The 64,722-nt window shown below is 44.9% G+C and overlaps 6 protein-coding genes across 10 annotated transcripts; 3 read left to right on the top strand and 3 right to left on the bottom strand.

Moving 5' to 3' along the window:
* The first annotated feature begins 4,123 nt into the window (after positions 1-4,123).
* donson (DNA replication fork stabilization factor DONSON) lies at positions 4,124-8,204 on the top strand. The gene is made up of 8 exons (XM_084190824.1): positions 4,124-4,633; positions 4,914-4,997; positions 5,233-5,433; positions 5,649-5,827; positions 6,076-6,254; positions 6,540-6,961; positions 7,117-7,320; positions 7,571-8,204. Exons 1-8 carry the CDS (start codon positions 4,214-4,216, stop codon positions 7,706-7,708), a joined length of 1,827 nt encoding a protein of 608 aa, XP_084046950.1. The 5' UTR covers positions 4,124-4,213; the 3' UTR covers positions 7,709-8,204.
* A 2,000-nt stretch (positions 8,205-10,204) lies between these two features.
* Positions 10,205-13,944, top strand: LOC311115671 (uncharacterized protein). 3 transcript variants are annotated; one of them, XM_084190829.1, is made up of 7 exons: positions 10,205-10,330; positions 10,641-10,716; positions 11,067-11,444; positions 11,622-12,467; positions 12,805-12,912; positions 13,023-13,088; positions 13,224-13,944. In XM_084190829.1, the coding sequence occupies exons 2-7, from the start codon at positions 10,671-10,673 to the stop codon at positions 13,355-13,357; spliced, it is 1,578 nt and encodes a 525-aa protein (XP_084046955.1). In that variant the 5' UTR covers positions 10,205-10,330; positions 10,641-10,670; the 3' UTR covers positions 13,358-13,944. The 3 variants fall into 3 exon arrangements, with proteins under 3 accessions (XP_084046955.1, XP_084046954.1, XP_084046956.1); XM_084190828.1 differs by having other exon boundaries at positions 13,194-13,941; XM_084190830.1 differs by having other exon boundaries at positions 11,622-11,999; positions 13,194-13,936.
* Positions 13,945-14,008: 64 nt separating this feature from the next.
* sonb (SON DNA and RNA binding protein b) lies at positions 14,009-25,330 on the bottom strand. Of its 3 annotated transcripts, XR_014611303.1 has the most exons (15): positions 25,154-25,330; positions 24,311-24,378; positions 23,992-24,156; positions 21,949-23,556; positions 21,391-21,800; positions 21,078-21,212; positions 20,089-20,397; positions 18,869-18,979; positions 18,642-18,758; positions 17,751-17,913; positions 16,221-16,311; positions 15,412-15,559; positions 15,226-15,291; positions 14,978-15,093; positions 14,009-14,857 (listed from the first exon to the last, which is right to left on the bottom strand). XR_014611303.1 is itself a non-coding variant. In XM_084190827.1 (13 exons), the coding sequence occupies exons 1-13, from the start codon at positions 25,234-25,236 to the stop codon at positions 14,669-14,671; spliced, it is 3,525 nt and encodes a 1,174-aa protein (XP_084046953.1). In that variant the 5' UTR covers positions 25,237-25,329; the 3' UTR covers positions 14,009-14,668. The 3 variants fall into 3 exon arrangements, 1 of the variants encoding a protein (XP_084046953.1); XR_014611304.1 differs by lacking the exon at positions 17,751-17,913; XM_084190827.1 differs by lacking the exons at positions 16,221-16,311; positions 17,751-17,913 and having other exon boundaries at positions 25,154-25,329.
* Positions 25,331-25,789: 459 nt separating this feature from the next.
* On the bottom strand, positions 25,790-34,951 carry LOC311115668 (uncharacterized protein). Its single transcript, XM_084190825.1, has 13 exons — positions 34,927-34,951; positions 34,685-34,729; positions 33,901-34,182; positions 33,349-33,483; positions 33,076-33,264; positions 32,620-32,754; positions 32,327-32,515; positions 32,084-32,218; positions 27,897-28,049; positions 27,050-27,168; positions 26,833-26,967; positions 26,609-26,720; positions 25,790-26,240 (listed from the first exon to the last, which is right to left on the bottom strand). The coding sequence occupies exons 2-13, from the start codon at positions 34,719-34,721 to the stop codon at positions 26,167-26,169; spliced, it is 1,695 nt and encodes a 564-aa protein (XP_084046951.1). The 5' UTR covers positions 34,722-34,729; positions 34,927-34,951; the 3' UTR covers positions 25,790-26,166.
* A 1,091-nt stretch (positions 34,952-36,042) lies between these two features.
* On the top strand, positions 36,043-45,243 carry LOC311115669 (adrenodoxin-like). Its single transcript, XM_084190826.1, has 4 exons — positions 36,043-36,536; positions 42,551-42,675; positions 42,833-42,962; positions 43,511-45,243. The coding sequence occupies exons 1-4, from the start codon at positions 36,358-36,360 to the stop codon at positions 43,617-43,619; spliced, it is 543 nt and encodes a 180-aa protein (XP_084046952.1). The 5' UTR covers positions 36,043-36,357; the 3' UTR covers positions 43,620-45,243.
* Positions 45,244-48,551: 3,308 nt separating this feature from the next.
* On the bottom strand, positions 48,552-61,019 carry LOC311115664 (rho GTPase-activating protein 20-like; the record flags this gene model as incomplete). Its single annotated transcript, XM_084190823.1, has 14 exons — positions 48,552-52,505; positions 52,615-53,585; positions 53,721-53,823; positions 54,945-55,134; positions 56,086-56,210; positions 57,239-57,403; positions 57,520-57,701; positions 57,935-58,123; positions 58,275-58,341; positions 58,469-58,637; positions 58,747-58,788; positions 59,197-59,346; positions 59,489-59,659; positions 60,937-61,019. 14 exons carry the CDS (start codon positions 61,017-61,019, stop codon positions 51,675-51,677), a joined length of 3,438 nt encoding a protein of 1,145 aa, XP_084046949.1. The 3' UTR covers positions 48,552-51,674.
* Between the last annotated feature and the right edge of the window lie 3,703 nt (positions 61,020-64,722).

Here is a 64,722-nt window from a genome sequence, read left to right as displayed (position 1 = left end):
GGAATCTTATCAAAAATCAACATTCAAAGAGAAACCGTTGTGAATAGCGTCTCCTAACGGTTTCTGTCCGTGTTACAAGGCCCACAGACTTTGTGGTGGTCGTATGAGAAACAGGAAGTGTAGATCGATGATTAAATTGTAGTAGCAACTTTGTCATCAGGGACACATACTTTCCGTTGCTTTGTTTGAAGTTTCACCAGGGGTGTATTCAATCCGCCGATTTTGTTGCAAACCGTTTATTAAACAGAAGCAACGGAACGAAATTTGCTAATGTTTTGCAACTGTTTAGACCAGGGGTGTCAAACGTCCGGCCCGCGGGCCGGATCAGGCCCGCAAACGGGTTTAATCCGGCCCGCGAGATGATAAAAAAAAAAAAAATGTGTAAAGTATAAAAATGCGCTGCAATTTTTCAATAAAATAAACTGCTGTTCCAATTGCGTCCACTGGATGGCGCAATAGCAATTGTGTTAAGCAAGCAAACTGTTTATACCGGGGCAGAGCAAGTAGGTCAAGCACGTGCAGCCAATGAGCTACTTTGTTTTTCCGCGATATTTATTACGGCTTCTACTTTTAACATTATGTGCTTTGGCACCCTCATTGCCCCAATATGTCTCTGTCAAAAAAGAGAAAAGTGGACGCAGAGTGCAGAGTGTTCCAAGAAAAATGGTCATCCTATTTATTCACGGAATTTAATGGGAAAGCTGTATGTTTGGTGTGTTCAGAGCATGTTGCAGTGCTGAAAGAATATAATCTTCGTCGCCACTATGTGAGTCTTCATGCCGACAAATATGACAACTTTCAAGGACAGCGGAGATGAGAGAAGGTGAATGAACTGTTGGCGGGTCTGAAGAAACAGCAGTCTGTGTTTACTCACAGCCGAGACATCAGTGACGCTGCAGTGAAAGCTAGCTACCTCATTGCTAATGAAATCGCAGTGGCTTCAAAACCATTTAGTGAGGGTGAATTTGTAAAAACATGCATGATGAAGGCAGCGGAGATTGTGTGCCCTGAAAAGCGGCAGGCTTTTGCAAATATCAGCCTGACAAGAAACACAGTTGCAGACAGGATTTCCGATCTTTCAGTGGATTTGGACAGCCAGTTGAAGCAAAAAGTAAAGTCATTTATTGCGTTTTCGGTTGCAATTGATGAAAGCACGGACATTACAGATGTTGCACAACTGGCCATTTTCATCCGCGGAGTTGATGACACATTGACCGTCACTGAGGAGTTCGTGGAGTTGGTGCCGATGACAGATACAACGACAGCAGCTGATATTTTTACCGCACTCGTCGGCGCGCTGGACAGGGTCGGAGTGGACTGGTCCCGCGCTGTCAGCCTGGCTACAGATGGTGCGCCCTCAATGATCGGGAAAAAAGCAGGCGTTGTGACAAAGTTCAGAGAGAAAGTGCAATCTGCAAATGGAGGACGTGATTTTTTGATTTTTCACTGTATTTTGCACCAGGAGGCTTTGTGTTGCAAGTCATTAAAGATGGATAACGTCATGAAGGTGGTCATCCAAACTGTTAATTTCATCCGATCCAGAAGCCTGAATCACCGTCAGTTTGACAGCCTTCTCAGAGAGAAAGACCACATCTATGGCCTGCCATACCACACTGAGGTAAGATGGTTAAGCCGAGGTGCTGTGCTGAGGCGTTTCTTTGATTTACGAGAAGAAATTGAACAGTTCATGGAAGAAAAGGGCAAACCAGTGTTATAATTTCATTCCACAGAATGGATGCAGGACCTTGCATTTATGGTGGATGTTACAGAGCACCTGAATAACTTGAACAAACAGCTGCAAGGGCGCAACAAAGTTGTCACGCAGTATTATGACAGCATACATTCTTTCAAGTTGAAGCTGTCATTGTGGGAGACGCAACTTGCCGGTGGTGATGCAGCTCACTTCCCCTGTCTGAAAAATGTGTGCGCGACCCAACATGTGGCAGACATGAAGCGGTTCAAAGATAAAATAACGGGACTGTTACGGGAGTTTGAGCAACGCTTTCAGATTTATGTTTAGATGTTTTTATGTTGATGTGCTATTGTTTTTAATTTATTTTATTTTATTTGTATATTTAACCTATTCTTGACTCTGTGGTTCTTGCACTTGTTTGGGGAACAGGATTTCATTATTTTTATCTACATTTCTGCCTGAGAAATGACACCCTGATATAGTTCTGTGATCTGTGATATACTTCTGTGAATCACTGAGGCATTGTGTGTTTGTGTGTTCTTTGTCCTCAGAACTTTCAAATAACTTGAGGTGTTTTATGATTAATAGTGATGTTGTGCTTTTGGACACTGTCCTCAGGCTCCAGCTTTATGTTTATATGTTTTTATGTTGATGTGCGATTGTTTTTAATTGATTTTATTTTATTTGTATATTTAACCTATTCTTGACTCTGTGGTTCTTGCACTTGTTTGGGGAACAGGATTTCATTATTTTTATCTACATTTCTGCCTGAGAAATGACACCCTGATATAGTTCTGTGATCTGTGAAACAGTTCTGTTAATCACTGAGGCATTGTGTGTTTGTGTGTTCTTTGTCCTCAGAACTTTCAAATAACTTGAGGTGTTTTATGATTAATAGTGATGTTGTGCTTTTGGACACTGTCCTCAGGCTCCAGCTTTATGTTTATATGTTTTTATGTTGATGTGCTATTGTTTTTAATTGATTTTATTTTATTTGTATATTTAACCTATTCTTGACTCTGTGGTTCTTGCACTTGTTTGGGGAACAGGATTTCATTATTTTTATCTACATTTCTGCCTGAGAAATGACACCCTGATATAGTTCTGTGATCTGTGAAATAGTTATGTTAATCACTGAGGCATTGTGTGTTTGTGTGTTCTTTTTCTTTAGAATTTTCAAATAAACTTGACGTGTTTTATGATTAATAGTGATGTTGTGCTTGTACTATTTTGGACACACTGTCCTCAGGCTCCAGCTTTATGTTGTATGTTGATCGTATTAAAACAAAGAAAACAATCTGAAGTTGTTGTTTTTAAGTTATATATACCATGATTTTTCCGGTCCGGCCCACTTGGGAATAGATTTTCCTCCATGTGGCCCCTGAGCTAAAATGAGTTTGACACCCCTGGTTTAGACTAATGATTACACCCCTGGTTTGTTTGTTGATGCTCGCACATGTCCAGGTCAGTGAATATACAATTACAGGTGCCCTAAACCCTTACACCCGCCTTATTATAGTCCATGTTGATAGAGGGCTAATTATCCAATAGGCGTAGCCTACATGCCAGAGGAACCGTTGAGGGGAACAGGGGAACACCCACCGCCATCGGGAACGTGGGAAACGTATTCAACTATCCTATGAGCATGACAGACTCAATCACAAGGAATAACCTGAACATTTTAGCTTTGCTGTTAGTCATGGCAGGACAGGACAGAACACCGAAACTAACATATGTTGATGTCTGTGTGTTGATGTTCAAGGCCCAAAACAATCAATTACTCCTACTAACCTTGGGACACATTTGAGACGGCAAAAGGACTCTTTCCACCCAAATGACAGCCCAAATAATCGATTGACAAATTCGCTAATCCCTGAAAACCGTTAGAATCACTGGCGGACAGTTTCATTGGGTTCGGTTCAGCTATGAATGTGATTGATCACCAACAGTGATAAATGATAAACGCTGAGAAACGATCGCTAACAACAATTAACATAATACTATTAATCACTTTGACAAGAGGGAGAGAGGGGCTCGGGGGACCGCTGATTGTTGCTCGGACATAATGCAGATTATAAAATCAAGAAATGAATACATGTATTGAAAATTACATACACATTATATGGATATATATTTTGTAATAATTCATGAAGCATAAAAGTATATAGGATATAACTTTAATGTCTGAAGAAACATAAATTATATTGATTTGTTATCCCGGCAGATTTAGAGAATCAGTGGCTTTATGCGATTGCAAAATTGGTCTTGCAGTTGTAATTCAAGCCAGAAGATGGCGCCAAAGAATCTGGCTTTTTGTTTGACGCTCTGGCGTAACTCAAAACTCCTCCCCTGACATTTTAGCGGGACTCTGACGTTCCACGCACGTCCCGCGCTAAATTTGTTTTGTGTCGAAGTAAATTCAAGGAACAACAACACGGAGGCGTATCGGCCTCACTCATCTATTTTAAACGGCTTTCTTGTTTTTTTCGGACCAAACTTTTTTCCCATTATCCTTACAAAATGTCACAACAAGCTGGTTACTCACCCAGTTTCAAAAGACCAGCTGAAATCCTGCGAATGCGGAGGAAGAGAGCCCGCAGCGAGGGTGTCAGTTCTGGTGGCCGAGGCTCCATATCAAGCCCGAGTGAAGGTGCCTCTATATCCGCCGTTCGACCATTCTCTCCAGGACCCCTGTTCGGCCAGGGTCGCTCTGGACGGGGAGTGAAGCGGAGAAACCCATTTGCTAGCATCGAGAACACCTTCAGCAGCCCAGCGAAGAAGAAAGTCTTTATTTACACTGATGACGACGCCGACTCTTCGGATTCTGTGAAGCCGGACTGCTCTGCAGGAGCGGAGGGAGAGAAGTCAACAACAAGAACGCTGCCATTCAGCGAACGACTTCTCCAGGCAGAAGAACTAAGCAAAGGCGTGCCCAGCAAGGTATTATAGATTGTTTATAACAACGTTATTATTGTTGTTGTAAAATCTAGCTTGCTACTGTACCTAACGCTAGCAGCTTGCTACTGTACCTATTTTCCAGCAAACTACAGTAGCTAGCCAACTGACACATGAAAGAGGTAACGTTAGTTAGCTAAATGCAGTGTTAGCCAGCTACTGTACACAGTTGTCAAATTGCTTTATCTGTCAAAGCATCACACCTTATGGTGATTTCACACCGCTGTTTTGTTCTGATCTTTCCCCCCTTTCTCTCTAACAATAGAAACCAACTTCTCTGTCTGAAGACGACTCACTGTTTGAAGAAGATGAGGACTTGTTCCAGGAGGAGAGAACATCCATACTGAAGGTGAGTTCTATTCAGTTCTCTATTCTCTTAATCCTTATAGACATGCCCCCCCCCCTTTCAGGAATCTCCAACTCCATTCTTGGAGAGCTACCAAAAGCCTATTAAAATTATAGCTATCTACATTATAGAACGGCTGTGGAGGCTTTTATTCCATCGCATTCAACTATTCATGGCTACAGACTAGGGGTTGATTTGGGCTTTTGTGAGTCAACATTTTATCTTGTGCGTGTGTCAGAGTCCCCAGGCTGGTGCAGTAACCTCCATAGCGCCCCCTGTGTGTGTGGAGTACCCTGCAGACTGGAGCCTGAAGACGCGTCTCCTCTTCACCTCCCCGCTCCCCTTCTCCTGGGCTGAACAGCCCAGAGCTACAGAGGAGGCCCAGGGTCTCACCCAGCACTGTAGAGGACAATACACTACTATACCACAGAGTATACAGGTACTGTTTATACATGTTACACACAAACACACACCAATGGCAACCAAGGCACAGGAGTACTAGTACCCGAGGAGCTTTACTAGCAACACATACTCTCTCTCTCTCTCTCTCTCTCTCTCTCTCTCTCTCTCTCTCTCTCTCTCTCACTCTCACTCTCACTCTCACTCTCTCTCTCTCTCTCTCTCACACACACACTCTTCTCTGTGTTCCTCCAGGACCCTCGGTCATCTGCTGAGCTACGATGTGGGTTCCAGCAGTGTCTGCAGTTCTGGCAGCACCCGTCCCTGTCCTGGCTCTCTCTGTTCCCCCGGATAGGAGCAGAGAGGAGCTTCACTGGCAAGAACGTCCCCTGGGCCCAGGACATGGCACTTCAACAGAGCCTCATGAGCGAATGGTGAGTGGGCATCAGAGGGGGGAGTGTGTGTGTGACTGTGTGTGCAGGTATTATTTCAATAGCTTTAAATGATCTTAAATTCAACTCCTTTCTCTCTCTCCCTCCTCCCTCCCCCCCCCTCCTCTCACTCCCCCCCTCTCTCTCTCCCTCCCCCCTTCTCTCTCTCACTCTCCCTCCTCTCACCCCCCTCTTTCTCACCCCCCTCTCGCTCCCCTCTCCATCCCTCCCTCCCTCCCTCTCCCTCCCAGGTCACTGAGTCTGTCCTCCCTGTACAGTCTATTGAAGGCCAGACTGTGTTCGTATTTCTATGTGTGTTCCTACCAGTTCACTGCTCTGTTCAGAGCCTCAGGACTGGCAGGGAACAGCAGCATCACTGCACTACTCACCCCAACCACCAGGGGGCTCAGAGAGGCCATGAAGGCTGACGGTGAGATAATAGATACAGTATATCCTTCAAGTTTATTATGTCATATGCACAGGATACACATTGTGTAAACAGTCCAATGAAACGCTGACCTTTAGGTTCCCTCTCGATAATGTGACAACAATAAGAAAATTACAAAGTAAACAATAAATCTAATAGAATAAACATTTTAGTATAAATACAAGAAGTCACTCAACAATATATAATGTAAAAGTTGATTAAACATTAATATATGGTTATTCTAATCTTGATAGTGAAACCTTTTCGGTGAAATACCTGTGCTTGTAGGTATTGAGTTCACACTCCCCCTACTGGAAGAAAAGAGGAAGAGCAAGGAGCAGGGATCAACCGGACACAGCCAGGAGACAGACAGAGAGGAGAAGGAGACACAGTGTGAAGCCAGTGACAAGGAAGACTATGATGATGAAGATGATGATGGTGGATTTTCCTGGCTGACGGAGATGGGAGTGCAGGATAAGATCAAGAAACCAGACAACATCTCCATCAAACTGCACAAAGAGCGCACCTCGGTGTGTTTAGACCACAAGCCAGAGTCGGTAGTGTGTGTGTCGGGAACGCACACCTTCACTCTCATCAACTTCCTCATCAACTGTAAGAGTCTGGTGGCGGGGTCTGGATCACAGGCAGGCCTGCCCCCCACCCTACTGGCCCCTACAGCCTTCAGAGGAGCTACGCTACACTCACTCAAGGTGAGACACACACACTGCAGCCATATTAGGAGCCTTACCTCCCACATTTCAATGTTCAATTATTATGAATAGAAATAACAAAAACAAGAATTTAACAGCATGTTGCCTTGTCTAATTGTGATGGTCTCTCTCCCCCTCTCTCTTGTGTTTGTCAGGCGCGTAGTGTGAACGTGAAGACCCAGGTGCGTGCTGGGTACCAGGACGTGTGCAGTCTAGAGGTGACGGGACCCATAATGCCTCACTCTCTCCACGCCCTGACCCGCCTGCTCCGGCCCGCTCAAAGAGGAGGCTTCAGCACCGCACTCTACACCCACGAACCCACCGCTGTCCTCAACACACACACCACCACCAGGGAAAAGGTCAGTCACACACACGAACCCACCGCCATACTGAACACACACACCGCTAGAACACAGGTGACACACACAAAGCTCAACTGTTATCCAAGTCACGACACTAATGTAACGGACTGGTATAAAAGCCTCATCATTTGATCTCCGCAATTCAAAGTTAAATTTGTAATAAAAAATAACTGAATATCCTTTGTACTTGTTTGTATCTCTCTCTCTCTCTCTTCCTTCCCCCTCTCTTCCTCCCTGCCTCTCCCAGGCTGAGCAGGCTGTAAAGCTGGATGGATGTGGTCTTCATCCCAGCACCATCCAGCAGCTCCAGGAGCCCTCTACCTTGGGAAAGTCTTCCCTCAGACAGCTCCACTTGAACAACTACTCCTACACATGGATGTCCTGAGAGCAACTCACCCTGCCTCTATCAGACTGCCCAGAGAGAACTGCTAGGCTGCATCCCAAATTCTACCCTTTTCCCTTTATAGTTAAATACTTTTGACCAGCGCCCTATAAAGTAGTGCACTATATTAGAAATAGGGTACCATTTGGGACACAACCAAGGGCCAACATGCCTGTAGTGGACCGTACCATTCCTACACTGCCATATATTTACTGTCCATATATGTCGGAATAGACTGTCCAGAACCTCTGGGTATGCTGGCAATTGTAGTTTTACTAACCCCCTGGTCCCTGGACTACAACCCAATGACTAATGGGAAATTGAGTTCTTGATGATTTGCCATAATGAGATGGATTTGGCTAAAGCAGACTTGTTGGTGGTTTTAGGCCCTGCCCTTTCTTATTTTATTTTTTCGTCTGTTTTTAAGTGCTTTTATTTCAACATAATTGTTTTACATTAATGGTGACATTTTATTGGATTAAATTCATGTTTGTCACATTATTTTTCTGCTTGACTTATTTTCCCCCCCTGACTGTTATATACTTGATGTCAAAGTCTGAACCTTAAGGTTTTGATTTCCTTATTTTTTCCCCTCTGCGTTGATTTGCTCTTGAGGAGAATAGTCAGTCACAGTGTGGTGTCTTGGCAGCAGAGACACTCTGTACTGACTTGCCCCCAGTTAGTTTCATGTTCCGTTAACGGGAAGCCGAATTGGGCTGCATCCAGGAGAGCACAACGTTCTGAAAGCTGCAGATAGAAATGGATTGTATAGAGCTGACATGGTCCCTTCTACATGACAGAGGCAGGAGCATGTCTATTCTATACTGAGCAAAAATATGAACGCAACAATGTCTACCATTTTACTGAGTTACAGTTCATATAAGGAAATCAGTCAATTTAAATACATTCATTAGGCCCTAATCTATGGATTTCACATGACTGGGAATACAGATATGCATCTGTTGGTCACAGATACCTTAAAGGTAGGGGCGTGGATCAGAAAACCAATCTATCTGTGACCACCATTTGCCTCATGCAGCGTGACACATCTCCTTCGCGTAGAGTTGATCAGGCCGTTGATTGTGGCCTGTGGAATGTTGTCCCACTCCTCTTCAGATGCTGTGCGAAGTTGCTGGATATTGGTGGGAACTGGAACACGCTGTCGTACACGTCGATCAGAGCATCCCAAATATGCTCAAAGAGTGACATGACTGGTGAGTATGCAGACCATGGAAGAACTGGGACATTTTCAGCTTCCAGGAATTGTGTGCAGATCGACATGGGGACGTGCATTATCGTGCTGAAACATGAGGTGATGGCGGCTGATGAATGGCACGACAATGGGCCTCAGGATCTTGTCACGGTATCTGTGTGGAATTGTGTTCGTTGTCCGTAGTTTATGCCTGCCCATACCATAACCCCACCGCCACCATGGGGCACTCTGTTCAGAACTTTGACATCAGCAAACCGCTCTGGTGGACATTCCTGCAGTCAGCATGCCAATTGCACGCTCCTTCAACTTGAGACATCTGTGGCATTGTGTTGTTACAAAACTGCACATTTTAGAGTGGCCTTTTATTGTCCCCAGCACAAGGTGCACCTGTGTAATGGTCATGCTGTTTAATCAGCTTCTTGATATGACACACCTGTCAGGTGGATGGATTATCTTGGCAAAGGAGAAATGCTCACTAATAGAGATGTAAACAAATTTGTGCACAAAATGAGAGAAAAAAAAAGAAGCTTTTCGTGCTTATGGATCATTTCTGGGATATTTAATTTCAGTTTAACATGGGACATTACAGTGGGCTTTACATGTTGCGTTTATATTTTTGTTCAGTGTACATAGTATGTTTCTATAAGAATGTTCTGCAAACGTTTGAGCCCACTGATCTGCATAGCTGCATGTTGATGAGTAAAGAGGAGCATCAATATAGACAGATGCAAATTGGCTACCTTTATGCGCCGGATGGCCAAATTAACAGGATTGATAGAGGGGGTTTATAACCAAACACTGGACTGGATACTAGCAATTTATGTTATTATAATCCTACATTCAGTCTTGACTATCTAGTGATCCAAATCTACAATCAGATCTCGATGTGTGAGCCTGTCAAGGTTATTATAATTTTGTGTTTTTATATTCGTTTTTAGTCTCAGTTTTCAGATCCACTTTACTAGTTTTTATTTAGTTTGTTTTACAAAAACATTTCTATTTTTATATTATTCTCTTTCAGTTTTAGTGTTAAGCTTACCATATGCTTCCCAGTCTTAACAGTTTGCGCATATTTTACGTCAGGCCAGGGTAAGCCTACACGAAACACAGCCCTTATTTTAAGTGTTTCTAAACTCCCCTATGAGAAAAATGAATGGTGGAAAAACGATTGGAATCATTTCCCTGTTTGACCGCTAGGTTTTATGGGTATTATGACACCCCCACTCTAGGGCTCTATAGGGTGGATGGATTAATAGTCATTTAAAGCAGCGCTAATGTGAGTCCTGACATAGACATCTGCTTCTCACGGTTAAAAAAGAGGACATCCCCTTGCCAATGGCAGAAGTCCAACCCGTGCGCAGATCCGTTTCTGACGGTTCGTTGTTTATCTCGCCTTGATAACCAGTTATTCGGTAAGAACACCGAGCACCCTTCACGGTGATTTGTTCTGTTGCCAAAGTTGATAATGGAGACGGTCAAGTGGACTTTTTCTTTTTAGGCTCGTGAGATCAACGACATCCACCAGACCCTGAACGGATTATCGTATCGATTTATTGATTGGCTATGAGTGGGATTTAGGCTACATTTCGAAAATATTTGTAACACTTTTTACCAGACATAATGCCCTTCTAATAACTTAATTGTTTCTTTCCTGATTTATTCAATAAAATTGTTTGTTTAGACTATATTTTATTATTTTATTTTTGTATTTATTTTTTACAGCAGGTGACCAAGGGCTAGACATCTTGCAAGATGATTTTTTTAGGCTTCTTGGCGATTTTGACTTCAGTCCAAGCTGGTGAGTTTCTTGAGATCACTAGGCTACTACTTTCTCAATAATTTAAAACTCATCAATAATTATTCTAAACTTTCCAAAGGCGTGGGTCGATCTTTGTTTAAAACTAGAGATCTCTGCTATACCTCTGCTCGATCTATCATCATCATCCAAAGGTCTTGGACACAGAAATTGATCTGTAGCATGTACATTTAGGTCTTCTGCCTGTCTCATGTCTGCCTTTCTTTCTGACTAATCATCTATTCATCCCTTTCTCCTTCTCTCTCTCCATCACTTTTTTCCATCCATCATCCCTCTCACACATACTGTTCTCCCCCTTCATTCTCCATCTGTCCATCCATCCATTCCCCCAGTGTCTGTGCCCACCTTCACCCCAGTGTATGAGCTGAAGGTGGGGTACGGGGACAATGTCACCCTCCCCTGTAACTTTTCCTCCTACCTGGGCCAGGATGATGAGGGGGAGGTCCGCTGGGAGGCCATGGGGCAGGAGGTGGCCTTTATGGAGGTTGGGAACATCCTTGGCGAGGCCAGCTGGGACGACAGGGTCAAGGGGGCGGAGGTCAAAACGACGCTGGGGTTCTCCTCCCGGGTGGAATTCCCCCCAGCAGAGAGGATGAGAGATGGAGACTTCTCAATGACCATCCAGGAGACAGTGCTGAGCGATGAGGAAATGTACGAGTGTATCTGGCAGGGCCGCAAGACCATCTCTACGGTCTGGCTCAAGGTTCAGGGTAAGTCTGTCTGTTATCAGGATTCCCATTCAGAGCCGCATTCTGTGGATGATGGAGTCGACCAGCGGCCATTTTGGGTGTACTATTTGGAATGTTTGATTAGCTTCATTTATGCTTATCACATCCTCTCTCACCCCTCACTCTTTTCTACTACTCTCCATCCCTTCTCTCTCTCAGAGCCCGACCCTCCACGGTCTATCACGCTGTTCAAGGGAGGCCCGGTCACTCTGCCCTGCTATGGCGTCATCCCCAAGACCCAGCTCACCAGCCAGATCTACGTCCAATGGCAGAAGGACGATGTGGAGATCCTGACCCTTAACCCTGGCCCAGACGACAAGGGACCTAAGGAAGAAGACCTCCGTCTCTCTCTCCCACCCAACAACCTGCTGGAGAACGGTGACCTGTCCTTGTTTATCTACAAGACGGAGCTCAAGGACCAGGGAGTCTATCGCTGCTTCTACAAGTCCAGGGGCTTCGAGGACCCCAAGAGCGGGATACCAGAGGCTGTCTCTCTGACCATCCTAGATCCATACACTGACCTATATAACTTAACAGGTAGGCCTACACAGGCTGACCTATATAACTTAACCGGTAGGCCTACACAGGCTGACCTATATAACTTAACAGGTAGGCCTACACAGGCTGACCTATATAACTTAACCGGTAGGCCTACACAGGCTGACCTATATAACTTAACAGGTAGGCCTACACAGGCTGACCTATATAACTTAACAGGTAGGCCTACACAGGCTGACCTATATAACTTACCCGGTAGGCCTACACAGGCTGACCTATATAACTTACCCGGTAGGCCTACACAGGCTGACCTATATAACTTACCCGGTAGGCCTACACAGGCTGACCTATATAACTTAACCGGTAGGCCTACACAGGCTGACCTATATAACTTACCCGGTAGGCCTACACAGGCTGACCTATATAACTTACCCGGTAGGCCTACACAGGCTGACCTATATAACTTAACAGGTAGGCCTACACAGGCTGACCTATATAACTTAACAGGTAGGCCTACACAGGCTGACCTATATAACTTACCCGGTAGGCCTACACAGGCTGACCTATATAACTTAACCGGTAGGCCTACACAGGCTGACCTATATAACTTACCCGGTAGGCCTACACAGGCTGACCTATATAACTTACCCGGTAGGCCTACACAGGCTGACCTATATAACTTAACCGGTAGGCCTACACAGGCTGACCTATATAACTTACCCGGTAGGCCTACACAGGCTGACCTATATAACTTACCCAGTAGGCCTACACAGGCTGACTGATCATCTGACACATTGAGTTTGTGCTTTAATTTGTGCTCAGTGTTTTCCCTTTTGTAACACAGGAACAGAGAATGTCACCAGTAGCTCAGACTTTACTGAGACTAGTGGTGCCAGCGAGAACCCAATAACGTTCTTCACTTTGGTGACCCAAGATAAGGAGGATATGCAAGGTACTGTCTAGGTGTTGCAAAGTTTGAAAGCTATTTTTTCCCCAATGCTTATTATTACTGTTTTCGTTAATGCTGGGACATACTGGTAACATTTCATTACATCATTACAGTGACATCATCTGAGCCAATATTAGTGCAGACAGAGATGACGCCATCATCACCTGACCCAACCTTCAGTGAGTGGCATGTTCTAAACGTTTTGGAAGTACTGTAGATGAATGTTTGAAGTAGTCAATGTTGAATACTGTGCCCTCCTATTCACTCTCTCTCTCTCTCCTCAGTCCTCTCCTCCTCCCCTCCTCCTTACCCAGAGGATCAAGAAGATGTGTTAGCAGTTTGGGTGAAGACTCTTCCACTGGTGCGTATCGGGATGATCGCCGGGGTTCTGCTGGTTACAGCTCTGATCTTCATCCCTCTGCTGGCTCTCAACAAGATCCCGTCCTAGACCCACATCAGGAAGAGAGGGTAGACCCAAGGGTTAGGGGCAAGGTCATTCAATTATGGTTCTGGAGGGCTGAAAAACAGTTTATTTTTTAATCAGACTGATTCAGACCTGGGTCTATCAGGTGACTCGTGGCCAATCAATTACATCAATTGATAATGAATTCAGGACTAGTAACTTTTTAAAGTGTATATATGTGAATATGCTAAATGATCTTTGCCACGTTACAGCTACAGCCACTATGCATTAATGTCCTCTGCGATGCTGGATCAATCACTCCTCATTTGAGCTGCCAGTGAGAGGTCTGAGATCGTTTGATGATGTCTGAACTGCTACGTCTGTTGAACGCATTGAAGGTTGTGTATTGGAATGTGGGATTGGACTCAAGGCTTCAGATGAACCCTTCTATGCTGTATCCATATATAGTATTCCTATTAATATCGCTCCCTGCACCAGGAAATATGTTTATTGCTACAAGTGCTGGAATGATGACACGGGTGGGGAGACAGTCTTCAAATACTGAACTGCACCGTTTGAAAACACAGTATTGGATGTACGATAAATGTGTGTTGAGTGCGTGGCAAATAAAAATGGAAGACACTTTCTTGTCTGTATAAACAACAAAATGAGAGAAAATGTACTTCACGCACATAGTCAAAGGATTGTATCATTTAATGAATCAGATAAAACAAACTAAAATCTTTATTTTGGTATTTCAGACCATAACTCATACTGTTACCCACATCTCTTCGCTTTCAGCTAACACTTTACATTTGTTTTTATACAGGCCTTGTAAATAACACTACCAACAAAAGCGGACTGAGAAAGCTCAACCTAGACAGTAGTAAATTAATCTGTCCAAAATTAGACAACTATCAAGTGAATCACTTTCTTGACAGCTTTAAAATGAATGTTCCAATGGGTAACATTTGATGATATTGATGATTTGGTCATGAGAATGGTGGAGTTTTAAAAATTCTCCCAAATGCATTAACACTATGAACAGCTTCTTGAAAACGTCATTTGAGCTTCAACACATAAGATAAACATTCAAAGTAGGATAAAAAACTGTTACGGAACCGTTTTAAAATATCAGTAAGTTTCTTTCGCTTCCAGATTAGCACTATCTCCTAGTGTTGACCATTAGGCAGCAGATACGGTCTGAATGCTTGTTGAGTGTGGGCTCAAAACATTGAATAAGACTTGATAGAACAGATTCAAATCATCATTCCCTGGTGGGTGAATTCAAATTCTATATGTCCATGTCAACCAGAAGGGTCTGCGGCTCAAGTCGTTTTTTCTCCAGTGTGTGTGTTACACATTGGAGGCGGAGGAGAACAGTGGTCCAGTGGTAGCAGTGGTGAACACAGGCCCTGTATAAAGCCCTGTGTCCCCTGCCACTTCTCCCATGGCCTGCAGAGCCACCGTAGCAGCCATGGCTTTGGCATGCTTCTTATTGGGACTGGCTGACGCGGGCTGGAAGTCTTGACCATTCACCACCACCTGGGATACAGAGAGAGAGAGAGAGAGAGAGAGAGGAGGAGGTTATATAACGCAAACCATCTGACAAAGTCATTCATAAACTAATAAACAAACCCATAGGCTGACAGCAAGTATCCACACCTTGAAAAGGAAGTTCTTGCGGTGGTCTGGGCCACTGTGGGTCACCATAACAAACTCTGGAGGAATCCACTTCTTCTTGTTACACATCTCCATCAGAGCAGACACTGGGTGCTTACCTGGGGGAGCAGATGGTTAACACATTCATTAAATCAATACAATTCTAATTGATTGATTCTATAGCAAATAAAATGCAATATTGGTCAATTGAGTGAGACTGAGTTAAAATCCTGTGTGTGTGGTGTACTCACCCAGTAGATCCTTCATCACAACCATACCGCCCGACTTCTGAGTCTTCTCTCCTTCAGCCACCAGACCTACGGTCAGATTATACACACATTATTAATCATCATTAATAGCCTTGTGGCATAATATTATGATGCATAATGCTTTGGCGTAAAGGATGGGTCTCCGTAATGGTTTGTACTGAATTTCACCTTTGCGGTCAGTCTTGAAGTCGATGATGATTGGCTCGACAGTGCCCTCGCGGTGTCGCCCTAGCCCCTCCCCCGTCCGCCATCCCATCTTCCTCATGAGGAACTCCCCTACTCCTCCCGACACCGGGGCTGCTCGCAAGAACTGGTCCTACAGAGAGAGAGAGCGAGAGGGAGAGAGGAGAGAAGAGAGGGAGAACAACAGAAGAGAGAACCATGGAGTGAGGAGGAAGAGAAGAGAGAAAGAGGCAGAGAGGCGAAAGCAGATAATTAGTTTCCACCGTGAAAACATCTCTCAACCACCTAATCCACTCACTCACACCACTGTCACAGTCAGACATGAGTTAGAGACTACCTTCAGAACAACTCTCACATGCCTCTGAATAACAGTTATTGGTGATTGTGTTACTGTCTGTAGTAACCTCTACACCTACATAAAACACTAGAATTAACTACACCTACGTAAAACACTAGAATTAACTATCTGTGGTGGCAGCTTTGAGCACTGTGAAATTCTTACGTTTCTGAGAGAACATTTCTAGAGAAACATCTAAACACATTAAAAGAGTACAGATGAAATCAACTAAAAGTATAAATCAAATAAATACTCTGGTGAAACTCAAGACACAGCCGAGAAGCTAATTTCTTCACACATTATACCACATAAATAAGAGGGGGCTGTACCTTGACACCATTTCTTTCTGTCGCTCTCTCACACACACATACTTTTTCTCTCACTTTCTCACTCTCTCTGACACACACACACACTGGTTACACAAGATGTACAGTAAGGCGCTGTGTGGTGTACGTACCTAGCCCCCCATCACCGGCCCAGCGTCAGACAGGAAATGAGAGGGGGCCTGACTGTGGCCATGGCAACAAGGACAGCTACAAGGACTGACCCTGAAACGAGTGTCCAATACACAGAGAGGTGAAAGTTCACAGGTCACCCCTGTGAACCCACACCTCTCTCTCCCTCTGCTCCAATCCAGACCCCTCTTTTCGACCCCCTTCCTCGGTCTTCCCCAAGGACTGGGAGGAAGTTGCCCCTAGACACTGATCTCAGGTCAGTTTGGAGTTAGGATTTGCAGAAGGGAAGCTGATCCTAGATCTGTGCCTATGAGCAACTTCTGATCGCAGCCTCCCCCAGGGCAAGGGAAAGAGCACAGGCATGTCCATGGACACCTGTAACTAGCCTAGGTCCCTCAGAGCAGAGATCTCCCTCAGGCAGTGGTCTCCAATTGTGGTCCTGGAGCTAAAGTGTGCAGGTTTTTGTTACAGCCCAGCACTAACCTATATGACTGTGCTGGGATGGAACAAAATCCTGCATAGCCTGGACTAGGGTTGGAGACCACTGACTGGTCTAAAACTAGACCCCACTCATCTACTGGGTAATGGGATGCACCAGGACTGGTTGCTAGGGGCACCCAATATCCACACAAACATCATGGTGCTTATGCTAGTGTGCTGTAAATCAATGTTAGCTGCTGTAATGCTAGCGTGCTGTAAATCAATGTTAGCTGCTGTAATGCTAGCTTGCTGTAAGTCAATGCTAGCTGCTGTAATGCTAGCGTGCTGTAATGCTAGCAAATGCATGTTACTGTAACATTAGTATGATCAATGCCCTCTCATCCCTATATCATGTCTCTGAACATGTCCATAGCATATGCCCATAGCATCTGTGACCTGTGACAAGCATGTGAAGGACGTGTCGTGTTAAATGAAGACTGAACTCAGCAGATCCATCACTCTCTCTACAGCAAAATTATGTGACAATGTGTAACCTAACCTGAGAGAGAGATTCCTCAGGATGTTTAATTTAGCTCCCAGAGTGTGTATTAAAACAGTACAGTAGCCCCCTGCCTCTGTGTGTGTTTACAGAGCTCAGGGAGGCTTGGGGTACAGTTACACACACTGGCTTCAAACAGCTCACTATAGAAAAACCATAGGGCACGTAGAAGGGTTCAGGGGGGTCCACAGACAGAGGACAAATGACTATGGTTATCTCTGGGCCTGATGACATTCTGGGTGTGGGGAGTGATAGGGAGATACAGCTTTAGGGAGACAGGTTACTATAGTCTCTACAGTCATGCTATCTTAGGGTGCATCTGAATAGTCTAAAGTGACGTCCTCACCTAATGTCCCCACTAACATCTGCACTGATCTTAAAAAGGCAGGATAGGTGAAAGAATAGTGCTTTCCCCTTTCCAGTGTTCTGAGATCAGTGTGAATCCAAGGAAAGAGACGAGGAAACTTCTTTAGACTATTGAGATGGACCCATAATCTCTGCCCTGCCCTGGGGTGCTAGAGGACAAGGGGGGGTCTGGGGTCTGCAGACTTACTTCCAGCTCTCCTCTTCCTTCCTCCCCTCCCTCCCTCATTCTCCGAGTCCCTATTCCGACTCCGAGGGGGACTATTTAGCGGACAGACCAGAGCGCCACTAGTGGCCGGGTGTCAGACCAGCGCACCACTAGTAGCCGGGTGTCAGTACTGCATTTGCACCTGCTTTGGTAAGAATGTCACATGTAAGGAATCTGCATCGCTACCCTTAACATGGTGTACCCACTTCACAGGAAATGTAATTAGTGAGGGTGTGTGTGTGTTGCGGGGGAGGGGTGGGGGGTGATTTTAGTTTCAGGGTATTTGGTGATATCTCTGTATGTCAGATTAAAGATAAAGATTAAAGACTGGGTGCATCATGTTACCACTGTAACAGACTGCAGTGCAAATATTAGGGTGAGTCAACATAAACAACAGGCTTCCTTTAACGTCAGGGGATCTTTTTCTGACGCAGACAGAAACACACACACACACAAACAAACAATACAGACAACAGATGCTCACCCACACACACACACACATCCAGACATCGGTAAACAGGAAGAAAGCTACGTGCGTTAGCGCTGACACGGGTTGCCATAGTAACAGTGGACCCCACGTTTCGGGGCTGTTACATCGGACCTGGATTCCACTGAGTAACAGTGGAACTATTCCATTCTAACCCAGTCTGTTCTACGTCAACAGAACATTTGTCTAACTAAATACAGTATATAGCTCTGGCTCTATGCGCACAGTCATCCAGTTATTTGATTTGGGAGCAGGCTGAGGAGTGTAAGGCTTGTGAAGTGGGTACACCAGTGGGCATGGGGCGATGCAGACACCTGTAGGGTAGTGGGGTGGTATGTTTGGGGTGAGGGGAGTGTGTGTGGAGCAGGTAAGACAGTGGATGGTACCTTTTTGATCCAGGCCTGTGGTCCGCTGTTGGACAGCTCCTCTGAGCTGAGCACCGTGGCTCCAGTAGAACCTGTAAACAGACCAGGGATGGTGTTGGACTGGGCCCACGCATCCACCTTCCAACAGAGAGGAAGGGTTAGTGTGTGTGTGTGTGAGAGACAGGAGGTGAAAAGATAGGAGTGTGTGTGTGTACATTATGCTTATACGAATGCTTGTTGTTGTTTACCTGTTCCTGAGCACGGCTGAGCATGCAGATGGCGCTGACGTCGTACGGGTTCTCCGCCAGACGCTTCTGGGCCTTCATCCTCTCACCAACTGCCTGGGTGATGTCTACAGGCTAGAGGGGGAGACACAAAAGTCAGCACCACACACACACACCAGTCATTCACACACATACATGCAAAAACACAATACTGCACACACATACACCAGTGAACAGCAGATAAAACTAATACAATAAAACTAATCTAGACTTATCCCATGAGACCTAGATCAGTTGTTATATATAACTACATACATCTACGTAGTTGTCAGTATTTGTATTTTTTTGAGTTGTCAGTATTAGTACAGTTGTACCCCCCCCAAAAAAATAAAACGCAACCTGCGGATTTTCAGCCAGATTTGTTTAATAACAGTTGCATCAAATACAAAATAAGCACAAATTAACAGCGAGGTCACGGATGACGTCAGCCGATTTCTCATTGATCCGCCCATCTGATGATTGATGACTGATCGATAACTCAATTATAAACCACTTGTCATCCCCTGGGGGTCAGGTTATTCATTGGCATTACTCTGAGATTTGAGAGGTCAAATAATGCCCTTGATTGTACATTCAATTTGGAATTGGTGGGGGAGGAGGGTCAGTGTTTTACATGCCGACCTCCGAAACAGCTATTCCAGCTAAACACAGTCAATGCTGCTATAGGGTCAGATCAGATTTATTTATTTATTTATTATTTATAATTATTTATATGAGGAGCACTGGTATGGCATTACAACTAAACTCACCATCCCATCTAAACCAGTGGTTCCCAAATCTTTTTCTCCTACTGGGTATGTCACCGCACCTAAGGCTTCTGGACTTTTCTACCTTCAAATCAACCATACCAATGTTTCTAGCTACGGTGTGGAACCAGAGAACCTGGTCTCAAACTACGTCCCAATAGGAATCAGCAGTGACCCACCACTTCGGAAACCCCTGATCCAAACCACTAAATGTGGTAAAACACTGGGTTAAAACTAAAATACAAAAATAATCATATATATTTTCAAAGCGTATGATTTTGAAATGCAGAATATCTTTATTCAACTCCGTTTCTCTCTCCATCCTCCCTCTTTCACGACGACTCTCCTAAAACCCCTTCATCTCTCTTAGTGTCACCTTATCCCATCCTCCCCCTCTCCTCCTCCTCCCCCGTCCTCTCCTTCCCCGCCGTGTCCCACCTGTAGCGGAGGCTCCGGGAACACACTATCACTCTCCTTGACGATCGCCGGCTCCTCCGTTGCCACGGACACCGCAGACAAAGGCGCATCCCCAGGCGAAGTTTCCTTGGCAGCCGTTGCCAAGGCCTTGGTCGCCGCCGCCGCTTTGGCCTTTTCCGCCTTCTTGTCGACGGTCACCCACTCTCCGTAAGCCCCTCCCCCGTCGCCCTCCTTCTTCCTGTGCTGGGAGCCCGATGACACGGGGAACTCCTTGGCGAACGCCGCCTCGCTCCGAACCGCCAACGCCGGCGATGGACGCACGGACGCGTTCTGAGAGAGGAGGAGGGAGGAGGGGCAGCACAGGAGTAGGAGGGGTGGGGGGGGGGGTTACTGTTAAAAAAATGGGGAGGAAAAAATATAAAAAGACAAAAAGGTGTGTTTCAACAAGGGGAATGGTTGAAGAGGAATGGCTTGTTATCATAGCAGTTATTGGGCCCAGTCTCAATCAGGTAGATTTATCTCCAGTGCACTTCAACCGGCAAACTTCACTCACATGACTGAGGTCTCCTTGGGGTGGAAGTTTGTGGGAAAGTGCGCAAGAGTATAAATCTACCTGGTTTAGTTCTGGGCCCAAGGAGGCTTGCTGTCTGCTTTGCCCATCTGCCCATTGCCTATGTTGGCCCAATGGGAAAAACAGTATGTTATGTTGTAAAATATAATGTGGCAGCAATAGGAACAGCTCTTTTAACATCAGCCCGGGGCAAAACAGACAGCAGACGGCATACTGCAGTTCACTTCAACCATTCACCCAGTTAGGCACATCTCTTCAGTCCCACACAGTATCTAAACAGTAACTACTCTTTAACTATGTTCGAACAGTAACTATGTTCTGAAAACCAAATATCAGTTCAAACTACCTCGATACATTTGCAAATGGTTAAGCTCAGAATGTACTGTATATTCATGAAAGACATGTTGATGCTGTGTGTGTGTGTGTTCCATGTTCTTACATTGAGGCTGAAGGAGATGCCCTTGACCTCCCTCAGGGCGGCTCGTCCAAACGGTTTGCCGTCTTCCTCGTCGTCAGATATACGGGGCTCAGCGATGGCCAGCTCCCCTCCCCTCTCCACTATCTTCTTACACTTCTACAAAGACACACAGGCCACAGCTAGAGGGTCAGTGTTTCCATTTCATGTCTAAGATTTGTGTTTTTTATAAAAAAGGTGCAGGTCTACATTTTGCACCAGGACAAATGCTTAGTAAATCTTCTCCAAAGCATATGATTATACGATTGTCATCGTCATGACATTGAAGAGCACTTACGTCAGTGAACTCCTTGATGCTGATGCTGTTGGCCTGCTTGGCCACCTTCCTCTTCACATCCTCGATGGTGGCCATGTTGGGCTGGGGGGGACCTGGCGGGGGCTTGTTGGTGATGCTGGGGAGCGGGGCCATCTGGTGCATGGAGGCCATAGATCCCATACTGGCCAGGGCAGCCGTCATTGTGGCAGCCGTCATGCTAGCCATAGCTGCATTCATGGTCATGCTCATAGGCATGTTCATAGTCATGTTCATGGGCATGTTCATATTCATGGGCATGGAGAAGGACATGGGGTTGGGTAAAGGCAGCTGGAGGACTGCTTTGGGTCGTAGGCTCTCTGGGATGGGTATCCCGGCCTTGGCACACATGGCGGCTGCATTAGCCTTAGCAATCTCCAGTAACTGGTCTTTATCTGTGAGGAGGGATGAGGAACACATCACAAACTTGCATTGAGACTGCACTTACTGTACACCTGTGTTTTTTTCAAGTTACCCTTAGGGAAAATAAAGTTATTCAACTCAAATACATTGATCATGCAAAAAATGTTGTGACATGCTTACCCAGCTCTGTGAGTCGTGGCGGGCTTTTGCTGGTGTCGCGGTTGGTGCGTGCCGGGGACCTCTTCTTGCGGAGGATGAGGACTGGGGAGTGGCTTGGCTCACGCTTCCAGCGGTCCCTCTGGCTCAGCTGGTGGCTGCCGAATGCACCCCTCCCCCTCCGCCGCGAACCGGAGCGCGACCTCGATCGCTTTGACCTCCGAGCAGGAGACCGTGACTTGGACCGTTTCCTTTTCGGTGACCTAGACTTTGAGCGCTTGTTCCGCGTTCTGGATTTGGATCGTGATTTCTTCTTTCTCGTCCCAGACTTTGAACGAGACTTCTTCCTCCGAGACGGCGTCCTAGATTTAGACTTCCTCTTGCGGCTTCGCGACGAGGACCTTGATTTCTTCTTCCTCCCTGGAGACTTGGATCTGGACCTCCTCTTCTTGGAGGACTTTGCATCAGAGCGTTTCTTCTGAGCAGGAGACTTTGACCTGGACTTTTTCCTCTTTGAAGGAGACCTGGACTTCGAAGACGCTCCTTCCTTCTCTGTCGTCTCTGCCTCTCCAGATGTTGGCTGTGATTTAGGTTGAGGTGAGGCAGCCAGCTCTCCATCTTCACCCTGAGGTGTCACCTTGTCCCCTCCATCAGCATCCGTTTTGGGGGGTAGGGAATCTACAGAGCCATACAGGGTTTCTGAAGTAACAGGTCCATCCGATTCCCCTGGCTCACCAGTTGGCTGGCAGCTGTGGTTAGGATCAGAGACTGACGTTGAATGGTGGTCAGGGGAGGCCTCATGCTGCTCACCTGAAGGCACCTCGGGAGGAATAGGGCACTTCTGTGGAGACGTCAGACATTCTGAGTGCTGGGAGGAAACGGCTGGCTCTCCCTTATTGCTGTCCCCTAATAAGGGTATCGGCTTCCACCCTCCTCCAGAGGCGACGGCCATATTGACGACACCATCAATGCTGCTTTCGGAAGCTAGGGCTGGCGGATCGATTGGAACCATTACGTTTTCGTCTTTCACAGCAGACTCATCTTTGGCCAGGGCCGCAGAGGGATCCTTCTCGGCCGATGGGCTGTCTCTTGAGGCAGACCCGGATTTGGATTTGTCGTTTCTGGACGGAGAGAGAGATCTTGAACTCATCTCTCTGCGTCTCGACTGAGATCTCGTCTTAGATTTCGATCGCCTTCTGGATCTCGATCTGGACCGTCTGTCTTTCTTTAAGATCACGAGGGACCTTGACCGGGTTCTCCTGCCTCTCCTGGACCCGGACCTTCTAGAACGCGACCCGGACCTCCGGTGCCTTGATCTGGAACGTGTGTGTCCGACACCTCTTCTACCGGACCTCGATCTGGATCTCCCTCTCCTGTCCCGGGATCTGGACCTGCGCTTGCCTGAACGAGACCGTGAGCGTCTGGAGGAGGACTTTTCAGAACACTTCTCCTCTAGTTTAGGGATGATATCAGGCAGATCCTGAGGTTTGCTCTCCTTGTTCCCAGGCTGAGGCTTCGACTCGGACTCCGATTCAGATGAGCTGTTGGACTTGCCATCTTTCTTCCGCTTTTTCTTCTTCTTCTTCCCAGAATGTCGTTTATGCCGCTTGGATCTCCCATCATCCTCTTCCCCTGTGGAATTAATGACAATATTTGAGAAATTAATCATCATGACATTTGATTCAATAGTGTTAAAGGCACAATATGTAGACATCGACATTACCTGGTTGCTAAAATTATGTGTTTGCCAAATTTCAGTTTGTGACAAAACAAGCAATATTTAGTGTAGAGAATCATTGTACCATCTAGCTAAACTGCTGTGAAATATACTTTCAATAACCAAAAACGTTGTAAAAAGACACAAACGGATCTACCGCTTATCAGACTTGCTTTCAATGAGAATGACAGATCTAGAACTCACATTTCAATGTGAATTTCGTTGTGCACAAAGCTACATAATGGACCTTTAAGTAGTCGGCTGATTATTAACATCAAACTGAAAAGGTCCACCACTGCTATTATGCATATGCTTAGTATTATACTTAGTAGTAGCGTGAGACTACTTACCAGTCTTTGCCTGGTCTCCATCTGAGTCTGCTGCCGATTCTGAGTCACTCTCTTTCTCTTCCTTACGTTTCTTCTTTTTGCTTTTGTGCTTCTTGTGCTTCTTGTGTTTCTTGTGTTTCTTTTGTGGGACATCACCCTCTTCCTTATTGGTTACGCCATCTTTATCTGCATAAATAATACAGTACATTACTTAACATTAGAATTTCATTTGAAATAGATGTTTTCACCTGATCACAACTGTAGTATCAGTGCAAATAAAGGAAAGGAGATGAGAGAATATCACTTTGGACTATTGAGATACAGCCCGTGTGGTACTGACCTTGTGTGTTGTTGATCCCATCTGCTCTTTCTGCAGTTTTACCATTGGGATGGCCTTCATCTGTCAGACTTAATAGAGAGAATGCAGGTATGAGATGACCCCTGTACTTGAACTTACAGTAGGGTCCTTCAACTTTCTTATCAGCAGGGGTCTTGGTTTTTAACAACATGACACTGGACACAACGTTAAAGGCCAATATCTAAGTATGCATGAGCTTGATTTATACTACATGTGTAACGTAGTCTACATAATAACAACTGACAGGCTAGCTAGCTACCTTTAGTTATTTAACCTCAAATTAGAATGTGATTGTGTAACATGAAAACTCAAAGGCATAACTACAAGTCCCCGGCATTGTTTTTGACATAGCTAGCTAAATTGAAAGTCCGGATAATCCAAAGTTTGTATATGTAATTTATATGTATTGCCTTCGCACACTGTGAGTCTGCCAAACCAACGTTTTGGGGCAGTTCTAGCAAAGAGATCGCGTCCTGGTAAACTGCTAACGTTGGCTTGTTAGCAATCCGCATTTAGCATGATTAGCTAGCTAGGAAGGTGCGTAGTGCGAACAAACTAACGTTAGCTACCTGGTTTGCTTGAACCCAATAACCACAGTATCATAATATTTGCAAGAACCAACCCATGAGACTACTGTGTTATTAATCAGCTACTTAGCTAGCTAGCTAAATACATTGTAGCCATAGAAACTGCCTGCCTAGCACACTTTGTACTGGACACGCAAGTTAGCTAGCTAGTAGGCCAGCACAGAAGAATATACATTTCTCAATTTGTCCGAACAAACCATTCATGCCAGTAATGTAAACTGTATAAAAACATATTTACATGATATCTTGACTCTCATCTTCAATTTCTTTTATCTTATTTACTACGAAATCGCGAAAGATTTGCTCGATGTTGGCCGCCATGTCTTTCGTAATCCCTCAATTTACCGACACATCCACCAATGTGTTCTCCACAGCATCCGTACAGCGCATGTGTAGTAGCACAGACCAACACCGGACGTTGGTTGCAACCCACCGCACATACATACTGAAAAAGTTGTTCATGGTTGGGTGCGTACTGTCTTTGCCTCTGTCTGTCATCAACTGTCGGTGTAGTGAAGCACTTCGTTTATCCATTGATCTCACTTTTCTAGTTTTCCTCAAGCGAATTGTTTTCCCGAAGTCTTTGTTGATATAGGCAGGCAGTAGATAGCCTATTTTATTATTTACGCCTACCTGCCGTACAGGAGTGTCTCATTCATAAGCGTGGATAAAGATTATACGGCTTGGATCAGTTGGTTCCAGTTAATTTGTTTTTGATTTCATTATACTATTCAAACAGTATTCGGAAATTTCGAGTAGGGGAAGACTTTGGACCTGTTGCTGAAGCATCATTGAAACAGCTTCAGGCAGAGCACACCTCCAGCTGTTTTCATTTCACAATGAACACGAGACACACCATGTAAAATACTCAGTTTTTATTTTAAGGGAGGACATACAACTTAATACAAACAGGATGCAGATGTTTTATGGTTCACATGATTACCGCATGGAAACAGAATGTGTAGAATGGATATAGTTATACAAATCCATGTGTTTTTTAATGTCACTCAAGATGGTGGCAGAATAGAACACTTCAATAGAACACTCCATGTGTTGGTTACTAGTGAGACCTGATATCGCTACCAATCAGGGGGGGGAAATAGTTAATTTCACTTTTCTGTTGTGTTTGTCTCCAACAGGTTTTGTTGCTTGCTATGTATGTTGCAACTTGCCATCGAGTGACCAGTCCCTTTCATAATACATTGTAATGTCCATTCTACTTGTTCTAATTCTACAGTTAGTGCAGGCCTCTTATGCTGCCATGGGGAAGGAGCAGATGGAAGCCCTCTTCAGTTCACAGTCCACTGCTGTCCACCAGCTCTCATCTGGGAGAGGGAACAAAGGACATTGTTGTTAAATGGACCACTCGTATACCATATCATCACATTTTAAGGATCTAACTTTGATTGTGTCTAATAGACCTGTTGATTAAAACGGTATCAGAATTTTATGGTCGTGAAAGAACAGAACTCAATCTTATCATATAACATGCTCACATAACTAAAACCAAGTTGATCTGGGTCCTTCCCAGACTTTTTATGATTTATAGCCTTATTTATCAACAGTCTCAAAGGTAGCATTTCACAATATAACCTGTTATTGATATCACTGTCACTTAGAAAATATTATATTGCTAATACTTAAAAGGTTGTCAATATAGATATGAAATACTGTTTAAAGGTATGAGTCTCACCAATTCTGAACATCTCCAGACAAGCCTGCTTGTCTGTCTGTGTGTCTGGGTGACCGGGCATCCAGTCACTGTAGCCCCAGGCGGACCCGTCGGTCCACTCTGACTGCTCATCCTGCAGGGGTCACAACACACACACACACACACTATTAAAACTCTTGGAAAATGGCTTGTTTACTATTAGACATTCTGATTGGACAAGAGTGAGGGGGTGATGGAATACTGACCTTCACGACTCCACCTAGCCAGGTGAGGACGGGGCTCTTGGTGGCCTTGGTCACCATGGAGACCAGGCGGGAGTGCAGGTCGCCGTTGGTTACGGAGGCCAGGTGTCCGTGAGGGGAGAGAACGCTGCAGGAGGACTGGACGCACACACACACAAATATTAGGACAGCTGTTTGTTTGAGAGAAAAGCGAATGTGACTGACTGGGTGTATATTTCACCTCTGCCTCACTGAAGGTCATTAGTGTGGGGTTGAACTGATAGCAGTGGCCATCGATGACCTCACCAACACACTCTGTCTCTGAGTGAGTCTCAGCCTTAGCTCTCACCAGCCTGTCATCTACAGGGAGAAGGAGAGCAAGCATACTCCGTCAGTACGCAAACATAACACACACAAACTGTACATACACACACACATACTGTACACACACTGTCTGAACTCGTCCACAGAGAAAGGAATGTACACTGGACAGAGAGAAAGAGAATGTACATAGTGTACAAAACATTATGAACTCCTTTCCATGACATAGACTGACCAGATGAATCCAGGTGAAAGCTATGATCCCTAATTGATGTCACTTGTTAAATCCACTTCAATCAGTGTAGATGAAGGGGAGGAGACAGGTTAAATAATTATTTTTAAGCCTTGAAACAATTGAGACATGGATTCTGTATCGGTGCCATTCAGAAGGTGAATGGGCAAGACAAAATATTGAAGTGCCTTTGAACAGGATATGGTAGTAGGTGCCAGGTGCACCGGTTTGTGTCAAGAACTTCAACGCTGCTGGGTTTTTCATGCTCAACAGTTTCCTGTCTGTATCAACAATGGTCCACCACCCAAAGGAAATCAAGCCAATTTGACACAACTGTGGGAAGCATTGGAGTAAACATGGGCCAGCATCCCTGTGGGACACTTTCGACACCTTGTAGAGTCCATGCCCCAACTCAATATTAGGAAGGTGTTCTTAATGTTTTGTACACACAGTGTATATAACCCTAAATACCAATAGTTATTTCATTTTTTAGAGATTACCTTTCCGAAAAATTTAACATTTCAAAGCCGTGTACCTGGTGCCACTCTCCTGTCCATTTCACTGACGTGTTTCTTGACGAGGCCAGTGTTCAGGTCCATGATGAAGCGTCTGGGGGGCTCTGATCCCTGTCTGCGCTCCTCCACTGGAACACTCCTGACCTCAACCTCAGCCTCGACCAGCCTCACATCTACAGGGAGAAAGATAGGGCCACTGAATAAGCAATTCAAGCGGACAGGCTTTTAGAAATGGATATGAATATATATATATATATATATATATAGGTATATAATATATACACTACCAGTCAAAAGTTTGGACACACCTACTCATTCAAGGGTTTGTCTTTATTTTTTAAAAATTGTACATTGTAGAATAATAGTGAAGACATCAAAACTATGAAATAACACATATGGAATCATGTAGTAACCAAAAAAGTGTTAAACAAATGAAAATAGATTTTAGATTCTTCAAAGTAGCCACCCTTTGCCTTGATGACAGCTTTGCACACTCTTGGCATTCTCTCAACCAGCTTCATGAGGAATGCTTTTCCAACAGTTGAAGGAGTTCCCACATATGCTGAGCACTTGTTGGCTGATTTTCCTTCACTCTGTGGTCGAACTCATCCCAAACCATCTCAATTGGGTTGAGGTTGGGTGATTGTGGAGGCCAGGTCATCTGATGCAGCACTCCATCACTCTCCTTCTTGGTCAAATAGCCCTTACACAGCCTGGAGGTGTGTTTTGGGTCATTGTCCTGTTGAAAAACAAATGATAGTTCCACTAAGCGCAAACCAGATGGGATGGCGTATCGCTGCTGAATGTTGTGGTAGCCATGCTGGTTAAGTGTGCCTTGAATTTTAAATAAATTACAGACAGTGTCACCAGCAAAGCACCCCTACACCATCACACCTCCTCCTCCATTCTTCATGGTGGGAACCACACATGCGGAGATCATCCGTTCACCTGCTCTGCGTCTCACAAAGACATGGCGGTTGGAACCAAAAATCTCATATTTGGACTCATCAGACCAAAGGACAGATTTCCACCGGTCTAATGTCCATTGCTCATGTTTCTTGGCCCAAGCAAGTCTCTTCTTCTTATTGGTGTCCTTTAGTAGTGTTTTCTTTGCAGCAATTCAACCATGAAGGCCTGATCCACGCATCTGAACAGTTGATGTTGAGATGTGTCTGTTACTTGAACTCTGTGAAGCATTTATTTGGGCTGCAATCTGAGGTGCAGTTAACTCTAATGAACTTATCCTCTGCAGCAGAGGTAACTCTGGGTCTTCTTTTCCTGTGGCGGTCCTCATGAGAGCCAGTTTCATCATAGCGCTTGATGGTTTTTGCGACTACACTTGAAGAAACTTTCAAAGTTCTTGATATTTTCCGGATTGACTGAACTTCATGTCTTAAAGTAATGATGGACTTTCGTTTCTCTTTGCTTATTTGAGCTGTTCTTGACATAATATGGACTTGGTCTTTTACCAAATAGGGCTATCTTCTGTATACACCCCTGCCTTGTCACAACACAACTGATTGGCTCAAACGCATTAAGAAGGAAAGAAATTCCACAAATTAACTTTTAAGAAGGCACACCTGTTAATTGAAATGCATTCCAGGTGACTACCTCATGATGACTACCTCATGAAGGTCAACATTCACAAGGCCGCAGGGCCAGACGGATTACCAGGACGTGTACTCCGAGCATGCGCTGACCAACTGGCAAGTGTCTTCACTGACATTTTCAACCTCTCCCTGTCTGAGTCTGTAATAACAACATGTTTCAAGCAGACCACCATAGTCCTTGTGCCCAAGAACACTAAGGTAACCTGCCTGAATGACTACCGACCCGTAGCACTCACGTCTGTAGCCATGAAGTGCTTTGAAAGGCTGGTCATGGTTCACATCAACACCATTATCCCAGAAAACCTAGACCCACTACAATTTGCATACCGACCCAACAGATCCACAGATGATGCAATCTCTATTGCGCTCCACACTGCCCTTTCACACCTGGACAAAAGGAACACCTATGTGAGAATGCTATTCATTGACTACAGCGCAGCGTTCAACACCATAGTGCCCTCAAAGCTCATCGCTAAGCTAAGGACCCTGGGACTAAACACCTCCCTCTGCAACTGGATCCTGGACTTCCTGACGGGCCGCCCCCAGGTGGTAAGGGTAGGTAACAACACATCCACCACGCTGATCCTCAACATGTGGGCCCCTCAGGAGTGCGTGCTTAGTCCCCTCCTGTACTCCCTGTTCACTCATGACTGCATGGCCAGGCACGACTCCAACACCATCATTAAGTTTGCAGATGACACAACAGTGGTAGGCCTGATCACCGACAACGACAAGACAGCCTATAGGGAGGAGGTCAGACACCTGGCCGTGTGGTGCCAGGACAACAACCTCTCCCTCAACGTGATCAAGACAAAGAAGAGGACTGAGCACGCCCCCATTCTCATTGACGGGGCTGTAGTGGAGCAGGTTGAGAGCCTCAATTTCCTTGGTGTCCACATCACCAACAAACTAACATGGTCCAAGCACACCAAGACAGTCGTGAAGAGGGCACGACAAAACCTAGGAGTCTGAAAAGATTTGGCATGGGTCCTCAGATCCTCAAAAGGTACTACAGCTGTACCATCGAGAGCATCCTGACTGGTTGCATCACTGCCTGGTATGGCAACTGCTCGGCCTCCAACCGCAAAGCACTACAGATGGTAGTGTGTACGGCCCAGTACATCACTGGGGCCAAGCTTCCTGCCATCCAGGACCTCTATACCAGGCGGTGTCAGAGGAAGGCCCTAAAAATTGTCAAAGACTCCAGCCACCCTAGTCATAGACTGTTCTCTCTGCTACCGCACGGCAAGCGGTACCGGAGCGCCAAGTCTAGGTCCAAGAGGCTTCTAAACAGCTTCTACCCCCAAGCCATAAGACTCCTGAACATCTAATCAAATGGCTACCCAGAGTATTTGCATTGCCCCCCCTTTTATGCTGCTGCTACACTCTGTTTATTATCTATGCATAGTCACTTTAATAACCTACATGTACATATTACCTAAATTACCTCGACTAACCGGTGCCACTGCACATTGACTCGGTACCGGTACCCCCTGTATATAGCCTCGCTATTGTTATTTTTACTGCTGTTCTTTAATCATTTGTAACTTTTATTTCATATTATTTTATATTGTATTTATTTGTGTGATTTTTTTGGTATTCTTTCTTAAAACTGCATTGTTGGTTAAAGGCTTGTAAGTAAGCATTTCACTGTAAGATTTACACCTGTTGCATTCGGCGCATGTGACAAATACAATTTTATTTGATTTGAATAATAAGAAGAGACCTGCTTGGGCCAAGAAACACGAGCAATGGACATTAGACCGGTGGACATTTGTCCTTTGGTCTGTAGTCCAAATTGGAGATTTTTGGTTCCAACCGCCGTGTCTTTGTGAGACACGGTGTGGGTGAACGGATGATCTCCGCACGTGTAGTTCCCACCGTAAAGCATGGAGGAGGAGGTGTTATGGTGTGGGGGTGCTTTGCTGGTGTCACTGTCTGTGATTTATTTAGAATTCAAGGCGCACTTAACCAGCATGGCTACCACAGCATTCTGCAGCGATACGCCATCCCATCTGGTTTGGGCTTAGTGGGTCCATCATTTGTTTTTCAACAGGACAATGACCCAACACACCTCCAGGCTGTGTAAGGGCTATTTTCCCAAGAAGCAGAGTGATGGAGTGCTGCATCAGATGACCTGGCCTCCACAATCCCCCGACCTCAACCCAATTGAGATGGTTTGTGATGAGTCTGATGGGATGAGTCGGATGGCAGTGAAGGTGAAGAGTGAAGGAAAAGCAGCCAACAAGTGCTCAGCATATGTGGGAACTCTTTCAAGACTGTTGGAAAAGCATTCCAGGTGAAGCTGGTTGAGAGAATGCCAAGAGTGTGCAAAGCTGTCATCAAGGCAAAGGGTGGCTATTTGAAGAACCTCACACATAAAATATATTTTGATTTGTTTAACACTTTTTTGGTTACTACATGATTCCATATGTGTTATTTCATCGTTTTGATGTATTCACTATTATTCTACAATGTAGAAAATAGTAAAAACATAAAGAAAAACCCTTGAATGAGTAGGTGTGTCCAAACTTTTGACTGGTGCTGCATATCAAAAAGAAAAACTTCTGTTGTACTTTGGGATCTCTCTCTCTCACCCTGAGGTATCAGTCTATTGCTTCTTTCCATCTGTCCAACAGGCCTGATGATGCGTCCGCTCCTGATGTCTACCAGAGTTTTCTGGGAGTTTTCGGTTCCCTGTCTGTACTCATCCACAGAGGGAGGAGTGCACACTGGAGAGAGACAATATATCAAACCCTAAATGTAATTTTTTTTAAATAAACGTCATTTTCCTAGGAGATTCACATTTCAGGATAATGTAACATTTCAAAGCCCTGTACCTGGTGCAACTCTCCTGTCCATCTCACTGATGTGTTCCTTGACGAGGCCGGTGTTCAGGTCCATGATGAAGCGTCTGGAGGGCTCTGTTCCCTGTCTGCGCTCCTCCACTGGAACGCTCCGGGGCAGAACATCAGCCCTCACCCATCCTCCCACTCTCCTCTGGACTGGGACTGGGACCTCCATAGGCTCTGGATAGGAAATAAATGGGTTAAGTGCTCAAGAACGTTTTAGTATATTCTCTCTCTCTTACACATAAACACACACACACACACATAAACACACACTCTCTCACCCTGAGGTGTCAGTTTCATGCTTCTCGCCATCTCTCCAACAGGTTTGATTATGCGTCCGCTCCTGATGTCCACCAGAGTTTTCTGGGAGTTCTCGGTTCCCTGTCTGAACTCATCCACAGAGGGAGGAACGTACACTGGAGAGAGAGAAATATACAGACACAATATCTGTTACACTGTTTTCAGCAATATCAGTTACACTGTTCTCAGCTATTTCTGTTACACTGTTTTCAGCAATATCAGTTACACTGTTTTCAGCAATATCTGTTACACTGTTTTCAGCAATATTAGTTACACTGTTTTCAGCAATATCTGTTACACTGTTTTCAGCAATATCTGTTACACTGTTTTCACCAATATCTGTTACACTGTTTTCAGCAATATTAGTTACACTGTTTTCAGCAAGCATTGGCTTCCATAGCGAATGTCTGTAGGACTGCCAGAAAAGCTGTGCTTACTGTGTCCCACTCTCCTGTCCATCTCGCTGATGTGTTCCTTGACGAGGCCGGTGTTCAGGTCCATGATGAAGCGTCTGGAGGGCTCTGTTCCCTGTCTGCGCTCCTCCACTGGGACACTCTGGGGCAGAACATCAGCCCTCACCCATCCTCCCACTCTCCTCTGGACTGGGACTGGGACCTTCATAGGCTCTGGATAGGAAATAAATGGGTTAAGTGCTCAAGAACGTTTTAGTATATTCTCTCTCTCTTACACATAAACACACACTCTCTCACCCTGAGGTGTCAGTTTCATGCTTCTCGCCATCTCTCCAACAGGTTTGATTATGCGTCCGCTCCTGATGTCCACCAGAGTTTTCTGGGAGTTCTCGGTTCCCTGTCTGAACTCATCCACAGAGGGAGGAACGTACACTGGAGAGAGAGAAATATACAGACACAATATCTGTTACACTGTTTTCAGCAATATCAGTTACACTGTTCTCAGCTATTTCTGTTACACTGTTTTCAGCAATATCAGTTACACTGTTTTCAGCAATATCTGTTACACTGTTTTCAGCAATATTAGTTACACTGTTTTCAGCAATATCTGTTACACTGTTTTCAGCAATATCTGTTACACTGTTTTCAGCTAAATCCGTTACACTGTTTTCAGCAATATCTGTTACACTGTTTTCAGCAAAATCTGTTACACTGTTTTCAGCAATATCTGTTACACTGTTTTCAGCAATATCTGTTACACTGTTTTCACCAATATCCGTTACACTGTTTTCAGCAAGCATTAGCTTCCATAGCGAATGTCTGTAGGACTGCCAGAAAAGCTGTGCTTACTGTGTCCCACTCTCCTGTCCATCTCGCTGATGTGTTCCTTGACGAGGCCGGTGTTCAGGTCCATGATGAAGCGTCTGGAGGGCTCTGTTCCCTGTCTGCGCTCCTCCACTGGGACACTCCGGGGCAGAACCAGGACCTTGCGATCCTGAAGCCTACCTCTAGGGGGTGCCACTACATGATCCCTCACTGGGACACTCCGGGGCAAAACCAGGACCTTGTGATCCTGAAGCCTACCTCTAGGGGGTGCCACTACATCATCCCTCAGTGGGGCAGCATGGAGACCTGGGGGGACACAACATACAATCAGTAAATATTATCATCTGGAGCAAAAGTGGGGGAAGGCATGGTCAGATTCATACATACACACACTTGCAAAAAGGCACATACTCGTGCACGCACACACATGCACACGGGCACACACATACCCTATATGCATGCATGCCAGCACACAAACACACTGTCCTTGAACTTTGACCTTGGTATCCAAAGCATGAGCTTATTTTGATCAGATAAGAACATACATAGAGAAGGAACCGCTGCCCTATTTGTACAATTATTAACCACTGTGCCAGACAAATTGTCTAACATGATAAGAATTTATTGTAACAAAGTCCAAAAGAGCTAAATCAATGTCAAGAATAAGTCCAAAGTTACAGTACATTGATATGATGAAATGTAGTAATTTTGCACAAGCAGTAATAAACTGTAATATTTCAGTTATTCAAAATGTCAGGAATCTCGTCTGTCAAAAGAAAAGAAAGATTCAAAACTTTCAGATTCTTACTTGATAAAGCCAGGAGCAGCAACGTAAACGTCAACATCCTGTGAACTAGACAAGTAGCAAAGAAGAGAAAAAATGGATGAGAGAGAATAGGTACACTGATGGTGTACACACACCTGTCTAAATGTATATACCGTATCTACCTAACACAGGCAGGTAATCTCACCTGTTTGTTGTAGGGTGAATGCAGCTGTCCTAGTGCTCTGTGGCTGTTCTCAATTTAAAAATCTCATTGTTTCTCTTACCTTTTAGTCCAAGCACCTCTGCTCAGTTCCTGTCGAGCTTACCAGTGCCTTAGCCTCTCCCCTCACTTAGATAATGTTTTAAAATGTGTCCATTTAACATTGAGTTCTAAGTACTTGAGTAGCTAGCCTACGTTGACTGTGTATATGTGTGTCTGGGTCAAAGACTGTGTCAAATACGTCTTCCTTTTAGAAATAATATATATACTGTATAAATGCCATTTAGCAGACGCTCAGTCTGTGTGTCCTTATGTGTGTGTCTGTGTATCTTTGTTTGTGTGTATTGAGTGTGCGTAGTTGTATTTCACTTACCTGTATGGTGATGGTCTGAACAGGTGGAGGTCTGAACACTATGGAGACTCAGAAAGTCATCTGAGGAAGGATTGAGACTCACTGGTCAATAAGTATTCATCTGTAGCAATAAAGATTATAAGGGGCGTATACTCTCTGATATTAACACAAACAGTTCAAGAAGTTGGGAAACAGTGGCACTCCCATTCAAAAAATAATAAAAATGACAAAAAGACGTCACCTCATTTCACCTTTTTATAAAGATTTTGGAGTGCCGCCGTATCCCAATGTTCTTGAACTTGGGATTTTATTGGAAGTCATTGTCACATATGGCAGAGCACCCAGCTAATAAAGCAAGATAGCGCACCTGTTACCCACTCCACACTAACAAGAACAGTATTGATTGATTCTGTTTTTTTATATCAGTAACATTTGATCAAATCACTTTATTCCATTTCAAATTTGCCCTGTGTAAACCACTAAAATGATTATAACACATATCTGATATGATACACCATATAGGATCTTATGTATCAATGGAAAAGGAGACTTGTGGTAGTTAAGTTTTCCCATAATGAGTTTTGAGTAATAATTTCCCTTTCAGCTCATATGCAGATTTTGAGGATAAGAGTACTTTTCAAGACCACAGTAGACAACTTTTAAACTTTAAAAAAAATAATCATGCACTGGCATTTGGATACATAATGGAATACATGATATAATACATTTGGATACATGAAAACTATTCACTGCCCCGAACGTGACCCCAAGAAAACTCTTGTGATTGGTCACGTAAGATCATGTGAGAGTGCAGTGTTCCAGGAAGTTATTCTGAGACCCTTAAATAAAAATGTAAAACCTTCCGCTTTGCCTTTGAAATAGCCCAGAAGTTAAGCTTATTTTATTGAAACAAATTAGAGATAAATCGGGGATTTCAGGTTTGATCGTGAAGCAGTATGCTGTATGGCCTCCATATAGCAGTAGCTAAGGTGTTATGTAATAAACGTGACACCGACCGAGCAGCCGTGTCTTGTGGTTATGCAAAAGCCTAGATATAGCCATTTTAGCTAACGTTAGCTTGTCAGTACTGTATCGGACTCTTCTCCGTCGTTTAAGCTATATTTTGAACGTCATCTCCAAGCAATGGCTCTGGTGACATCGGCAAGAAGACTATTTCATGTTTCGTTACGAGAAAGTTCTCTACGTCGAGCAGAAACACTAATTTCAGCAACAAACACAACGTCGGGGAACTTATCATTGGCCGGTCAGAAAAGGGCCTGCATTCGTGTAAGGGATTTAAGCACCAACACACAACCTCTCAGGTAAGGAATGGTGTCCTCTATCATGTCCCCAAACTTACTTAGCATGCTAGCTATAAAGGGATCCACGATTAGTTAGGCGACTTCTTGCTAGCTAGTTAGATAGTTAGCCATATTGGCTACCTTCGCTAGCTAACGTTAGCTAGATAGCCTTCAGTTATTGGCTTATTTGATGATAACTTCAGCAGAAAGGCTTGTTGCGTAATCATTCTGGCAGTGTTGGTACTCAATTTATTTGACCCAACCAACTAACGTTAGGTAGCTATCATTTCTTAGAACTGTGTTTAATCATAACTTGCAAACTGTCTGTCTCTGTGTGTGTGTGTGTGTCTGTCTCTCTGTGTGTGTGTGTGTCTGTCTCTGTGTGTGTGTGTGTCTGTCTCTGTGTGTGTGTGTGTCTGTCTCTGTGTGTGTGTGTGTCTGTCTCTGTGTGTGTGTCTGTCTCTGTGTGTGTGTGTGTGTGTGTGTGTGTGTGTCTGTCTCTGTGTGTGTGTGTCTGTCTCTGTGTGTGTGTGTCTGTCTCTGTGTGTGTCTCTGTCTCAGTGTGTGTGTCTGTCTCTGTGTGTGTGTCTGTCTCTGTGTGTGTGTGTCTGTCTCTGTGTGTGTGTGTGTGTGTGTCTGTCTCTGTGTGTGTGTGTCTGTCTCTGTGTGTGTGTGTGTCTGTCTCTGTGTGTGTGTGTGTCTGTCTCTGTGTGTGTGTGTGTGTCTGTCTCTGTGTGTGTGTGTGTGTCTGTCTCTGTGTGTGTGTGTCTGTCTCTGTGTGTGTGTCTGTCTCTGTGTGTGTGTCTGTCTCTGTGTGTGTGTCTGTCTCTGTGTGTGTGTCTGTCTCTGTGTGTGTGTCTGTCTCTTAGGGGTGGGCGGTATACCAGTATGAATGTGAATACCGGTATGACGTTGTGCCATGATATGGATTTTGCCATATCGTGCATATCATGATAAATTAATGTATGAAATAAGGCGTTTTTGTTTCGTTCAAAATGTATGTCGAGTGATACAGCCTAGTGGGCTAGTTCAAATTGTTTATTTTACTAGAAACATAGCCTTTTTTAGCAAAGAAAAAACTAGAAGCATGGACGTTACACGCGATCTGCCTGCCAATCAAAGTCAACAAACAAGCATGCGCAACTGCAGAGTAAACTAACATTTAGTGAAGTAAACTCCTTTCGTTAGCAAAGGTGTCAGAAAATGTTATTTGCTCTGATTCATGTGCAGTGTTAATGAGTCTCCAGTCATTTAGCTCACGTAGCAGACAAGACCTGCTTTATGAGGTGCTACAAACCAATTGCAGGATTAAACAGATGGGTATTCAGATAAGATTTACATGGGTTCCAGCTCATGTGGGGGTGGAGGGGAACGAGGCAGTAGATGAACAGGCTAAACAAGCACTTAGTAGTGGGGATGTTGATGTTGAAGTTTCAATGAGCAAGGCAGAGGCAAAAAGACTGAAATATACAGTGATGGTGCAGAGATGGCAGGAGCAGTGGAATGGAAATAATAAGGGAAGGCATTTATTTCAAGTACAGAGGAAAGTCGGGGAGGGGAGATGGCAGGAAGGGACAGAAGAGAGGAGGCTATTTTTACAAGATTAAGGGTGGGACACAGCCAGTTGAATAAGACATTAAACGTGATAGGAAAGCATCCATCAGGAAAGTGTGATTATTGTCAGGAAACAGAGACTGTGGAGCATGTATTGCTACAGTGTGGGCAGTATCAGAGGGAAAGAGAGAGGATGAGATTTAGTATGAGGGAGAAGGGGATACAGGAAATTAGTTTAAAGAGTATATTGAGTAGAACGTCATTAGATATAGTCTCAAATATTTTGTTATCTTTTTTAAGAGAAACGGGGTTGGCAGGTAAGATTTAGTGTATCCATGTCGCTGGCCCACACTCCAGTACGGTAGGTGGCGGTAATGCACCATAACGTTGGATGCCAACTGCCGATAAACCCCACTGAAGAAGAAGAAGGTGTCAGAAAATCAAGCATTGAGGATGACTGAAGAGTGAGGAAAATAACGCTATTGAGGTTGATTTGCAGGACGACGAAGAATTGGTTCGAAAAAAGGGGGCATCCTCTGTCGTTTGGAACTGACAAGAAGAGCAATAAGTGGAATGAGATAACGAGTGCAATTACGTATCACATAGCGAAAGACATGGAACTAATTCAAACTGTGGAGAAAGACGGTTTCAGAAAGTTGATTCGAACTCTAGATACAAGATCCGGAGCCGTAAATACTTCAGCAAAACATGTCTGCCAGAACTCTACACAGAATGTCGGGACAGATTTGCCAACGAAATCCGTAACGCTGCATTCTTCTCTACCACTGCCGACGTCAAGCGGGACCACAGAGCCATACATTATCCTTACGATTCATTACATTGACGACAACTGGAAGCTGCAAAGCAAATGCCTTCAGGCGTCTTATTTCCCAGACGACCACACCGGAGAAATAATTGCAGCTGGGCTGAGGGAGGCACTTTCATCCTGGGGGTTGAAAGAGTCGCGTCAAGTATGTATGACTACCGACAAAGCATCGACAAAGCATTGGAGCTGAACAAATGGACAAGACTAGGGTGTTTCAGACACAGGCTACACATTGCTATTGGTAAGTTTCAACGTCCAAAACACAGAAAAATAACGTCACTTAAAAACAACAACATAAAATGCAGAGTAACTATTGTATTCCTTATCTCCTCTGTTTAAAGTTAGAGCTGACTACACTGCCTGGTCCTACTTATACGTTAAGCCGGATATATACAGCTATGCAAATCTAGAATATCTGTAATTTGTAAATGTGTGCAATATCCAAACATTACATGGATTACATTGCTTTTATTTATAATTGATACATTAGCCAATGGTTTCAATATATTCATCTAACCTCTCTCTTTCAATAATAAATAGCCTACTCAATAAATGATCCCGTTTTCTAAAGCAACATAGCTCTCTTAATCACAACAGTTGTAAATCTATAGATGGATTTCATTTGTAATCATGTCCAGTGTCCATGCTGTAAATTGTTGTAATTACAGCAGATGCTATGTTATTTCTATTGAATAATTGTGATTCATATGTAGTTATTTTTCACCTTTTTATTTTGCAGAGAGGAGTGTCCAAAATGAACCTCGGGTTTCCCGGGCCACAGGAGTGTGCAAGAAAGTGGTCAGCACATTTTCCTATAGTTGGAAGAAGCAGAAGGCCCTGACAAGTGCACAGGATAAACTGAGCCTGCCCCTCCACAAGCTCATCACGGAATCCCCAACAAGGTGGGGATCTCGACTGCAGATGATGGAAAGTCCTGGAGCAGGAAAAGACCATCACACAAGTCCTGGCAGCAGACAAAAAAACACAGCACCTTGCACCCTCCTGGGAAGACATTGAGGTCTTTGAATCTATCACGGCAGCACTTAAGCCCCTCCAGGATTTCACAGATGCCCTGTCAGGAGAGACATATGTGAGTGTGTCCTATCTGAAGCCGTTTGTTCAACATGGAGGTTCTGAATTCAAATGAGGGCGAAGCCAAACTGACCGCAGAGATTAAGATGAGGGTCCTCAATTACCTGAATGACAAATACACCGACCCTGAAACAGATGAGCTGCTCACCATGGCTACCTTTCTGGACCCAAGGTTCAAGACCACCTACATGACCACTGAGAAGCTGGTGGAGGTGAAGGTGAGAGCTGCCTCCGAGACAGACGCCCTCCTGGTAGGGAACACAGCCGTGGGAGACTTCTCTTTTGAAGAGGACCAGAGTGAGAGAGAGAAAGAAGCTGCCACTGTGCCACAATCAGCAAAGAAGTCCGAGAAGAGCCTTGGGAGCTTCTTTAAGAAAACTAGTAGTGCACCTGCCTTAAGAACCCAGAGACAGGTCATCGAGCAAGAGCTGGACAGCTACACTCTGATGATGGCAGCAGATAGTGAGGCTGATCCTTTGGAGTGGTGGCGAGTTCACGCATCCAACTTCCCACAATTGAGTTGTCTGACAAAGAAATACTTATGCATCTCTGCCACAAGTTTGCCTTCTGAGAGAGCATTTAGCAATGGGGGCAATGTGATCACATGCCACAGGGCAACTTTGAAGCCAGAAAGTGTCAATAGGCTGGTGTTCCTGGCACAGAACTTGTGAAGAGGGAGGCAGTGACTTGTTACATGCTGAACTGAGAAACATACAGACTGTCTGGTTAATGCTTGAAGTTAATTTGAAAAGGTTTACAAGTTGAATTCATAATGACCGGTGTTATGCTGTAAAAAGACTGCACTTATATTTGGCAGGAAAAAGTTTACATCCTGAGTACTAAATATTTTTTTATTAAATGTTATTGCATATTTATTTAACTCATACCTTTATGTTTCATGTTTGCACAGGTTTACCACAGAAGTAAAACAAATACTACTACTACTACTTTTACAAATGTGCAATGCCCCCTTTCTGTTTCTATAAGGTTAAAAGCAATATTTAGTAATTTATTAACTTTGAAGGCTCATAAAATGTAAAAACATTTTTTACAGTATATCGTTATATTATATCGTTATCGTCTGGACAGTGGAAAATATCGTGATATGAATTTTTGTTCATATCGCCCACCCCTACTGTCTCTGTGTGTGTGTGTCTGTCTCTGTGTCTGTCTCTGTGTGTGTGTGTGTCTGTCTCTGTGTGTGTGTGTCTGTCTCTGTGTGTGTGTGTGTGTGTCTGTCTCTGTGTGTGTGTCTGTCTCTGTGTGTGTGTGTGTCTGTCTCTGTGTGTGTGTGTCTGTCTCTCTGTGTGTGTGTCTGTCTCTGTGTGTGTGTGTGTCTCTGTGTGTGTGTGTCTGTCTCTGTGTGTGTGTGTCTGTCTCTGTGTGTGTGTGTGTCTGTCTCTGTGTGTGTGTGTGTGTCTGTCTCTGTGTGTGTGTGTGTCTGTCTCTGTGTGTGTGTGTCTGTCTCTGTGTGTGTGTGTCTGTCTCTGTGTCTGTCTCTGTGTGTGTCTGTGTGTGTGTCTGTGTGTGTGTCTGTGTGTGTGTCTGTGTGTGTGTCTGTCTCTGTGTGTGTGTCTGTCTCTGTGTGTGTGTCTGTCTCTCTGTGTGTGTCTGTCTCTCTGTGTGTGTCTGTCTCTCTGTGTGTGTCTGTCTCTCTGTGTGTGTGTCTGTCTCTGTGTGTGTGTCTGTCTCTGTGTGTGTGTCTGTCTCTGTGTGTGTGTCTGTCTCTGTGTGTGTGTCTGTCTCTGTGTGTGTGTCTGTCTCTGTGTGTGTGTGTGTGTGTGTTTGTCTGTCTCTGTGTGTGTGTGTCTGTCTCTGTGTGTGTGTGTGTGTCTGTCTCTCTGTGTGTGTGTGTCTGTCTCTGTGTGTGTGTGTCTGTCTCTGTGTGTGTGTGTCTGTCTCTGTGTGTGTGTGTCTGTCTCTGTCTGTGTGTCTGTCTCTGTGTCTGTCTCTGTGTGTGTCTGTAGAAGGATTACTTGAAGGATTACTTGATCCTATCCCAGTTATTCCTTAAAGAGGTGGGGTTTCAAATGTCTCCGGAAGGTGTTGAGTAACCTTATGTAAATGTCATCATTTGAAAATCATGTGCAAATAAATTAATTTGCAAACTGTCACCATTGTACAGCTAGGTACAACTGACTGATCAGTCTGGCAGATAAGTGCCATCAAACCAGGGCTCTGTTCAGGATCTCTAAACAGTTGTTGGACCACAACATTCCTGGATTGCTTGTGGGACTAGTTACTCACTGTGGAGTACGGAACGACTGTGTGGAAATATTGTGCAACACATCTAGGTATAGCTGTCAAAGGTCAAGCCATAGGATCTGTGTGCAGAAACCAGACTTGACCGCTCGGAGGTACGCCTTAAAAAATGGCCTAGCTGTACATTCGCAACAGAAGTCCTGAGAGGCGGTTACCAAGTCTATGGGAGTTACCCATTTCCTGCATACAAAGCAAAGTCCTTGAGAATCTGGAAAGTGTTATGTTAATCTAATATATTTCCAATCCCAGCATAACCACAGCTTCTGTCTGTAATTGCCCTCTTGTGTCTGTTCCTGTGCAGAGCTGACAATAAGGTGACGGTCCACTTCATCAACCGAGATGGAGAGAAGATCTCTGTCAAAGGCTCTCCTGGAGACTCTCTCCTAGATGTCATTATTGACCAGGACCTTGATTTTGATGGGTTCGGTGAGTTGGGTTACATTTAATGTCGAATTCAAATGGTTGTTTATTGTAGGTTTCGCCTGCTCTCTCACACACTCAGTGGTATTTTTTGATCTCGCTCTTTCTCTGTGTCTGTCTCTCTGTGTCTGTCTGTCTCTCTGTTTGTCTGTCTGTCTGTCAGGCGCATGTGAGGGGACGCTGGCCTGTTCTACCTGTCACCTGATCTTTGAGGAAGACGTGTATAACAAGCTGGGCCCAGTGACTGACGAGGAGATGGACATGCTGGACCTGGCATACGGACTCACGGACACGTGAGAGACACACACAAATTGGTGGCCCATTGATTGGACACACAAGTGAAATTACACACACACACACACACACACACACACACATTGCCACCAGTGTAACCAGAGTGTTATGCTGTTCAGCCTTGATTTATGAGATGAGGAGATAATCATTGTGAGGAACAAGAACAGAGGGATAAACAACCGTGCACATGCCTTCTACTGTCGCTAGCCTGCTTTCCAACCAATCGGAAGGGGATTTGAGTTCTGTATTACTGTTGCAGGTTTAGGCAGAGCAAGGTGAGAAGGGTGACAGTCATGATCTCACTAATCATATTAGCGGAGTGTTGACTGAACCCCTTGTGACACTGGCTCACTTCACTTATGTTGACCCAAAACGTTACCCCCTAAACACAGGTCTTGAATAAGATTACCTCCTCACTCTCCAACTTCAATTATCCACTTCCTCTTGATTTCAAGTGGATCCATTTAGGTTAGGTCATAGTATTGTGAAGCTTTTATTAAATATGTTTGTCATAATCCTCTTTTTTTTTTTTTTTTTTTTCTGACAGGTCCCGCCTGGGTTGCCAGATCTGCCTGACCAGGTCCCTGGACGGCATGACGGCGAGGGTGCCTGAGAGTGTGGCAGACATCCGACAGAGTGGAGACGGATCCTCATAATGGCAACCCCAGACCAGAGGAATAGATATACTGAAATTTGCCCCATGTTGGTACCACATGTCCCAAATCAATGCTTTATTTCAACACTAGCATGACCAAATATTGCTAAATTCTAAGTGGTATGCTGTTATGAATATTGGAATGGAAGACGCTGTATTTATAGAAATTATAATTATAACATTTTATTGAGTCCCCATCATCACAGTTTTACATTCACTTTATACAGGGAACAATGGGAAAGTTGGCAAATAATTCCTAACTAAGCAAATGTTTCTGTGTAAAGCAGGTTCTGGAGAATAGAAGAAAGTTTAGATGGAAGTCTCTAATCACCCCCTCTCCCATATACTGAACAATAAATATAAATGCAACATGCAACAATTTCAAAGATTTTACTGAGTTACAGTTGATATGAGGAAATAAGTCAATTGAAATAAATTAATTAGGCCCAAATCTATGGATTTCACATGACTGGGAATACAGATATGCATCTGTTGGTCAAAGATACCTTATAGAAAATGGGCCTCAGGATCTCGTCACAGTATTTCTGTGCATTCAAATTGCCATCGATAAAATGCAATTGGGTTTGTTGTCCGTAGCTTATGCCTACTCATACCATAACCCCACCGCCACCATGGGGCACTCTGTTCACAACATTGACATCAGCAAACCGCTGGACCACACAATGCCATACACATGGTCTGCGGTTGTTAGGCCGGTTGGACGTACTGCCAAATTCTCTAAAATAATGTTGGAGGTGGCTTATTGTAGAGAAATGAACATTCAATTCTCTGGCAACAGCTCTGGTGGACATTCCTGCAGTCAGCATGCCAATTGCACGCTCCCTCAAAACTTGAAACATCTGTGGCATTGTGTTGTGTGACAACTGCACATTTTAGTGGCCTTTTATTGTCCCCAGCACAAGATGCACCTGTGTAAAGATCATGCTGTTTAATCAGCTTCTTGATATGCCACACCTGTCAGGTGGATGGATTATCTTGGCAAAGGATAAATGCTCACTAACAGGGATGTAAACAAATGTGTGCACAACATTTGAGAGAAATAAGCTTTTTGTGCATATGGAACATTTCTGGGATCTTTTATTTCAGCTCATGAAACATGGGACCAACACTTTACATGTTGCATTAAAAATGTTGTTCAGTGTAGATGTTTTCCAGTGAATGTAAGGGGTTATGATCACTTTCATAGTCCACTACCTCCCTGGTGAGTACTTAGAAATAACACAGTCAAATAGTTGTTTTTTATGCTATTACCAATACGCGTTACCAATTGTATTTAATTCTTTAAAATAAGTACCAAAAAGTGCTGCTTGTCACCATGTAGTTTCTGAGTAAATACCAGCTGAAACAGGATTGTAAAGTCACCCATCCAGACTTCAGAATGACCCATTAATTTGTCCAGAGGCAAGACTGGTTAGGATGCCTTACCTTGTAGTTTCTATGGCCACCCTAGCCTTTGTTTTATGAAGTCGTGTACCCTTACTGTCTTTAGTGTTGACCTACCACTCATGTAACTAAATATTAATTTCATTTTCCACGATTGTAAATAGCACTCATCTGTGTATAGTCAGAGAAATGCTGTATTAAAATAGACTATTTCTAATGAATCTGACTCTTCTCTGTCTGTCCCATGTCCTGTTGTTGGCTCTGAAGAGAAATGACCCTTAAGGGAATATACTGTTGAATTATTATACTAACATTATGTATTGCACAATCATGGAAAATGGGTTATCCAACATGTTTTTTAATGAGAAAGTTACACACAGCAGGAAGGGATATTACTTCAGTCTTTCATACTCTTCACTCATCTTGGGAATGTATACTGAACAAAAATATAAACGCAACAATTACAAAGATTTTACTGAGCTACAGTTCATATGATGAAATCCGTCAATTGAAATAAATAAATGACGCCCTAATCTATGGATTTCACATGACTGGGAATACAGATATGAATATGTTGGTCACAGATACTTGAAAAGAAATGGGCTTTGGGATCTCATCATGGTATTTCTGTGCATTCAAATTGCCTTCGATAAAATGCAATCGTGTTTGTTGTCCGTAGCTTATGCCTGCCCATACCATAACCCCACCGCCACCATGGGGCGCTCTGTTCACAACGTTGACGTCAGCAAACCGCTCGCCCTCACAACGCCATACACGTGGTCTGCAGTTGCGAGGCCAAATTCTCTAAAACAACGTTGAAGGCAGTTTATGGTAGAGAAATGAACATTACATTCTCTGGCAACAGCTTTGGTGGACATTCCTGCAGTCTGCATGCCAATTGCACGGTCCCTCTGTGAAACATCTGTGAAATTGTGTTGTGTGACAAAAACACTTTTTAGAGTGGCCTTTTATTGTCCCCAGCACAAGGTTCACCTGTGTAATGATCATGCTGTTTAATCAGATTATTGATATGCCACACCTGTCAGGTGGATGGATTATCTTGGCAAATGAGAAATGCTCACTGACAGGGGTATAAACAAATTTGTGCACAACATTTTTGAGAAATAATCTTTTTGTGCGTATGGAAAATGTCTGGGATCTTTTATTTCAGCTCATGAAACACTTTACATGTTGCATTTATATTTTTGTTAAGTATTGTTACTTTACTTTGGGAAGAGTCAGTTTTCAAACAGTAGAACCAGACCATACCAGTATCTGTTGATTTGGTATGCCTGCTAAGCTAAACAGGAACCACATACAATCCTCATCAGGGATGGGCAACTGGTGGCCCGTGGCCCCCCTTTCGTAGACACGTGGATCCATTTCCAAAGACAACATTCGGAAAGTATTCAGGCCCCTTGACTTTTTCCACATTTTGTTACATTACAGCCTTATTCTAAAATTGATTAAATTGTTTTTTCCCCTCATCAATCTACACACAATACCCCCTAAACAGGTTTTTAGAAATGTTAGCAAATGTATAAAATAAAAAAAACAGAAATATGACATTTACATAAGTATTCAGACCCTTCACTCTGTACTTTGTTGAAACACCTTTGGCCGCAATTACAGTCTCGAGTCTTCTTGGGTATGATGCTACAAGCTTGGCACACCTGTAGCGGCAGGTAGCTTAGTGGTTAAGAGCGTTGTGCCAGTAACCGAAAGGTCGCTGGTTCTAATCCCCGAGCCGACTCGGTGGAAAATCTGTCGATGTGCCCTTGAGCAAGGCACTTAACCCTAATTGCTCCTGTAAGTCGCTCTGGACAAGAGTGTCTGCTAAATGACTCAAATGTAAATGTATTTGGGGAGTTTCTCCCATTCTTCTCTGCATATCCTCTCAAGCTCTGTCGAGTTGGATGGGGAGCGTCGCTGCACAGCTATTTTCAGGTCTCTCCAGAGATGTTTGATCGGGTTCAAGTCCGGGCTCTGGCTGGGCCACTCAAGGACATTCAGACTTGTCCCGAAGCCACTCCTGCGTTGTCTTGGCTGTGTGCTTAGGGTCGTTGTCCTGTTGGAAGGTGAACCTTCGCCCCAGTCTGAGGTCCTGAGCTCAGAGCAGGATTTCATCAAGGATCTCTCTGTACTTTGCTCCGTTAATCTTTGCCTCGATCCTGACTAGTCTCCCAGTCCCTGTCGCTGAAAAACATCCCCACAGCATGATGCTGCCACCACCATGCTTCACCATAGGGTTCAAGCTTGGTATCATCAGATCAGCGAATCTTGTTTCTCATGGTCTGAGCGTCCTTTAGGTGCCTTTTGGCAAACTCCAAGCGGGCTGTCATGTGCCTTTTACTGAGGAGTGGCTTCCGTCTGGCCACTCTACTATAAAGGCCTGTTTGGTGGCGTGCTGCAGAGATGGTTGTCCTTCTGGAAGGTTCTCCCATCTCCACAGAGGAACTCTGGAGCTCTTTCAGAGTTACCATCGGGTTCTTGGTCACCTCCCTGACCAAGGCCTTTCTACCCCGATTACTCAGTTTGGCTGGGCGGCCAGCTCTAAGAGTCTTGGTGGTTCCAAACTTTTTCCATTTAAGAATGATGGAGGCCACTGTGTTCTTGGGGACCTTCAATGCTGCAGAAATGTTTTGGTACCCTTCCCCAGATCTGTGTCTCGGAGCTCTACGGACAATTCCTTCGACCTCTTGGCTTGGTTGTTGCTCTGACATGTATTGTCAACTGTGTGACCTTATACAGACAGGTGTTTGCTTTTCCAAATCATGTCCAATCAATTGAATTTACCACAGGTGGACTCCAATCAAGTTGTAGAAACATCTCAAGGATGATCAATGGAAACAGGATGAACCTGAGCTCAATTTCGAGTCTCATAGCAAAGGGTCTTATTACTTATGTAAATACGTTTTTTTTTTTTTTTTTTTTTATTAGCAAAAAAATCTAAAAACCTGGTTTTGCTTTGTAATTATGGGGTATTGCGTGTAGATTGATGAGGGAAACTCGCTTTAAAACTGAAACATTTTCTCTACGTCCCATGGCAAAATGTATAGAATTGCAGGACATTCGTCTCCGCTGTCACGAGGGGGGACACTAAAATGTCTCACAAGGTGGGTGGGGGGCCCCGAACAACATTTTGCTTACAGCCCCCAAAAGGCTAGGGCCGTCTGCATGTGTGGGTATGCAGACCCTGAGCGACTGTGGCCCCCATGACGAGTTCAAATTTTTTGTGGCCCCCAGCCTCATCAATGTTGCCCATCCCTGATCTACATTTTGTAGATATTACCTGAATCTGTGTTCGAAGTTACTGGGCAAGGCTAATTGGTTGGCAACATGGCAGAATTAAATTAGGTAAGTTCTTACATCAGTCATTCAGAACGGCTTGGCATCAAACTGGCATTCTTGAGTCCCCAGGGTGCCTCAGCCCTGCTGGTTGAGGTGACAGTGGGTGATTGGCTAAACTTTGCCCATTGACATGTGTGAGTTCAGTGTGGTTTGGGTGTAATTGAGTTTAATACAAACTTCAAAATACATTTTCCCAGGTGCTACTGGACAGAGAGTACACTTCAAAGAAAATGAAACGACAGCACCATTAGTATCACTAGCCAAGGTGGTTTGTTTTATTTTATGATCTGATTATCTTATGCATTACACATCAAAACGAGTGTAGTAGCCAGTTTAATAAAGCAGCGGCGGTATCAGCCAGCTTGTACAATCTCAATACAGCACAGCGTGTACAATTGAAACATTATAAAGCATCCTATGGGCACAAATACAAAGCGAACAAAGCATAATTGATGGTGTAGAAAGCTGTGTGAAAATGCACATAACACAATTGGCAGCAATTTGTATGAAATTAATACCTTCAAATGTAGAAAATAAGCAAACAGTCATACTGCATATGCTGTAAATGTACTGTACAGATTATATAATTCATGTATACTTCTCAAACGGATCGATACAAACATTGGGCTCTATTCAATCCGCATCGTGGAAGTTCAGCTTTACAGCGTGATTGAAATTGAAAGGCAATGTTTCCGCTTTAGCGGAGACTGAATTCAAGGTAAACGCTGCATATGTCGGCTCAATAGGAATGTACCTTTACATTTCTATCGCAGAATCTGTAACGTTTCAGATTGAATAGAGCCCAAAATCTCTCACACACAGACATCCGGTCATATACAGTGCATTTGGAAAGTATTCAGACCCCTCCATTTTTCCACGTTTTGTTACGTTACTGTCACGTCTCCTCCCGTTGCTTGAGCGCACCACCTTGGCTACACCGGAATGGAAACCCAACGCACTCTAATCACCTCCAGCACACCTGCACCTCATCATCTCCCCTATTTAGCCCTGGACTGTTTTGGATGATGTTGTGTGTGATTGTTTAGCTTCGTCTCATTTACTCTATCTTTGTTATTTCTCTTGCTCATTGTTAAGTAAACATTGACCTTGTTAATTCCTGCGTCTGCGTCCTGCCTCTTCCTATACTCAGTATGCGTCACAGTTACAGCCTTATTCAAAAATGGATTACATTCATTTTTTCCCTCATCAATCTACACACAATACCCCATAAGGACAAAGCGAAAACAGGTTCTTAGAAATGTTTGCAAATGTATGAAAAATACAAAACAGAAATACCTTATTTACATAAGTATTCAGGCCCTTTGCAATGAGACTCGAAATTGAGCTCAGGTTTATCCTGTTTCCATTGATCATCTTTGAGATGTTTCTACAACTTGATTGGAGTCCACCTGTGGTCAATTCAATTGATTGGACATGATTTGGAAAGGCACACACGTGTCTGTATAAAGTCCCACAGTTAACAGTGCATGTCAGAGCAAAAACCAAGCCATGAGATCGAAAGAATTGTCCGTAGAGTGCCGAGATAGGATTATGTCAAGGCACAGATCTGGGGAAGGGTACCAAAACATTTCTGCAGCATTGAAGGTCCCCAAGAACACAGTGGCCTCCATCATTCTTAAATGGAAGTAGTTTGGAACCACCAAGACTCTTCCTAGAGCTGGCCACCCGGCCAAATTGAGCAATCAGGGGAGAAAGTCCTTGGTCAGGGAGGTGACCAAGAACCCGATGGTCACTCTGACAGAGCTCTAGAGTTCCTCTGTGGAGATGGAAGAACCTTCCAGAAGGACAACCATCTCTGGAGCACTCCACCAATCAGGCCTTTATGGTAGAGTGGCCAGACGGAAACCACTCTTCAGTAAAAGGCACATAACAGCCCACTTGGAGTTTGCCAAAAGGCACCTAAAGGACTCTCAGACATGACAAACAAGATTCTCTGGTCTAATGAAACCAAGATTTAACTCTTTGGCCTGAATGCCATGCGTCACGTCTGGAGGAAACCTGGCACCATCCCTACGGTGAAGCATGGTGGTGGCAGCATCATGCTGTGGGAATGTTTTTCAGTGGCAGGGACTGGGAGACTAGTCAGGATCGAGGGAAAGATGAACGGAGCAAGTACTGAGAGATCCTTGATGAAAACCTGCTCCGTGGTGTTCAGGACCTCAGACTGGGGCGAAGGTTCACCTTCCAACAGGACAACAATCCTAAGCACACAGCCAAAACAACGCAGGAGTGGCTTCGGGACAAGTCTGAATGTCCTTGAGTGGCCTAGCCAGAGCCCGGACTTGAACCCGATCTAACATCTCTGGAGAGACCTGAAAATAGCTGTGCAGCGGCGCTCCCCATCCAACCTGACAGAGCTTGAGAGGATCTGCAGAGAAGAATGGGAGAAACTCCCCAAATACAGGTGTGCCAAGCTTGTAGCGTCATACCCAAGAAGACTTGAGGCTGTAATCAATAAAGTACTGAGTAAAGGGTCTGAATACTTATGTAAATGTGATACATTTGCAAAAAAAATCCAAAAACCTGTTTTTATTTTGTCATTATGGGGTATTGTGTGTAGATGAGTGAAAAAATACAATTTATCAATTTTATAATTAGGCTGTAACGTTACAAAACGTGGAAAAAGTCAAGGGGTCTGAATTCTTTCCGAATGCACAGTATAGATTGAAATACAGAGTTTTAGAAATCTTTTGAGAAAACTCTACAACTGTAAGTTTAAAGCGCTTGCTTTATCATTATCAACATTGATTAAATGGCTCAAGATTGTTTTTGTTATTTACAAAATACTGTAAATGCAAAATCACAGCCTTGCATAAATATGACAAGGTTTAGTAAGGAATTTTTGTTTAGCAGTAAACGATTTAGAAATCATACACTGATCATAGGCAGTCCACTGCAAGGGTCCCTGTGAATAATCTTACATGTAATCCAACCAAATAGCCTGATTCCTAAAGTACATTTGTTCACTTCTGCGATCTAAAACAACACATTACATAATCTGAAACTACTCTTCCCTTGCATAATACATTCATTTCAGTGAGCGCTTTTAGAAGAATCTATAAGAATATACCACTTGATTCTAAAAAGCAAAGTGCATTGTAAGTATAGGAATGTTTGTCCACAATAAGCAGAAGGTTGTTATATCCGTGATTCTTATAATAATATAATATAATTCTTATAAGCACTATGTTTTGGTTCTTATGGTCCTAAATGACTGCATCTGTACATTCACAGCCGTATGTAGAAGCATTAGAGTGACTGTTCACAACCAGTGATGGTCTCACACGTAGGACTCTTCAGCAAAGAGCAGTTGGTCAAAGTCAGGCTCCAGCATGGGATCACTACACCTCCTGAGCCTCTCCCTCTGCCCCTGAATCAGGGCTAGCGCCACCTGTTGACCACTATTGGGATTGCTGCACGTGTGAGACGAGAAATAGTCCCTCACAGCCTTGGTGGCGGAGGGAGACAGGCAGAACCTGGGATCCCCGCTTCGGTCCGTGTCGGACACCTTCAACCCCAGGTCTTGGGACCCGTCCACTGACTTTGACCTCTGACCCAGTTTGGCCTCTGTGTGAAGCCTCTCCGGGTTTGAGGTCTTATCCAGAACCAGGGCTTCGCCTAGATGTGCTGTCCCAGGCTCGGAGCTCCGGCGCTGGGAACACCTGCCCCCGGAGAGACCCTCCATGCCTGGGGCTAGAGAGTAGGACTTCTGCCTGGCTAGGGACAAGCTGGGTCCACCCTGCCCGAAGAACACATGTTGAGGAGGGTTACGGCTGCCCTGTTTTGTGACATCATATCCTGTGTTGCTCGCTGCGCAGGCCCGGCTGTGTATCTCTCTCAGCTCTTTGACAGTGAGGGGTCTGTCTGTGGGTTGGTAACAGGGAGAGCAGCAGTAGTGGAAATGCCCCTGGGACCTCTGGTGCGATGGTGGGCTCACCGAGCCTTGACTGGATCTTCGGTCCTTGGTCACCCTGCCCCGATCCTGCACCCCTCCTGCCTTTGGGGGGCAGCTGGTCATGCTGGAATTGGGGGGGTCCTCAGACAACTGTTTCAGCCCTCCTTTATCCTGACATGACTTGCTAGAGGGGAGAGTCTTGTTAGTGGAGGCCACCTACAGAGATAGTGAAAGAGAAAGTATGAGTCTGTGTGAGAGAGAGAGATATTCCATGAATGAACAGTACTAATAAACAACGACAACAACCACATGTAACTGAACTCACCACACCCCCCTCATCATCCTGCTGCGATAGGGACAGTCTGCGGCCTCTCTTCAACCAGGTGTTGGGATGGAGCCCCCTGCTGGCCTTCAGTGTACCCCAGGAAGGGATCTCCTTCGGCGGAGAGATATTGGGACTGAGCCCTTGGCCTGGAGCTGGGCTGGGGGTGGGGATGGGTAGACTATGGGTGGAAGTAGAGGAAGATATGGGGGTTAGAGGGACAGGAGGACCAGAAGGAGCAGGGGAGGGAGTCAATCTTGCGGCGTTGGTCCCCGCCCTGGGTTGCCAGAATGGAGCGGACTGGATGCTGGAGTGGGAGAAGAGGCTGTCCAGGGAGTCCATGGAAGAGCGTGTGGGGGTGGGGGAGGTGGGCGGCGAAGAGAGACTGGAGTAGATCGCGTCCCGGCTTCGTGTCTGTGCACCTTGTGACCCCGAACCCTCACATGCAGCCTTACTGCTATTCCACTCCCCTGTGTGTGTGGGTTCATGTGTCTGTCCATCCTTCCGTAAGCTGTGAAACATCTCCCCATCAATGCTGCCCAGCCTGTCTGCGTTCCCTGCCAGTCGCTCCACGAAGCTGGCCACAGAGTACCCTATGGCCGGCTCTGAGCACCTCCTCCGAGGGGCTGGGGGGCTGGGACAGGAGGAGGGGGTCGCAGCTGGGCTGAGTTTCCTGGTCCTGCCTAGGGATGGGGTTGAGGGCTGGAGGATGTTGCCAGATCCAGATTGTGTGATCGTATCGCGGTGGTGGTGGTTGCCAGATTGGGGGTCTGTGGTGTCGGGGTCTGTGTCCAGGTCGGGTTGGTCCAGGTCGCAGTCGCTCAGGGTGAGGACTGAGTCCAGGCTGCCCTGCAGGGGTTTGGCTCTCCAGCGCCGCCGTGAGGTGTGGAGGCCTGGAGACTCACTGCTGTCATCATTCAGCATGTTCTCCAGGCTGTCATAAGACGAGTCGGTCAGGTGGAAGGAAGACACGTCTGTGGAGAGAGTGAGAGAAGGCGAAAGAGAGAGATAGAGGGGGACAGAGAGAGAAAGAGGAGAACATTAGATGGTGTGTGCTTTTGAGCAGGGGAATCTTTGCATAAACAGAGATGTTAGGGTGTGTGAGATACCCGATTCGGCGCGTTTCCGGGGTAGACCTCCAAACAGAGAGGTGACATCCTCTCCCAGGACCTCCTGGCAGTGTTCTATCATATACCTCACCAGGTCACACACCTAGGGACAGGACAAGGGAACAGGTCTTTAACCTGGAGGAACTACTACAGATTCTGAGCTCTATGTATCTTTTTACTAGGCCTTGAGTTAAACAAATAACTATAATTTAAGACACCGTGTTTTTCTCGTGAGAAGTTGCGAAATCAGTCTCCAAGATAGAGAAGTGAGTCTATTCTTAGGACAAAGGCCTTCACAGCTTTCTAACTTTATGAAACAGTAACACAGCTTTCTAACTGTATGAAACAGTAACGAAGGAGTGACGAAAGTGGTGGGAATTTACCAGATAACCTTCTCAGAGAAAGAACAATCTATTCCGAGTAGGTTAGACATTCCGTTGATATGGTGATGAACTGACACAAATGCAGCACCAAAATGGCTCTGATGGTTACATTGATGTTGCTCTGTCTGTATTTTCAGTCTCAGTGCGCGAGATAAGCTTCTAGGGGCTGTTGAACTGGCTATGGAACACATGAACTTACTTGTAACCTAAGACTTTGTTGCATAATACATTTTTGCAATGTTACATTTCTGTGAGCTGAGCAGTCAGACAAATCTGTTAGCCATAGAATTAACTGCTACACCCACAACGAGGGAAGGGGTAGTGTGTGTGTGTGTCTGTTCACGTCGCAAGACGAGTGTGAGAAGAGTGCTGACCCTGCAGGCTGAAGGAAATGCTTTGCATATTTCCCAGCGAGTTCCTGTTAAGTTTCCAGCTACATGTTACCAACCCACAGTCTCATTACTGTTATGTTTCCAGCTACATGTTAACAGTCTCATTACTGTTATGGTTCCAGCTACATGTTAACCATCTCATTACTGTTATGTTTCCAGCTACATGTTAACCATCTCATTACTGTTATGTTTCCAGCTACATGTTAACTATCTCATTACTGTTAACTGTTACTCTACTTTGGTTTTCCAGTGTTGTTGAGTGACTGTTCACTAGGTTACAGGATAAAGGCTGAAGTGGAGCCTAGCCTAGGTAAAGGTTAGGGGTCAAATTGTTTGTGTTTAGGTAAGGGTTGATGTTGGGGTTAAAGGCTAAGGGTTATAGGTCAAACAAAGGTTAGGGATCAAGGGGAAAGTGCTTATGTGTATTACCCCTCCAGTCGTCCCCTCACCTTCTTGGCGCCCTCCCCCTCCACCTCGGGGCTGCTGGGGCCCGGAGCCCAGAGCATGCTGGGAGCAATGCACACAGATAGGTTGAAGGCATTCATCTGGTTGTCATGGGCGTTTTCCTGTATACTGTTCAGCATGGCGACCACGTAGCGTAGCAGCAGGGCGTTCTCTTTGGGCAGTAGACCAATCAGCCTGCAGCGAAGGAGAGTCACAGATGGGTCAACGTTTATTATTGGTTATCAAAATGTGTATTATTTACAGTATGAACAGGGCCTTGAGTTTTCCCTGACAGGAATAACTCCAGACGCTGGTTTGTTTATTCAGATCCCCATTAGCTTTTGCAGAAGCAGCAGCTACTCTTCCTGGGGTTTACAAAAAACACAACACATGACACGTAGAAAAACACTGATGGACAAGGACAGTCACACAAATTTAAAATACAACGAAATACAAACAATACAACTTGATTTGATTTGTGTACGTGTAGGTACAAGCTGCCCCTAAATGACTGACACATGGTCAGATGTTTCTCATTAGCCTGATGGTTTTGATTAGGATTAGGGCTAAGGTAACGTGGTAATCTGATCCTAGATCTGTCTTAAAGGGCAACCTCTACCTCCAGCTGAACATGGACTCCGCTTTCTGTCCCAGAAATGAATGCTAACATAACAGCTCACTCGCTCTCTACTTTGACTAAAGGTCACAACCTAGTTCTCTCTCTCCCTCTCTCATGCGGCTCCCTTGTGACTGGGTGGAACGAATCGATAACAAATAGTTGATACCAACTAAATGCCCAGGAGGAATATTCAGTTTGCCCGATATTTTCCTACTTTAAAGCGGCCTACAGTCGTACTGAAGCTGTCCTTCTCTTGAGTTCCCTAACCCTGGGCTATGCCTGTTTAGAGCAGCTAGCTGAAAAGCTTTGTGAACGATTGAGATAAAACGATCTCTATGATTAGAACACGGAGCTGAGGGAAGCAGTGGTTCCTGGCACTCTGTATTAACTATCTAGAGGAGTTTCTCTTTCATAACTAAGTCACCTGATTCATTACTCAGCCTATTACGACACTTATCCCAGTAGCCTACTGCTGATTCAGGTGAGGATGGAAAGTGTCTGTCTGTCTGTCTGTGTGAGTGTGTTACCTCGTTATATCCCGTGCCTGCTCCTCCTCCTCTGCCTCCTCTGATTCTGCTTCCTCCATCACATCCTTCCACTGTTCATAGAGGTCGGAACACAGCAGACTGCCCGGAATGTTCCGTAGGAAGTCCTGAATATTGAGACAGAGACCAGAGTCACTAGACTGACAATTTATAGAGGAAAAAACATACAACAATAAAATGTAATTGAAGTTCATTTTGAGGTGAAGTTTTAGGTGAAAACCTTAATTTGTTGTCATAGACTTTTAGATGTAACTGCTAATGTCTTCAGATTTGTTCAGTGGATCCCTACCAGATTACCGGATTATGAGCTACAGATTAAATTTGACAACCATATCTCTACTTAGCTATTGTTTTTGGTACAGCCTGTGCTGCGTTGCTATGGACTCGTATGTGTGTCACCCATATAGTCGATAATTGGATTGGATGAGATTAATTATCTTTCAGATATAGGTCAATTACCTGGCACACACACACTACGACAACAACACACCACAAGTGCACAGGTGTAATGTAACACTTGGCAAGTAAGGACAATGTCCTTCGCTGACACGAGTCATTCACATAGCTTAAAGGTCGACTTTGGGCACGAAAAACCTTCCAACTCCGCCTCTTTCTCAATTTTCAAACAGAAATGGGGTGTGCCTTTGGTGGTTCATCGATGTGTCATTCTGGTCATTTGCGCCGCGACCGACGTAGCTAGTTCCTTAGCTAACTGTAGCCACTGTAGAGAATGGTAAGAAATTGCACTTCTGTAGCCAAATATCTTATTCATAAATGTTTTTGTTTTTAAAGCATTAAATGACCTGGTATGATGGTGCATTGATCAGTTATATAGTTCAATGCGGTTATTTTTGTGTTTTTCTTGCCCAAAGACTACATTTAAGAGGACAACCTCAACACTACAGCATCAATGTGACAGCCGCAGCTTCATCTGCCATGGTCCTACAAGGTGACCAGATTTACTAAGCAAAGGTTAAACCTGTTTTTCTCAGGTGATGAAAGTACATTTGGTTCCACTTCACTTGAACCCTCCGTCTGCCATTAGGCCTACATAACACATCATAACAATGGTATAACTGATGTCATTCTGCCGCCACAGACTTCGGAGTTGTCTAGCGTGTTTTAGAGCGTGTACCTTGAACACAGCAGCAATGATGAAGACGTGTTCCCGTGTCAGCGAGACATCCTGAGCCCCAGAATCCAGTCTGTCCCTGAGGTCACGACACGCCCTCGCCCCCGCCGACCGTCGGAATATCCCCCGCGTGAACGGACCCTCATTGTACAGAAACACCAGCATGTCCTAGAGAGACAGACAGAGAGACAGACAGAGGTTGCAGATAAGAGTTTGATTAATTTTCAATCGACTTCCTCAAATCACTGATGATATCATTCTGATATCACTGCGACATCATTCACCATGACGGGCTTGGGCAGGGAGTTGTCCCAACAGATGGTGCTCAGCGATTGGCCGAACAGGTAGCCGGGGGCGGGTGAGGAGAGGTTTGTGGAGGAACTGTGGAGGTTAGGATTGGAGCCTTTCCAGAAAGCCCAGTTGATGAGAGAACGCCTTCGCTTGAAGGGCTTCTGAGCTGGGTCTACTGGAGAGAGATGTCAGGTCAGACAGGACGTGGTCACAACAGAGTGAGATCAAATCATTTGCAGTGGGGCACAGAGGAGAGAAAGAGGAAGCAATAGAGTGGCAAGAGAAAGCGTGACAGCAAAAACGAGCCCCAAAGCCAATCCTCGACTATCAGTAACAGACCAGTAATAGACCACTAATAAACCATTTATAGACTAGTATTAGTGCATTAAGCGCCTCCTCAGTCCTCACCAATCACAGGCGTTGTTGTTGTGGAGCTGCGTCGGGTCTTGAGGATGAACTGGCACTGTTTATCCACCTGTAGCTGGTCGCGGTGCATCGCCCTCTGTCTGTCTGGAGGCGGAACTGTGTCCCTACCGCCCGGCTGGGACAGGGGCTCCCGCACATGACTCATCTGGATACTGAAAGGGAACTCGTGACCTGGGAGAGGGTCAGGGGGTAAAGGTCAGAGGTCAGGGGTTCCAGTAGGATTTAGTTCCAGGCCAGCACTAACACACCTGATTCAACACCTAATTCAACTAACACACCAGGGAATCAACCAATAGACAAGACCTTGGTGTTAGAATCTCACCAATGAGAGGGTAAGGGGCGTTGTCCCTCTTGGAGCTCACCCACAGCTGGTAGTCCTTCACACAGCTCTATGGAACACAGACAAAGATATTCTAAGAAACAAGATTACAAACAAAAACACTCCAAAAACTACATTAGTCAAGATAACAACAGCACAAGACACAAAAAAACAGTATTGCTCAATTCTATACACACCGTGACACCAAACTGCTGCAGAGCGAGTCGGACAACCTCATTGGTAGAATCAGAGTTACTGACAGCCAAGGTCTTACTGACGGCCTGAGCACAACTCCCGATGCCTTTGCCAAACACCTTCAGTGGAATGGTTTTAGGATCATCCTTTTCCTTCTCCTCTTTTATTCGACTGGAAAAACAGGAAGGTGAGGATTTAGCCCACAGGGAGAACACATACTGGACTCACATCAACATTTGTTTACAGTAGAAGAAACCATAATGGCTTATCTGTTGCTCACCTTTTGAGCAGGGAGAGCCATCTCTCCTTCTGGACCTCAGAGCTGGTAAAGATAAACCATAAACGTCAGAACAACGTCAACAGCACAAGCCACCTAAACATATCAAATAAGAACCTAAACACTTTCTACAGCAACTTATAGAACCACCTGTAAAAATTTACCAGGTTGAAATATATACAACCCATGAAGGTCATACTGTATCTGAGGAGGCTGGTGGGAGGAGCTATAGGAGGACGGGCTCATTGTGGTAATGGCTGGAATGGAATAGATGGAATGTATCAAACACGTCAAGCATATGGAAATCCCCTGCTTGATTAAGTTCCATTAATTCCATTCCAGCCATCCTCTAATAGCTCCTCCCACCAGCCTCCCCTGCTGCATATATAAGCAATGCTTCACTGCTCAGAAATATGCAGTGCAGATTGCAGACCCAGAGTGTCTGTTGTGTACCTGAAGGTGACTACACAGTTGCAGGTGGGCCAGCCCATGACGAAGCTCTTCTCCGGGTTGGTGCTGCCCTCACACACCTCCTCCATACACTGGGCTGTCCACATCTCACCGACACACACCTGGGCCTTCAGCTTGAAGTGTGTGGGAGACCTGAGGATGACGACACAACAGATGTCAGAGACACACACACACACCCCCACACTTTCATGTTCATTCACTGCCCTTCTGTCATCCCCCTTCTCTTTCTCTCTCTTTACCCCCTCTATCTCCCACCTCCCTCTCTCGCTCTTACTTGGCCTTGGCGATGATGAGGATGTCGGTGAAGAGGAAGAAGTCTCTGTCCTGCGTCTGTAGCCCTGTCTTCAGCGTGACGTGGCTGTGCAGGAGGAACGCCCTATCAGGACACAGGAACGACTGGACGAATGGGCACGTCTCTGGACACACAGGAACCAGGAAGCTCTCTCTGGGAAGACAATACCAGGTATAGATCCAATCTAAACACACTTTTCTAGAATAAATACATCTATTTTTTCCTACCCAAATTATACAACCGAAACAATCCTAACAAAAGGGAACAAATGTATGCAGAAACTTCAGTTCAGTGAATCAACATTATGTGGTTGTGATTGAAGGGTTGAATTAAATGGAATGTGTTCCTGCTGTGAAAGGGGTCAGTTAGGCTAGTAGTTACCAGGGAGGATGAACACACCTCCAGTGTCTCTTTAACATGGTTATTCACTGCCCTGGACTGGGGGTCAAAGCCAAGGATATTAATAGATCCCCGATCCTGATTGGGATGGATTAGCTATCTGAGAGGATTAGTGATGCCTGAGAGGAGAACCACTCTAGGACTAGGCACTCTGTGTGTGTGTGTGTGTGTGTGTGTACAAAAACAACTGGAGATCAATGTCATTTGAACCATTAACGTCACGACCACCTTGACATATATGTGCACACACACAAACAGATGGAAAAACTATGTTCCTCTCTTAGTAATGAAGTTGTTCAGCTCCTTCCTGTTAAGCGTCTGTACTGCGGTGCAGATTGTGATATCACACCTCAGAGTATTTGGAAGACGTAGGCACAACTCTCACTCGATTAAAAACTTGGTTCAGCTCCTTCCACACCTCTAAATCACAGCTCAAAGTCCCAGGGGTCGTCTAAGCAGTAATGACCCTGATACACATCCAGGATGGGAGGGGATGTGACTGCTAACTCAGACTGCAAACACACACTCTTAGAAAAAAGGCTGCTATCTAGGACCTAAAAGGGTTCTTCGGCTGTCCCCATAGGATAACCCTTTGAAGAACCCTTTTGAGTTCCATGTAGAACCCTTTCCACAGAACCAAAAAGGGTTCTCCTATGGTGAGTACCGAAGAACCCTTTTTTCTAAGAGTGCACTGCTGTCTCCTCATGTTTGACCAGGGTACGCACGTACACACACACACGTACAAAAACACACATGCACACACATACACTCTCACTTGCACAAACTCACGCAAGCGGTCTCCTCATGTTTAACCAGTGTGACCCTTGACCTCTCTGATCATCACAACCCAAGGCAACTTTGAGAGCTCTACCGTGAGAGCTGAATCCTAACTGGAAAACCCACTTTTAACTCAAGCTCTGAGTGTGATATTGATGGGAGATTTGTAGGAAACGTTGAGTTGTCTTTTTTTTTTGCTAGGATTTGACCTTTACACCTAGTTTATGAGAAATGTCCCTGGTCCCCCAACATACCTGGAGAATGTTCTGGATCTGGTCAGGGCTTTGTTGATTACCAGAGAGGGAGCAGACTGTCGACGATGGCTCAGAGACTTCATCCTCTGTGGAGGAGAGAGAGAGGGGTATGATAGGGGTGGAGATATAGAGAGAGAGAGGGGTATGATAGGGGTGGAGATAGAGAGAGAGAGAGAGGGGTATGATAGGGGTGGAGATAGAGAGAGAGAGAGGGGTATGATAGGGGTGGAGATAGAGAGAGAGAGAGGGGTATGATAGGGGTGGAGATAGAGAGAGAGAGAGGGGTATGATAGGGGTGGAGATAGCGAGAGAGAGGGGTATGATAGGGGTGGAGATAGCGAGAGAGAGGGGTATGATAGAGGGAAACACAGAGAGAGAGAGAGGTATAATGGGGTGGAGAAACAGAGGAAGACCTTACCTGACACCCTAGACCCACTTCAATTTGCTTACCGCCCCAATAGATCCACAGACGATGCAATCGCCATCGCACTGCACACTGCCCTATCCCATCTGGACAAGAGGAATACCTATGTAAGAATTCTGTTAATTGACTATAGCTCAGCATTCAACACCATAGTACCCTCCAAGCTCATCATTAAGCTTGGGGCCCTGGGTCTGAACCCCGCCCTGTGCAACTGGGTCCTGGACTTCCTGACGGGCCGCCCCCAGGTTGTGAAGGTAGGAAACAACACCTCCATTTCGCTGATCCTAAACACAGGGGCCCCACAAGGGTGCGTGCTCAGCCCCCTACTGTACTCCCTGTTCACCCATGACTGTGTGGTCACGCACGCCTCCAACTCAATCATCAAGTTTGCAGACGACACAACAGTAGTAGGCCTGATTACCTACAATGACGAGACAGCCTACAGAGAGGAGGTGAAGGCCCTGGGAGTGTGGTGCCAGGAAAATATCCTCTCCCTCAACGTCGACAAAACAAAGGAGCTGATCTTGGACTTCAGGCAACAGCAGAGGGAGCACCCCCCTATCCACATCGACGGGACCGCTGTGGAGCAGGTGGAAAGCTTCAAGTTCCTCGGCGTACACACCACTGACGATCTTAAATGGTCCACCCACACAGACAGTGTGGTGAAGAAGGCGCAACAGCGGCTCTTCAACCTCAGGAGGCTGAAGAAATTTGGCTTGGCACCTAAAACCCTCAAACTTTTACAGATACACAATTGAGAGCATCCTGTTGGGCTGTATCACCGCCTGGTATGGCAACTGCACCGCCCGCAACCGCAGGGCTCTCCAGAGGGTGGTGCGGTCTGCCCAACGCATCACCAGGGGCAAATTACCTGCCCTCCAGGACACCTACAGCACTGGAAGGCCAAAAATATAATCAAGGACAACAACCACCCGAGCCACTGCCTGTTCACCCCGCTATCATCCAGAAGGCGAGGTCAGTACAGGTGCATCAAAGCTTGAACCGAGAGACTGAAAAACAGCTTCTATCTCAAGGCCATCAGACTGTTATATAGCCATCACTAGGCGGCTTCCACCCGGTTACGTAACGCTGCACCTTAGAGGCTGCTGCCCCATATACATAGACTTTAAATCACTGGCCACTTTAATAATGGAACACTAGTCACTCTAATAATGTTTACATATTTTTGCTTTACTCATCTCATATGTACAGTGAGGGAAAAAAGTATTTGATCCCCTGCTGATTTTGTACGTTTGCCCACTGTCAAAGATATGATCAGTCTATAATTTTAATGGTAGGTTTATTTTAACAGTGAGAGACAGAATAACAAAATAAAAAATCCAGAAAAACACGTCAGAAATGTTATAAATTGATTTGCATTTTAATGAGGGAAATAAGTATTTGACCCCCTCTCAATCAGAAAGATTTCTGGCTCCCAGGTGTCTTTATACAGGTAACGAGCTGAGATTAGGAGCACACTCTTAAAGGGAGTGCTCCTAATCTCAGCTTGTTACCTGTATAAAAGACACCTGTCCACAGAAGCAATCAATCAATCAGATTCCAAACTCTCCACCATGGTCAAGACCAAAGAGCTCTCCAAGGATGTCAGGGACAAGATTGTAGACTTACACAAAGCTGGAAAGGGCTACAAGACCATCGCCAAGCAGCTTGGTGAGAAGGTGACAACAGTTGGTGTGATTATTCGCAAATGGAAGAAAAACAAAATAACTCCCTCTGCCTGGGGCTCCATGCAAGATCTCACCTCGTGGAGATGCAATGATCATGAGAATGGTGAGGAATCAGCCCAGAACTACACGGGAGGATCTTGTCAATGATCTCAAGGCAGCTGGGACCATAGTCACCAAGAAAACAATTGGTAACACACTACACCGTGAAGGACTGAAATCCTGCAGCGCCCGCAAGGTCCCCCTGCTCAAGAAAGCACATATACAGGGCCGTCTGAAGTTTGCCAATGAACATCTGAATGATTCAGAGGAGAACTGGGTGAAAGTGTTGTGGTCAGATGAGACCAAAATGGAGCTCTTTGGCATCAACTCAACTCGCCGTGTTTGGAGGAGGAGGAATGCTGCCTATGACCCCAAGAACACCATCCCCATCGTCAAACATGGAGGTGGAAACATTATGCTTTGGGGGTGTTTTTCTGCTAAGGGGACAGGACAACTTCACCGCATCAAAGGGACGATGGACGGGGCCATGTACCATCAAATCTTGGGTGAGAACCTCCTTCCCTCAGCCAGGGCATTGAAAATGGGTCGTGGATGGGTATTCCAGCATGACAATGACCCAAAACACACGGCCAAGGCAACAAAAGAGGGGCTCAAGAAGAAGCACATTAAGGTCCTGGAGTGGCCTAGCCAGTCTCCAGACCTTAATCCCATAGAAAATCTGTGGAGGGAGCTGAAGGTTCGAGTTGCCAAACGTCAGGCTCGAAACCTTAATGACTTGGAGAAGATCTGCAAAGAGGAGTGGGACAAAATCCCTCCTGAGATGTGTGCAAACCTGGGGGCCAACTACAAGAAACGTCTGACCTTAAAATGCAAATCAATTTCTAACATTTTTGACATGCGTTTTTCTGGATTTTGTTGTTGTTATTCTGTCTCTCACTGTTCAAATAAACCTACCATTAAAATGTTTGTTGTTATTCTGTCTCTCACTGTTCAAATAAACCTACCATTAAAATTATAGACTGATCATGTCTTTGTCAGTGGGCAAACGTACAAAATCAGCAGGGATCAAATACTTTTTCCCCCTCACTGTATATACTGTATTCAATTCTACTGTATTTTAGTCTGCCACTCCGACATTGCTCATCCTAATATTTATATATTCCTTATATATTCCATTCTTTTACTTTTAGATTGTGTATATTGTGTGTATTGTGGTGAATTGTTAGATATACTGCACTGTTGGAGCTAGAAACACAAGCATTTCGCTACACCCGCAATAACATCAGCTAAACATGTGTATGTGACAAATTACATTTGATTTGATTTGATTTTAAGAGAGCAGGCCAGACAGGCCAGACACAGCAGAGACTCTGATCCAACAGCCCAAATATGTCTTCAACTCTGACTAATGTTCCCTAATGGGGTTTACCGTATTTCCAGTACACACAGCAGCGGCTGGCTGGACAGAGACATACAGCATATCCTGATAAAACAACGGTTTTAAAAAACGCACTGTGGCGTAGCCTAAACATTGCACAAGTCTGAGGTAAAGAGAAACGTTTACAGTAGATGTATGCGATCGTTCGTCATCGACTTTGGTGTCAGCAGTCAGCGCTAGCATGGCCTCCAAACAGACAGTCTGAGGGAAGTGAATTTAACAGTGGAGGTTATTGT

This window comes from Coregonus lavaretus (genome assembly GCF_964263955.1).
Source record: "Coregonus lavaretus genome assembly, contig: HAP1_SCAFFOLD_3065, whole genome shotgun sequence".
NCBI classification, from domain to species: Eukaryota; Metazoa; Chordata; class Actinopteri; order Salmoniformes; family Salmonidae; genus Coregonus; species Coregonus lavaretus.
Note: the sequence above shows the minus strand (reverse complement) of the source record. Positions and strands in the feature narration are given on the sequence as shown.

Excerpts from the sequence above, each read along its gene's own strand:
- LOC311115671 (XM_084190828.1), top strand. The coding sequence starts at position 10,671 with ATGATTTTTTTAGGCTTCTTGGCGATTTTGACTTCAGTCCAAGCTG. Across the intron at positions 12,468-12,804 it reads TGACCTATATAACTTAACAG|GAACAGAGAATGTCACCAGT; the intron begins GTAGGCCTACAC and ends TTTGTAACACAG. Across the intron at positions 12,913-13,022 it reads AGATAAGGAGGATATGCAAG|TGACATCATCTGAGCCAATA; the intron begins GTACTGTCTAGG and ends ACATCATTACAG.
- donson (XM_084190824.1), top strand. The coding sequence starts at position 4,214 with ATGTCACAACAAGCTGGTTACTCACCCAGTTTCAAAAGACCAGCTGAA. Across the intron at positions 4,634-4,913 it reads GCAAAGGCGTGCCCAGCAAG|AAACCAACTTCTCTGTCTGA; the intron begins GTATTATAGATT and ends CTCTAACAATAG. Across the intron at positions 6,255-6,539 it reads AGAGGCCATGAAGGCTGACG|GTATTGAGTTCACACTCCCC; the intron begins GTGAGATAATAG and ends CTGTGCTTGTAG.
- LOC311115668 (XM_084190825.1), bottom strand. The coding sequence starts at position 34,721 with ATGTTGACGTTTACGTTGCTGCTCCTGGCTTTATCAA. Across the intron at positions 28,050-32,083 it reads CAATAGACTGATACCTCAGG|ATGTGAGGCTGGTCGAGGCT; the intron begins GTGAGAGAGAGA and ends TTCTCCCTGTAG. Across the intron at positions 27,169-27,896 it reads GGACAGGAGAGTGGCACCAG|ATGACAGGCTGGTGAGAGCT; the intron begins GTACACGGCTTT and ends TTCTCCCTGTAG.
- sonb (XM_084190827.1), bottom strand. The coding sequence starts at position 25,236 with ATGGCGGCCAACATCGAGCAAATCTTTCGCGATTTCGTAGTAAATAAG. Across the intron at positions 21,213-21,390 it reads GCATCAAGGAGTTCACTGAC|AAGTGTAAGAAGATAGTGGA; the intron begins GTAAGTGCTCTT and ends GTGTCTTTGTAG. Across the intron at positions 15,560-18,641 it reads CACAGGCCTGGATCAAAAAG|GACCAGTTCTTGCGAGCAGC; the intron begins GTACCATCCACT and ends CTCTCTCTGTAG.
- LOC311115669 (XM_084190826.1), top strand. The coding sequence starts at position 36,358 with ATGGCTCTGGTGACATCGGCAAGAAGACTATTTCATGTTTCGTTACGA. Across the intron at positions 42,676-42,832 it reads CCTTGATTTTGATGGGTTCG|GCGCATGTGAGGGGACGCTG; the intron begins GTGAGTTGGGTT and ends TCTGTCTGTCAG. Across the intron at positions 42,963-43,510 it reads GCATACGGACTCACGGACAC|GTCCCGCCTGGGTTGCCAGA; the intron begins GTGAGAGACACA and ends TTTTTCTGACAG.